General features: G+C 46.5%; 1 protein-coding gene across 1 annotated transcript; it reads right to left on the reverse strand.

Moving 5' to 3' along the window:
- Positions 1–306: 306 nt before the first annotated feature.
- LOC138576858 (vimentin-type intermediate filament-associated coiled-coil protein-like) lies at positions 307–44,781 on the reverse strand. Its single transcript, XM_069649589.1, has 2 exons — positions 43,848–44,781; positions 307–2,980 (listed from the first exon to the last, which is right to left on the reverse strand). Exons 1-2 carry the CDS (start codon positions 44,036–44,038, stop codon positions 2,623–2,625), a joined length of 549 nt encoding a protein of 182 aa, XP_069505690.1. The 5' UTR covers positions 44,039–44,781; the 3' UTR covers positions 307–2,622.
- Positions 44,782–72,089: the final 27,308 nt, after the last annotated feature.

Genomic DNA, 72,089 nt, shown 5'->3' on the forward strand with positions numbered 1-72,089 from the left:
GAAACAGGCCTACTGTGTGTGCCTGGTGCTGACTGGTGCCCCATCACCACTGCAGGCCATATCTACCGGGCCTGACAGTAGAGTACTTGTCTTTACCCTGATCCTTTTCTTTCCACAGATTCAGCAGACTATGGCCTGGATAATCCTGGTGGGGCACAATATGGCAGCGCTCGGGAAAGCCTAGCTTAGTATAACCAACTATTAACAAAACATAACAAAGTGACCTTATGTATTAATTAACTAAGCTTACAAAATAGAAGACCACACAGTGCCCTAAGAAAAATAATTGCAGCCATAGCAACTTAATCATATACACATCTTTTTAATTCAAAAAGTCAAATAACTTCCCTATCAAGCAGTGGACCAATGAGTTTGATATTGTGTGCTGACAGAATATAACCTTGTTTACAAAAAACGTAGGTGCTCCGTAAAAAGAAGTGCTTCACCTCTGAGAATATTCCCTTACCTGCCGAGAAACCTATGTGAAATTGTGCTGGTTCCATGTCAAGTGGTGTGTAATCACACAGAGGATCTGCGTCCAAAACACTCCCAGCGGTGTTGATCCCCTACACAGGGACCTTGTGCCTTCCTTGCCGCTTTTCAAGAGAGCTGTGGCATTTTTTGCAAAATGCTTTCATTTTCGTACCAAGAGTATGCGTCTGTTCTCTGAAAAACACGAAAAAGTGCCACTAACCTAAGAATCTGGACAGAACCCTGATTCTGGAGCCTGATGGGAAGAGTTGTTGTGCTGTGTTTTCCTATCATTTTAGCACTTGAACATGGATGCAAAGTTTTGATGTTCACTAGGATGGCTGAAATATCCCCAAAGGATATCAAAAAGTGATAGAGCGAGGCGAGGGAGCCCATCCCCTCCCTTTAGGATTTGTGAGGTGGATATTCCCCAAGACTCTTTTCAAATAATGGGTCAAACAGTGCATTTTGCAGCAATGTTTTCAGAATAAAGAGGCATAGGATTTACAGGCAGTTCTGAACACATGAGATCTCAGCCACAGTCACTCCACCCACTAAGCTACATTTCCACATTTCAGCTGTGGGAGTCATGACTCACCAGTCAACTTTCAAAGTAGTCAACATTCGATGTGGATCCCCCAATACTGGTCAAGATCACTGCATTAACACCGTTGCAGGTAATATAAATCACTTGAAAGACAATTTCGTTTCATCTCCAGCAACAGACTTCATGAACACTGCGCCATTGAGGACATACAGGGAGCATTATTGTAAAGCGTAATTATAAACAATACATTTTGATGATCAAAATCGGTCACTGTAAACTGTAACAATCCTTACGCGGCAAGGTGGGGGTTCCTGACTCTGTGGCTTAAAAGAAAGTGGGCAGATGACCCCATGTACTTGGCACATATTCAGCTGAACATGCAAAGACGTGCCTACAGAAGGTGTCTCTAAGGCGTGTCTTCATGAGCAAAATCCACTCTATGTTTACAGGATATCCACACAAAAATATTCTCATATAGTGAATATAAAACAGGGCCATTTACATGGTCAGTGGTCATCCTGAACATTGCTTGTGGTTGAGGTAATGGCGACCAGATTTTGGGACCACTGGCCTACAGCAACCTCCAACATTAAGTGAGATCAAAAAACACTTTTACAGAAGGGACACCAAGCAGGCAGCAAGAGTATGGTATTCATAGAAAACCAAGTGGGAGCCTTGCCTCTTCTTCCTGGCTACAGGGGTGACTACAGACTGTTGCAAGTGTAAGGGGTGTGGAGAAAATGATGATTAAACAGGGATGGCGTGACAAAAGGCCCCTCGTGTGGATTCGGGAAAGGGAGTTTGCTGTGCAAAGGAATTCGTCGAATATGAATTAATCGAATATGTTTAATCGAATGTCCCTGCCTTAATATATGGGTTTGGGGGGTGGGAAAGAGTCATCAAAAAGGTGGCGGATGGAAAGGGGGTGGGGGTCTTCCCTATATATGCAGGCGAGGAAATTAATTAAAAGGTTTTTTAAATTCGATGAATTCGTATTCGAAGATTTCAACTCGATGAAATACCACAGAACCGTGATTCCCTTTAAACCCAACATAGTTTTGTCATGTGGATTGTGCATTTTATATTGTGCCATCAACAGGCTTGGCCTGCTGTTCGTAACTTGACCCTGAGCTTTAGAGAGGTGGCTTAGAGGTAAAAAGAAAATGTGGGCCGAATGCATTCTTAAAATGTATTTACAAATGGAGTCACTTGCGTATGGTGCACAGATGCCTCCATGCCACTTGGACACCATTTCATCAGTCCTGGGCTTTAATTTAACACACAAATGCATTCTGGGAGTGCAGTCTTGGTTGACATCAATCAAACAAACTGAACTTCAGCACTTGCTACCAATGTTTGTTGTAAAACAAAAGCCCAGAATTGGAAAGGCGGTGTGCCAGAGACTGAGGCCTTGATTTGGTATTTAAGAACCTTTCTTTCTGCAGAGCTGGGATTAAACAACAGATTATGTCAAACATTCAGTGGTGAACTCCTAGGTGGGGATTGGAAGGAAACATGTTCATGCAGGACCAAACATAGTACATTAGGCAACTTCGTTCCCTTTAAGGAACGGGAAAGGACTCTCTTGTTTACAATCTCACAGGTCAGACTGTGGTGCCAAAGAGAGTCTGGGCCAGGTCTTGGTCTTCTGGGTCCTCTTCACTTGGGGACAAATCCTCACTGTTGAAGCTAGAGTTGGTATAGCCATTTGTTTCAGGTAATGCTGCATGGTCTGGAGAAGCCAAAGCCATGGTCACCTCTGGAAATGGTCCCAGGCGCTCTCCCTCAGCCATATGCAAGAGCAGGGTGTCCAAAAGGGGGCGGCTTCGGCAAATGTCAGTCAGCAGTCGACTTCTGTGCCTCAGGTAGTCCACCATCTTGTCTTTTTCTCTGATCTCGCTCAATAAATTTTGAACCATCTCCTCTGAGCGAAAGAGCTTCTCCTGCAGATCAGTGATTTCGCTGCAAAAAGAAAGATAAACCTCTGCATTAGTGTCAGAAATTCAAAAAATTCATACTTTCCATGCAAAGTGTCCTGGAGGAAAGGCCGTATAGGTTAAAGGCTAGAATTAGAATAGCAAAATGACAACACCCTATTTACTCTGTGCATCAAGGATTGTGTTTTGAAAATGTATGCTGCAATAAATATGTGCAGGTGGGGAGAATGCCAATAAGGTAGAGAAAATGCTTCAATATTCCTACATCAGAAAAGGGGAGATGCATTTAAGCACATTGGAGTCGTTTCCAAACACCAGGAGTAGAAAAACGTACAAAAGTCAATTTGTGTTTTTACAATTTTTGTTTAAAACATCGGTGGAAGTCATATTTCAACCTGCATCATCTGCTCCTTCAGCCAAAAGTAGAATCCAGCATCTGATTTCGATGCTGGCATTAATGCATAGGATTACTATTATTATTATTTTTATTCATTTATCTGTTTATAACGTGCCAAGAGCCAGCGGGCACCAGGGCGCACACAGACAAAGAAGGACAAACACAAGGCCTAAATACACCGCTTTGCGATTCCTATGGGAAAGCTGTCATATTTCATAGGAATCCATGGTAAATGTTTACCACCATGCATACCCAGTGGGAGGCACGTACGTCTGTTTGCACACACATTGTAGTGTAAACAACAAAAAGCGCATGGAGGAGACTAAAGTGCACATGCGTGCACACGTTACCTGTCCCCTCAGGCAATTAGCACTATTTTAAAACGGATTCCCATTTAGTAAACCATAATCCAGGTATGACTTTTCATGGCACCTTATATCGCGATTATGCTGTTCTCAGTCCAACTCTCTTACCAGGATGATAGTCATATTGTTTGTACGATTTATTTTCTATTAAGGGGGTCTACAGCATTCCAATGTACGTTTTGATCAACTGCTAAACGTGTCTTCTTATGATACCAACATTTTTCATTTACATTTCAAAATGTATTGAATGATTACACAAAATATGTGTGTATCTTTTGGGTTGGTAGCCTTGCTGGCTGTATTTGAAGGTAGTAACAACTGCTAACTGCCCACAATCTCAGTTGACAGGGTGAGTGAAGAGTGGTACATGGATGAGGGTTAGGGTGAGTTTGCAGTTTACAAATACTATTGCCTACAAACGTGGCCAAATAAGCAACTAGCACCCAGTTGTGCAGTCCGTTGTCTTAGTCCTGTTATTTTGTTCAGCATGGACTTCCATGTATATTTACAGTACAGCATGTTGTGTCCTCGTTAGGACACCGTACTAAGGGGGAGGGACAGGACGGGAGGAGGGGGATTGGAAGTGACATGGAAGGCCTCAGGGCAAGAGAGTAGTGGAGGAAGGAAGAAGAAGTTTGCCTTTGTACATATGTCCCCCATGTCTTAATTTAGAGTTCCCCGTTGTGGCTAGGTTAACGCCAAAACAGTTTGGCGATGAAGCAGAGTGATCCCTCGCTACTAAACGCTGCATCCATTACCCTGCGATCCCACTGCAATATTTCCTCCATCCTGCATCATATAAGGTACAGAAGAACCACTGACACCCCGCATCTGCAATTCAGCGATCTCGCTGTGGTTTTCCTTGAAACTATGCACCCTAGACAGTGCAGAGGAAACAAAGGCCCGCATTCTTCCCACCTGCCACTGCCTAAGCCACGACATAAGTGACTGTCAGTGGATCCCTGTTTCCCAAGGGAGATCTGCTCCTACAGCCGCTGCAATCGGCTCCATCGTGCCTAGCCACCTAATCCCTCCAGAGATACCAATCTCCTCCTTCTCATCTTGCACAGGTACGTCTCTCCGCCACATGAATCGCTGCTCCCATAGACAGGAGCTGGTGCCACACCAACTTTCTCTCCAGATTACTTAAAGGGTAGGGCCTTCAATTTCTTCTTAAACACACCCAGCGATTTGTCACTTCTGAGATCCGGCGGGATAGTATTCCAAAGTCGGTGTGCTGCTATACGGAACACACCTTTGTTAACTTGTGACAACTTTGCTCTTGGCACCGCAGGCATATTTGTATGGTCTGATCTCAGATATTTGACAACTGGCTTCTTAGCTATCCTGTCTGCGGGTTTGAACCCTCCAGGCATTTATACACTATGGTGGGCAGTTAGAAGTGTATCCTCGCCTCCACAGGGAGCCAGTGTAGGGCTTTCCTAGCCTCTGAGATATGGTCATATTTGTTCAACCCTACTATGACTCTAATGGCACTGTTTTGTATGACTTGAAGTCTTGCAATTTCACCCTTATTGGCTCCTGTCAATAGGCTGCTACAGTAATCTATCTTGGAGCTTCTAGTCGCTCTAGCAACCGTCTCACTTCTTTTTTTGGACAGGAAAGTGCGTATATGAGACAATAGTTTTATATAGTATCAGGAAGAGGCTACAAGACTGTTCTGTTAATTTGCGCTTTCATATTCAGATTTTGGTCAAAAATACTCCCAGAGTTTTGATCTTCTTTATGGTCGCAATTTTGGGCTCAGGCATTTGGAAGTCGAGATAATCATCTCCTCATCTCAAAATTATGGGCCTGGTCCCTATAATCATACGTTCTGTTTTCTCATTGTTTAGAGCAAGCGCATTCTCCCTCATCCACCACTGCATGAGATCATATTATGTTATATGCATTTATAGCACCCATGTCCACCAAAAGGCATTGTGGCACGAGAATACACACACACAAAACAAAAGCAAACCATGCTTAGAATAGCAAGGCTCTAAGCTGACGGCGGAACTGCAAGTGATTCCTAGTATGCCTCAAACAAGCTGGTAGGTCGTTCCAATCCTTGCTTGCAGCGACTGAGAAGGTCTGCCCCCACCCTGTGGAGATGGAATCTAGGGACCACGAGCAGACACTCTTAGAACGGAGCACTCTACCTAGAGTAGGCAGAAATGTCTCCTGCAAAAAAGTAGCTCCCACCTGGTAATATGCCCGATGGACCAGGAACAGAGATTTTAAAACTATCCTCTTTTTCAGTGGGAGCCAATGAAGGGATCTCGAATCTGGGCTAATGTGAAAACCATAAGGGGTGACAGTAGCCAACGGTGCTGCAAGGTTCTACCTTATTGATAGCAAGCGTATCCCACTTATGGTTCCCGGATAAGGGGATCCTACACTGTGTAACGTCGGCCTAGTTGGGGAAACAGATGTCCTGACTCTCTAATATTTGGAACAGAGGGGCAGTGAAAATGTTATACAGCGAGGGAGACAATCAGACTCCCTGGGGTACACCATATGGCAGTGGTACTGGGTTCTCCTCCGCACTGCCACTACAACCCCTCACTGATCTACCTCCCAATAAGGATCATACCTATACAACTGCGTCCTTACTAAGGTTAGCCACATCCTCCAATCTCTGAAGCAAGAGTGGATGTTCAACCAAATCAAAAGCGGCTGATAAGTCCAGTACCATCAGCAACATTGTTTGTCCATGTTACACATTATATTGGACTAAAGATCATAAAGAGCTGACTCAGTACTGAAACCTGATCTGAAGCCTGACTGCCACTTATTGAGGACATTATACTCGGTAAGGTGGTCTAATATATGTTTGTATGCCACCCTATCCAGGAGCTTCAATAAACAAGGGGGGTTGGTGATGGGTCTATAGTTCTCTGGACTACCTGGGTCTAATCCTGGCTTTTTCAAAAGTGGTGTGATCCATGCGTTTTTTAGAACAAGAGGCACATGGCATTCCATCAGTGAAGTATTGACAATTTTGTTCAGGGTACTAAGGAGTAGATCCGAGCATGCTTTTATCATTGAGGCTAGACACACGTCCCCTTTACAATTCATTGGTTTAAGCTTGTTTAGGATAGTACTGAGTTCTGCTTCTTTGACACTTTTAAAATAAAAAATAGGTGTAGCCTGTCTTTGCAGAACATCTGTCATGACTGTGCGATTAACACTTTGTAGAGGAACTCCTGCGTCAGTCACTGACCTAGCCTTCTGTATGTTCTGTTTTATTATATTTAGTTTCGTTGTCATAGCATCCTGAATTAAGGTACATCATGCTTTGTTTTTGACTGGGTCCTTTTGTGTATTGTCATGAGGTGTTTCTACTTCCTTGAGGATTTTAAATAACTCCTTGGAGTCATGTTGCGCATTTTCTATTCTTGATTCAAAGGTGCATTTCTTCGTTTGTATCATCGCTAGTTTATACTTGTTGGCGGCCGTGCTGTATGTAAGTGTATCCACCTCTAGTTGGGAGTGTTTGCATGAGTAGAAGCGTTGCCTTTTACCTTTCCTGAGAACCTTCAGTTCAGGAGAGAACCATATGTTACTTTTCTTCTGAGACACCAATTTGGTTTTGGGAGGGGCTAGGGTATTCAGAGCTTTCTTCATTGTCTCTTGATATGATTTAGTACGTTTTTTAGAGGTATGCAGATTGGCTAGATTATTTTTTAGTGACAACATCCAATCTTGCATATTTTCTGTCTTCACTTTCTTAATGTTTCTAGATGTATTCCATATTTTAGCTTGTGCTACAAGCTTTATTCGGCTAGGGAGCAGTACGAAACAGTGACTAAACGAATGATCAGACCATGGACTTGGCGTAATCAAAGGTTTGCTTGATGTGATGTTAAAGGTCGTAATCCAATCCAGTGTGTTACCCTTTATGTGCGTGGCTTCTTCAACATATTGGGTAAAACCCAGACTGGCTAGCATATTTTCCAACTCTGTGGCTTAAGTATCACTGTTATTGCCTTTCCATAGGTTAAGGTCTCCCATCAGCATGAATCCTGATGGGTGCCTGAGTAGTGGAAGTATCAGATTAACCATTTGAGAGATGAAATCAATCATGGGAGTCGGGGGCCTGTATATTAACATAATGTTAACTGTAGTGATGGACTCAGGTCGTACTTTTAAAAGAAGGGCTTCCCACCCATCTAGGCTAATCATATCTGTTTCCTAGATATCCAGATTAGATTTGTGAATAAAGGCCACACCTCGCACTGTTTGGCTCTGCCTATTGCTCACTCGCATGGTATAGTCATTAGACGTAGGCAAAATCATGGAGGGACCGGCTGCCTCATGGAGCCATGTTTCAGTTATGGCACATATATCAACATCATGTTCCACAATATAGTCAGCCACCTCTGTGGCATGTTTTACTAGAGATCTTGTATTAAGTAGTAGAATGTTCAATTTGTGGGGGTTTTCTACATTCAGCCTCTTATCTTTATGTGAGCCTCTGCTAGGAGTCCCTATATTACTGGGCACATTCAAGGGAGGTGATACTAGAGAGGGAGCCATATTATTATTCTCTGCTAGATTCTCTTCCTGTCTACTAACAGAGTTTGTGGTACATGCGAATGTCATGTCGCCTGCGCGACAAGCAACCCTCCCACGTCGTTATGTGGGATGGCCCTTGTTTGGGCCCGAACATGGGGGAAGTGACGTTGGGGTTAGGGACGGGGGCAGGAGCAGTTGCGTGCATGTAAGAATAAAGCAGGTTGTGTTACAGACCCGCTCCGTTTCAGCATCGTCATTCTCAGCGAGAGCGAGGCCTGTACAACCCTCAGGGATCAGGCAGACCCAGGCTTCAACCTTCACACTGGCAACGAGTAGCCAGGAAAACGCAGCGTGTGTTGTCGCACACACAGCGAGCCCAGGTCGGCTTGAGCAGCCGGGTGCACTCGTGGCTGAGGACAGCCACGCTGGGACACGGCAAATGGCAGGCCCTCGGAGGATGCTGTCGGGCATTGTAATCACGCCGTTGGTGCGCCTCCTGGTGATAGGCCCGTCCCTCCCCAACCTCACGGTGCACTGCGAGACGGAGGAGTCTCCAGGCTCTGCCACACTTGCTTACTGTAACAGAGGTAGGAGAAGCCCCTCCCCCACCTCAAAAGAGACACAGCATTGTCATTAGCAGCCACCCAGCATACGTGGACTGTTGGGGAACAGCAATAGTGACCCTTAGCACTGCAGGAAGCCCCTGCCAAGGTTATCAGGCCCCACCCTGACCCCAGTGATCAACGTGGGCGAAGGGGAGAAGGGTTGATGACTCAAGGGACCAAAGGCCTGGGGAAAAGGAACCGGAACACCCTGAGCCCAGGGCTGGTATCAATCATGCCCAGCACAAGAAGGAATAACCTCCCACGTGCAACCAGTAAAGACCCACCATGTCGGACCAAGAGGTCTCATCCACGTCTGCAGATGGCACATCAGTGGGCGCTTCAGATCCCGCCAACCCCTCTGGGGGTGCCTCCCAAGTACTGCCCCTCCCCATGCTTTTGATCTTCGCAACACCAGAAACCTAAGGCCCGAGGGGCAACCTGGTTAAGGGACTTCAAATTCTACGTAGAAGCCATAGGGCTCACGGACTACGCACATTTAAAAAACACCTTGTCCATGGCAGTAGGACCCGCCATAAGGGACATAGCAGGTGAACTGCTCAACTTGGAAACCGCATCATACCGAAACCTTCATGAGAAATTGTCGAAGTACTTCGCACCTCACACCAACATTGATTATGAGAGACACATCTTTCATACGACATGTCAGGACAAAGGGGAGTCGCTTGACAACTTCATTATGGTGCTCTGTATAAAACTGAAGTACTGCGAATTCCACCAATATTCCAATGAAACGAAGAGGCCCTACGATCCCAGGCTATAGCTAGCTGTGAGTCACAAACCTTTCGAATGAAACGCCTAACAAACAGCAGTCGTTGGAAGAAATGTTGGCCCTGGCTCGCATGGAGGCAGCGATAGAGTCACAACTCGACAACCTAGGCAAGATCTCCATACAGCAAAAACCAGTGGAAACAGACATCACCAACAAACTATTTACCATGCCTAATCAACCCGGCAGATGATAAGAAGCCACGTGTTTCCAATGTGGATATAAGTATCCCCACACCGGCGAATGTCCAGCCGTAGGACAACAATGTGCTGCATGTGGCGGCGACGACCACTTCCGAGTTGTCTGTAAAAATTCACCTGTCACAACACCTAGCAGAAGAGCCCTCAGAGAATGACGGAAAACCATGCGGACAAGCCCCCCGGAAGTAAGCAGGACAGCGAACCTAGAAATCAGAGGCGAGAAGAGCAGGAATACAGGAGCTCCTATACTTGAGACGAGATGAGACGATCACCGGGCCACCGACGGCTCCAGCTGCATTACATTGTACAGTACATTTGTCCGGTACATTGAAATGAGGTCGCCCTCGAACAGCGACTCCCCCTCGTCAGGTGAGGAAGAATGGCTATGTGTGGGCGCTAAATAACAGCACAGCTACCCAACAGAGACCCGTCCTCACGCTACAAGTGAATGACACCCCACTAGAGTTCCTCATTGACACGGGGGTGACGGTCAATATCATCAGTGAAAAGGCATACAATGCACTCTACCGAGCCCCGAAGCTCAAAAAGCAAACGGTTGACATCTACCCGTATGGCTCCACTACGCCTCTCCTATGCAAAGGCGTTATATCTGCATGGTGCACCAACAAGGCCCACGCCGCAAAGATCCCACTGCACATCCTAAAGACTGAAGTCAACAGCGGCTACATACTCAGTTTTAGGACGGCCGTTGATATGGGGTTAGTACACATCCTGTACCAGTTAATGGCCCACAAGTACTTCACCCAACCAGAAGAGATCAAAGCGGCCTTCCCGAAGCTGTTCAAAGGGCTAGGAAAGTTAAAACATTGGAAGATCCAACTCCACATCAACCCCGAGGTCAGACCAGTAGCCCAACACTATCGAGGCATACCAGTTAATATAAATATACAGAGGCAAGTGGAGGAAGAAATAGACAAACTCCTACAACAGCAGGTCATTGGGCCTCATTATGAGTTTGCCGGTCTGGAAACAACGGTACCGGTAAGCTTGCCGGTACCGTTGTTTTAGGACCGGCAAACTATGAGTTCTGCGAGCGGGTGCCTTTCAGCCCGTTAGGTCTCACCTGGCGGGCAGAACGGCAACCGCTCGCACACCTTGATGCATGCCGGTGCATCCGTCCTCCCCATTCCCATTGAGTCCAATGCTACTCAAATGGGAATGGGGAGTAATATTTTCTGGCGCCTGGGAATGGGCAATTAACGGGTCCGCCGGGGCTGTAATGCCCCAGTAATTGCTCATTCCCGGGCGCCGGATAATTCTTGACTCCAGCTGCAGCCATGGCGGTATTTACCGGCATAGCTACCACCAGAGTCATAATGAGGCCCATTGAACCAGTCACGGGACCCACCACATGGGTTTCCTCCATAGTCCTGGTGCCAAAGAAATCACCTGACGGCTCAATAAGACTATGGGCCTCATTCCACGGTAGGCGGTGGAAGGTCCATGCCGGTAAAATACCAACCCGCAAAGGGACCAGGGTGCTAATTACGGTACCGCAATTTGCGGTTGGTCCCTTTGCGGGTTGGTTTTTAACGGCTGCTAAAAAGCAGGCGTTAAACTACCAACCCGCAAAGGGACCTCGTAGTAAGGCGGTAAGGGTTAACGGTCACCGGTACCATTACCGGTGACCGTTAACCCTTACCACCTTCCGTGTAATGAGGCCCTATATGTAGATATGCGGAGGGCGAACGAAGCGACAGAGCACGAAAGACATCAAGTGCTCAGGATCACTGATATGATACACCTTCTGCATGGCGCAAAGGTATTTTCAAAATTGGATCTCACAAAGGGATACCACCAAATCGAGATAGCACCAGAGTCTCGGTACATCACCACTTTCGTCAAACACCTGGGTCTATTACAATATAAAAGACTCGGTTTTGGCATCTTATCGGCCGCCGTGATATTTCAGGAGGAAATTCACAAAGTGATCTGGCATGTAGCGTCTCAACTACTTGGATGACGTCCTTGTATTTGGAAAATCCAAAGAAGAACACAACGTGGCCCTACACAGAGTGTGCACAGCCCTCAAAGCGGCCGTCCTAATGCTTAATAAAGCCAAATGCGAGTTTGGCAAGGGCTCCCTGCGATTCTTTGGCCACATCCTTTCAGAGAGTGGAATGCAGCCCGACCCCAACAAGGTGGCAGCCCTCAATACGGCCCGACCACCACAAACCCCCTCCGAAGTGTGTTCATTTTTAGGTCTTGTGAGTTACTGTTCACGATGTCTCAAAGACTATGCCACCGTCAGCAACCCTCTTCGGCGACTCACCCGCAAGGATCAACCGTTCGAATGGTCAAGAGACTGCCAGAGCGCCTACGAAACTATCCGCAACAACATCGCTAGCGCAGATGACAATGCATACTTCGATGCAGAAAAAAAGACTGAGGTCATAGTTGATGCCAGCCCGGTCGGACTAAGGGCCATTCTAATGCAGCAAGATCCCACCAACCTGTCCAACGTGTTCATCGTGGCATATGCTAGCAGAAGCCTTGCGACCACAGAACAAGCATACTCCCAGGCAGAGAAAGAAAGCCTGGCGGTCGTGTGGGCTTGTGAATACTTCCGCCTGTTCTTGTACGGAAAAGCATTCACGGTCGTCACAGATCATCAGGCCCTCCTGACACTTTATGGGGACCCAAAAGCCAGAATGCCACCTAGGATAGCTCGCTGGGGCCTGAGACTACAGGATTACAAATTCGACATCATACATCACCCTGGAAAGGAACCGTCACCCAACTGGCCCAGCTCAAGCTGGCTCATCCATTGCAGATGCATACATTAATTATATCGTTCACCACCTACAGCCACTCCCGGTGGACTGGGCTGACCTTGCAGCTGCATCAGAACAGGACACTGCCCTCAACATCGTAAGTCACTGCCTTAAGTCAGGCAACACCTCCCACCTGAAACATCAGGTCAGGAACGAGAATGCATTGGTGAGGGATGACATAAGGTGCATAAACTTGGTAAAAGACTAACTGACAGTCATACCGGAGTCACTACGAGAAAAGGCAGTCCGGCTGGCACATGAAGGCCACCGGGGGGTGGTATCCACGAAGTGCCTCCTTCGACAAAAGATGTGGTTTCCCAAGCTAGACGCCATGGTAGAGGAGATTGTCGGCAAGTGCTCGATATGTGCCCAGGTGGCTCAGCCCCCAGACCCCAACCCTCTACAAATGTCCCCGCTCCGGAGAATGTCTGGGAAGAGCTAGCAGTGGCTTTCTTTGGACCTCTTCACAATGGCACCTACCTACTTGTGCTGATTGACGAGCACTCATGCTTTACGGATGCCCAGCTGGTCAAGAGCACGTCAGCCACATGTGTCATACCCGCCCTGGACCGCATGCTGTCAACATATGGGATCCCAAAAATCATTAAGTCTGACAACGGCCCACCATTCGCCAGCCAGGACTTCCAAAACTTAGCAAGATACATGGGGTTCCAGCACAGAAAGAGAACACCATGCTGGACTTAAGCTAACGGCATAGTCGAAAGATTTATGGCCAGCATCAAGACGACATTACACATAGTCACCCTTCTTAACAAGTCTTTCGAACAAGCGCTATACCAACTGCTGCGCGAATACCGCCACACGTCGCATAGAACCACATGGGTCTGCCCCTCTGATGTATTGTTTCGCAGACACGTCAAGATGAGATTACCTGAAAGCCCCACCCAGACACCGCCAACACTGCTGGAACAGCAAGTGAGAGACAAAGATCATGAAGAGAACATTTAAATGAAAGACAGGGCAGACACCCGACGAAGAGCCACAGAGTGCACCATCGAACTTGGGGACCAGGTCCTAGTACGCCAACTAAAAGGCCGGAAGGAGGACTCCACTTTTGCACCCAAACCCTTAATTGTGATCAGCAAGAATTCACTATGGTCACAGCCAGTGGAGACCGGCAACGGTCTATAACCAGGAACTCCTCACACTTAAGAGGATCGCTGCAGATCCATCCCTCATGTGGGAGCATGCATACGACAGCCAAGAGGACAGGCACTCGGATGAGTCATGCCAAGGGGACGATGAACAATCTGAAGAAGAAGTCGGCAGTGAAAAAGAACTCTCGTCCCCACCGATGCCCTGTCTCCCGTTGAGGCCTCAGACATGTTGCATGAAACCCCAGAGACTGATAGAGGAAATGGGCTGATAAAGTGCGAGTGTTCTGTTACGTTAAAAAGGGGGGAGATGTCATGTCGCCTGCGTGACTGGCAGCCCCCCGCACCCACGTCGTTATGGTGGATGGCCCTCGTTTGGGCCAGAACATTGGGGAAGTCATGTTAGGGAAGGGGGCAGCTGCGTGCATGTAAGAATAAAGCAGGTTGTGTTACAGACCCGCTATGTGTTAGCGTTGTCATTCTCACCGAGGGCGAGACCGGTACATCCCTCAGGGATCAGGCTGTCCCAGGCTTCAACCTTCACAGCGTCTTTCTCCTCTGTACTAGTTCTTTAATAATATGATTTTTGCTTTCTATGGGCCCCTTACTCATTTGACCAGTAAGCAGCACCGCATTCAAATATGGTTCACTGATCTCATTTTGGCATAGTACAGCCCTATATAAGAATGTGGAATTATCCACAGTCCTAATCCGCACATTTTCTCGAACTAACTCCAATGCGTCCAGTGGGTGCATGCCCCGACAGGAGCCCACAGACAAGGGCAAGACAAGGGGCAGAGAGAAGTCAGCTCACAGAGAGAAAAGGCAGCGATCGGCGACACAAAGCGACAAGGACCGGCAAAGACCAGCTTGGGTCTGTCACACCTGATGATTGGAAAAAGTGCTGGAGAACTACAACTAAGCTGGGAGTTGTAGTACTGAACGCTACAAACGAAGAAGCCTGAATGAGGAAGTGCTTAGAAGCTCACGAACGTTCCTGACACCAGCTGCTATGAGTATTGTTCAAGTACAAGTAAGATTTCAATCCGCCCAATATTAAAAAAATAGAATACAGCCTAAAAATTCCCCAATGCAACAATTCAATTAAAATAGCGGAAGAGCAGGATGAAGAGCTCCAAATATGAGAAATCACACACAACAAAACGTATCCTACATCTCCTCCAAATTTCGAAAGCAGCTCCTCAAGAAGCCACTGCCGCTTCCTGAAATACTTCACCTATGCAGGGTGTATGAGCAGGTCGACTCTCAAGCTGCTGCCATGGAAGCTCCAAAGAAGCCCGCAGCAGTCTCGGCACTAACCACCAAATTCCAACCGGTTCACTCGCCTGACAAAAGCAGCTTGACTCCACAGACTGCCACTGACTTAGGGTGAGCGGACGTCCTGGTTTCGCCAGGACTCTCCCGGAAATTGGAGCTCTGTCCCCCTTTGTCAAGATTTTGTTTCCATTGGAAACTGCAGTGGTCCTGGTTTTTGGTATTAGGTCTTCATAGCTGGCAGGCACAGCGGGCACCGAAGAAATGCTGCATTTTACAACTTAAGATAGTGTTAGTTTGTGATAAATTAATTGTAGTATGTGTTTATTTGAACAGTAACACGTAAACCCCTTCTCTTCCAACCACTACTCAAGTGTAGTGCCTTGACAGCCGCTTTCAAGAGTTAGTCCTACTTTTATGTTAGTTACCCTGTCTCGGTTTTTAACTTTTTAAATCTGTTCACCTTACGTGACTGACTGCCACTGACCACACATCACTCCCATGCTATCGATGTGGTTTCTTGTTCCGCCATAAAAGACAATGGCCCTCATTACGACCCTTGCGGAATTCGGAAAACGATGGCGGAAATGCAATACCGCCATCGAATAGCGCTCGGTGCGACTATGACCCGTCACCGCAAAGTACGAAGCCATTAGCGACACCGTAGTGAACGCCAACGCTAACTGCACCAAGCACGCGCGCGCGCGCCATGCCAAACCGCAAACACCACCATGGCGCAAGGGTACGCCAATTCCGACCCTAGCGGACATGTACCTAACGCCATCAAGCATGGCGGAATGTACCATTCCGCCATGGTGAGAAGTACGGCATCGCGAATCAACCGTAAACGGCCCCACTGAGTGCCTGTACACCGCTCCCTGCCCACAAAGTACAACTCCCCGTAGGTGCAATGAAGTCACAATGCAACCATTGAAATGTACAAGTCACCCATGCATGCCAACGAACAAAAGAAACACAACAGGGGCCAATGGGAGCTGCAGGGCACAGATGGCACGAATACAGAAGCCATCCCAATGGACATGACCACAGTCCCCCACCAAGAAACGCAGGCAAACACAGGCACCTGTGACCAGCAATATTCCGAGAATCACATCATTCCACCAGTCCACCTGGCTGACCGGCATCTGTTACACAAAACCCAATCCCCCGCCCCTGAGCATGACAACATTCAAACTGTCATATTGGCAGCCCCCATCCCTGACCTCACGGGCTTCGTAGGCAAACGCGCCCAGTACAGTACCACGCAACTAAACTCCGAAGCTGGAACCCAATGCAGATCTCCTCACAATACATCGCCCCCCAAATAGGCATATGCCACATCACTTGCAAAGAAAAACGCTACACGGGCCAAATCAGAATAGAAATTTAATGCACATCAAAATCACCAAGCCCATACAGCCATCAGGCCATGAACTCCAAAACACTTTTCACCATTGTGGGCTGCATCCGCAAGAAATGACCAGCCACTACTTGTGTGACGCCCTGTTCCCTCATGGTACACAGAGCCACATTCACGTACGAAAAGGCAACATGGAAGCGCACAGAACCGCAGGGCCGTCCCAATGGGGAGGCACTAGTCCAGCTGAAAGGCCAAAATGTTGCTCCGAGCCACCAGTACTGCGTAAGGGCATGTGGGCCATTGGCGATCGTCCCATAAGATCGTAATGCTGCTCCACTGATTAACACGAAGCAGCAGGTGTCGGGAGTAAAAGCCATCTGCAGGAGTGGCATACAGATGGCAGTGGCAAAAGGGGAGGAGATACCTGTCAACCAAAAGAAAAGAAAAAGAACAGAATGGCCATCAGAACTACATTCGAACAACTCACTTCAATGATCACACTAAATCCACAGCCATATGCATGCTAGCCCACTCCAAAGGATCATCACCACCCCAAAACCACTTGCGACTCATAACCATCTATATCGAGGTGCAAACACCATCACAAACGAGTGTACCTGTGCATGCGTCTGTCAAAACAGAATCCATCAGATGGGAATGTTAACGTGCATGGACACAAGTGTCTGAGGGCGCGTCGAGACAGGGAGGGCTCAACAAGGCCAGATAGACGATGGTCCCACTATGGCAGCCCTGCATCACATAGCGTAGGGGAGGCGGATAGATCCCAAGAAGCCCTGTACATGGCAAACTCTGTATCAAATCACCTGCCCATGCATCCATTCATCATTCCCTCATCCCGGGATTAAAACGCCTGAATATTTACTCACATAACATTAGAAATATCCATTGAGTCTGTGCGTTATGCAGCCTGCAAAATCCACAGTGCCCCAGCCCGTAATTCCAGTGTAGTGAAGTAACATGTATTTGGGAACGTCCGGCCTCATCGCCCACGTCGCTATTGCGCATCCCAAACTATTCATATCAATCATTGCATCCTCGCCATGGCCCCTGTCTCAAGGACATTGAACAATAGTACGTTATATTTGCAGTCAGACCTGTGGGCATTTCCTCGCCGCTAGCTGAAAACCGAAAGCGCCGCCCTTCGAATTCCTCATTTGCAACATCACGTCGAAGAGGCATCTGTGGCCGTTTGAAATCACTAATTATTCCATCGAGTGCGGCTGTGTGTGAAAATGGCAACTGCCTTCACCCACAAATGGGACGCCCCGCCCGTCGTTGCAACTCGGTACAGTGATGCATGAGGGCCCACCGTTACTCGAGTACTACGTTCCACTGACCCTTCACAAGTCTGTTCGCAACTGCACAGATAGTATGTGAAACAATGGGACCACAGCAGAATGAACATATCAACCAATCTTACACGGCCATCGGGTACAAATACATGATTGCAATAGCAAGATGCCATTCCCCGAATTGCAGCGTTGTGCGCGGGACGTGCTCAGCCAAAGGGGAGAGCAGTTTGCACAGGTGGAATGAATCACCACAGGTGGAGGCCATACAGCCTGAAAACACATAAATTGCACAGCCAGTCTCCTCCCACAACCACTCCGAAATGCTACCGGCAGGACTCGCGATGTTGGCCCTGGGGGACCTGATAGCACTGCAAGTACTCCAACTCCAAGAAGAAGACGAACACCAACTACAACCGGCCGCACGGAGGAGACGCAGGAGGAGGAGGAGGCCAAGGCAGGGCCAGCAAGGGCCGCCAGCACAGCCACTACCACCACGCAGGCAGCCCGCAATCCCACGCCTCCGAGCACATCCGTTCAACCTCACTGATGAGCAGATCCACACCCTCTACCGTTTGGACCGGGACACCATAACCGCCATTGTGGACATGACACAGGCTGACCTTGTCAGCATGATAGATAGCCCAACCGCCATCCCACCCCTACTGAAGGTGGTGTCTGTACTCCACTTCCTGGCCACAGGCACCTACCAGCACACAGTCGGACAGTTGCATGGCATATCACAGCCACTGTTCTCTGCACCCATGTGGAATTGGTCGTCCCACATGCCATGGAGGCCCAGTACCGCAACCGAAAACAATTTCATTCCCTGAATGTACAAATGGTGTGTGACTCCAACAGGATCATTACACATTGTTGTGCCCGATTCCCTGGATCAACCCATGATTCTATGGTCTTGAGGAACTCTACAATACCACGCTACATGGAGCGACACGCAGGGAACAGATCCTGGCTACTCGGTGAGTCTCATTACATGCATGATTATGTGGGGTATGTGATTTGGCAATGACCTGGCAGGAAGGGGGGGGGTGTGCGTACGTAGCAATGGCATTCAACATCATACGTTTCTCGTCCACATACAGGTGATGCTGGATATCCACTGAAGAGATGGCTCCTCACACCAGTCCGGAACCCACGGGACCAGCATGAGGAGGACTACAACCATGCCCACTCACGTACCCGTGTAGTCATTGAACAGGCATTCGGCCTACTGAAGACTCGTTTCCGCTGCCTCAGCAGGTCTGGCGGGGCACTCCTGTACCGCCATGAGAAGGTTGCAAAGATGGTCATGGCATGTGTCATGCTCCACAACATGTGCGTACGTAGAAATGTGCCCATGCCCCCTGACGCAGAACTGCAAGCACCTGATGATGGTCATGATGAGGGTGGGGATGTGGCAGCACCTCATGGAGTCTGCGAGGCACCGGAGGCCCGTGACATTCGTCAGCATCTCATTGATGCATGCTTCTAGCACTCACGCCTGGTGGCTGATACATGGACACGGGACTCGTGGCACTGTGTGTGTCTGGGACATGCACAATATGGACTGTACGCCTATGATGGCCTAGTACACAAAGATCAATGTCCACACATCTCATTGGTTGATCGTGCACTGTTTATGGCATATGTGATATCATGTTGAACACCCTATCGACCCGCCACCCAAGTGAGCCCAACACACCCCCTCCACCCTCCTACCTCCCCCCCGAACACCAGTGTCCAAAGATGCTCATTGTCAGTGGGCTGTCGCTATTGCAAGCCCCCTCTGCGGGTATCAGGGGCACCCCTGCCTGTGGAGCGCAGGTTCCTCCCAGATCTACGTTGGGGGCTGCCCTGGACGGAACTTGCAACGGATGATGTGTCTGCCTGCTCACGTCCATGCATGTCCCTAAGGGTTTGCGAGAGCTCAGTGAGCACACGGCGCACTGCGGCAAGTTCGGCACATACGTCTTTGGACGTCGCATGCAGTTCCCCCCTCAGGCTCTCGGTGCTTCTCTCCATTTGGACTCTCAGGCTCTCGGTGCTACTCTCCATTTGGACTCTCAGGCTCTCGGTGCTACTCTCCATTTGGACTCTCAGGCTCTCGGTGCTACTCTCCATTCGGACTCTCAGGCTCTCGGTGCTACTCTCCATTTGTGCCCTTAGCGTCTCTGTACCTCTCTCCATTTCTGCCCTAAGTGTCTCATTGATGTTTCTATGTCTGCCTTAGTGCCCCCACATTCATCGGCATGGTCCTTGAGGAGCGTGGCCAGTTGCTGCTGTTGCACGATTAACTGGTCGAGGGACTGTTGCCTCTGCTGGGCCATGGCCATTTGCGGGGGTGTCACAGAGGGGCTGTTGTCCTCATGTTGCCTTGCCACAGGGCTTGTGGGGGATGGCCAGTCGTCGTCTTGTGGGTGCCCCTGCGTGGTATCCTCATGTTGTACGGGATGGGACAGACAGGGGGATTGGGACAGGTCATGGATGGATCTGACTTCGACATCCCTGTTTTCTGTGTCCGAGCATGCTGCCATCAATGGGGTGTCACCTATGGTGCTGCTGCCACCAGAGGCAGTGCCTTCTGTGGCATCCGTTGGGGGGACCTGTGGTGGTGGTGGTGTGGGCATGCTGGCTGCTGGGGTGCCTGTTGATGTTCCTTCCTCTGTGCTGCCACCTGATTTGTGCTGCTGCCGTGTCTTGATGCGTGCAGCTGAGGTGGAGGGTCTCTGGCCGTTGGTCTTGGCCCTCTTTGCAGGTGTGCTGGTAGGGGTGTCCTGAAGCTCGTCGTTTGGATCGGACCCTGTGGTGGAGTAAAGGAGGGCGAGGGTTATTGATGGGTCTGTGGGAATTGGAATGGCATTGTATCACATGCATTGGGGTGGTACCTGAGGGTGATTTGGGTCGGGGCCTTGGAGGTGCTTTCATTTGTGTGTGGAGTGAGGGTGCAGTTGTTTGGCAGCCTGCAGTTAGGGTGTGCCTGCTGCACGTGTAGTGCGTGTTTTAGGGTTTTTTAATTATTTATTTATTTATTGTGGGTTTTAACGTGCGCTATCAGGCCGATGTGTGTGGACGTTCTCCTGGACATGTGTTTCTGTTGCACTATGTGGACACATGGTACTTCACATGGATGGACTTTGTGGATTTGGCATTGTTTTATCTGGCCCACCTACCTGAATCTTCGGATGTCTGCACTCCTTTCTCCATCCCTCCGACTCCCTCTATGCTCTCCATTCCAATGGTGGAGGCACAGATTTCTTCCCAGGGGGTCAACTTGATGGGTGATTCAGGACCTCCCCCGGTGGCTGTGGCAATGTTGCGGTTGGCAGAGAGTATGCTGGGGACGCGTATCCGCAGGTCGTCCCATCGCTTGCGGCATTGCTGTGGGGTGCGGGGTGCGGTCCCCACCGCACTTACCCGCTGTGCCACCAGAGCCCATATGGCCTTCTTGTTTGCAAGTGCCGTTCTGGTCATTTGCGTGGAGAAGACGACGGCAGCATTCTCCTGGAGGGTCTCTGTTAGCACGGTGAGTTCCTCACGGGAGAAGTGGACCTGCCGCTTGCGGTCGCACGCTTTCTTCGCTACTTTTCCCATTTTTCTTGGTTTCGCTAGGGTGGATGACGGGTTGGGGTGTGTTTCAGGGTAGTGATTTTAGTGGTTGTGTGGTTTTAGTGGTTTTATAGGTGTACGGCGGGATGTTTCCCGTTCCGGGCCCATGTTTTTACTTCCGTTTCCGTATATTTCCGGTCACCGTACTTTCCGGTAGGCGCACACTGCGGTGACCGCTAAGAGGGGTGGCGGTATTGCACCTAGGGCGCCGTACGGCGGCGGTGTGGGCCGTTTTGGGGTCATTTCCGCCATCGCGGACTTTGCACTTCCGCCATGGCGTGGTGCTCGTGCCCGATGGGTCGGAATGGGCCGCACTTTGCTCCTTCGTGCAATGGCGGAAACGCTATTTACGCTGTGGCGGTCCGGTCAGTCACTTTCCGCCAGGGTCGTAATGAGGGCCAATGCCCTTCTCTAAGACAAAGATGTAGCAAATGCAGACTTTTTAGGGATGGCTGTCCTTCCCCACCACAACTGGCAACCAACCCAGAAGTGCAATGCCCGATGGTGAGACACGTGACCCCTGAGGACCTCAGGAAGAAACCTAAGACATATCCACAGCTTTGAGAAATGACCCAACCATACAAGCTGCAATTTACCTCACCAAAGGTAAAAGGTGGAAGAATTAGGTGTAACACATGGCTGGCAATGCCGATATCAACATCAAATAACAACAGCGTTTTGCAGTGATACACAATGCATTGGATGTTTCGGCAGACTCACTACTCAGGTGGGGTACGAGACTGGTTATTCTTGCAGCATTGAGGAAAACAATAGTTGACATAGCACGAGAGGGCCACCAAAGGTCAACACCAAAAGACTCTTTTTATTTTGTATTTCTTTATTTGTATTTTCTTAAACAATCTACCAGGCAATGTGCTAGACATGCAAATTCTGCCAGTTCACCACAAATGACTGCACAGGTTTCCATTACAGTACTTCCAGGTTCACCTTCTTGTCAAGTAATACACCTATCAGCTTTATCTTGTAACACCGCCCCACCAACACTTCTCCTCCCCTGTCCCAACTGGCCTTCTATAAAGTCTTGACTATTCTTCCTGTAACTCTTACCTCTATGGTCACCGCTCTTGTATGCCTCCTGTGTCCCAACCTCTCCTTCTTCATGCTCCCCTGCAGCATCTCGGGGTTTGAATAGCGTCTGTATGAGTTCATGCCACTGCGATACCTCGCCTCCCAGGTCCTGTTTATCCATATTGGCTGCTCGCTGCAACACCCACGTCTCTGCTAGTGTCCATTTTTGCTAGTTACAGACTTCCATGTCATGGTGATTCAGCACTTGGCCAACACGTAGGCCAGATCTTTCAATTTACCCCACCCGGTCGTGCCCCTGGGGCATAATCCAAGCAAACAGGCAACTGGGGATTGAATATTCAAGTTAACCCCCCACGCCATCTTCTGGGTCACAGCCGCGCAGAACCTCCTAATATTAGGGCAGTCCCAAAACATATGAATCACTCCAGAATCCACTGTGTTACATTTGGGAAAAGCCGGTTTCCCAGCCCCTTTAAATTCCGCTATTTTTTAGTGTGTTAAATAGGCCCTGTGCGTTATGCACAATTGTAACAATTGCAGTCTCGTATTCCTGGAAACTCGTTTATGATATTGTAACACCTTTAGCCATTCAGCATCTGTAAATGCTTTACCCAAGTCTGCTTCCCATTTAATCCGAACCCTTAGCTCCGTCCCTGAGTGACCATCTAGGAGCACTTTGTAGCATGCCCTCCTTCCAATATGTTTATTATGGTTTCAACAACCTCCTGCCTGATCGTTTCCCCACCTATTGCTGGCCACCTACTCTGTATTGTATTCATAATGGATCCGTGCAGAAGGTATTGCTGTGTGTATACCAAAGGTCTCCTGTAATTCTTGGAAGCTCATGAAGGTGTTGTTTGTCATTAGGTCCCCAATCGTGGCAACCCAGCACGATTCCCAGTGAAGACGTACACTAGCTCTCAGGCCTCTACCATCTGTAAGTACTGGAGCTAGGGGGATGTGTGGTGATAGTTGTTTTTTATCTCTACTTTCTTACAGGACCTCTGCCACATTTGCACACCCAGTTTCACTGAGGTTATTCCTTCGCCTTTGCGGGGCACCCGTACTAGGTCTCTTATGTGTAAATGTTTAATCAATGGTTCTAGCACAGACGTGTCTAGTGTTGGTTTGTCTGCTAGCCATCCTACTACATACTGGAGCTGACATGCCAGATAATACATTTCAAAGTGCAGTATTCTTAGCCCCTCTCCCTCATAGGTCCTTTGGAGTGTACTTAGCGCTACTCTGTGCCTGCCGTTTTGCCACAAGAAACTCCTACACCCCTTGTCTAGTCTGACAAAAAAGTGTTTGGGGATGTTATTGGGGATATTCACAAAGCAGTGCAGCAATCTAGGCAGAGCCACCTGTTATAATGTGTGCTTATGAGCTTATGCTCATGAGTGGGTATGTGGAATGTTGAGGGTGTCATCTTCTGTGCAATGTGAAGGCTGAGGAGTTCTGTGGGTGACGGTTGGGTCTTGCAGTGAGTAAGAGTGTTAGTGGGGTGTGGGGCTGTCCCAGTGTTTCTCCCTCCTAGCTTGTCTATCGTGTCCCCCACAATCCTAATGTATGGTGAAAGACCAGGACCTGGACATTAAAGCTGCTGTAAACTTACCTGGAGTCTTTGGAGACCTTCTTTACCACACCACCATGTTTAAGAGACTCGATCTCCCTGTTAGAGAAAGAGGTAGCTTGCACCAGAATTTAATGGAGTTTACTACGCCTTGCCATTCTCTTTGTGTGTTGTGTATGTATTCTTGCCATGGTTTGTGGTAAATATCTACTCCCAGATATTGAAATGTGTCTTTGTTCCATTTGAGTGCCAGAGTAGGCAGCCTAGCCAGTGGGAATAGACAGAATTTCTCTTTGCTAATTGTAATCGCAGACAAGGCGCTAAAGTTATCCAGCACCTCGAGAATGTGTGGCAGGTTCTCCTCCGGGCAGTGCATGTATAACATATCGTCAGCATACATGGACACCAAATGTCGTGTACTGTCTATTCTGATGCCTGCTTCCTGTTATTTGCTTCTTAGGAATTCTGCAATGGGCTCCATAGTCAGTCAAAAACATCATGGGGGATAAAGGGCAGCCTTGTCTTGTGCCCTTTTGTAATTCCCATTTGTCAGAGAAGATCCTGCCCGTTCTCACTCTAGCCATTGGTTTAGCATATATTAGTTTCACCCATTTGATGTACTTCGATCCAAAGCCGAACTTCTCCAGCGTCGATTAAGGCCAATCCCAGTGAATGGAATCAAATGTCTTTACTGCATCCACTGAGGCCACCGCACAGTGCTGGTCCCAAGTCGTAATGCTGTCAATTACATGGTGCAACCTTCTTAGATTCCACGTGATATTCCTGCCAGGCACATATGCCGTCTTGTCTGGGTTTATCAGCTCAACTATCACTCTCCTCAGCCTGTTCGCTAATAGGGCTGTAAGTATTTTACCATCCTGATTCAGTAAAGACAAGGGCCTAAAGGAGCCACAGCTTGTCCCTGGTTTATTAGACTTGGGCAGGGGTATAATTACTGCTTCTCTCAGGCTGCCTGGGAGCAAATCAATATCATACATTTCTGTGTACATTTCGAGCATGGCAGGCACGAGGATGTCAGCACATTCTGTATAGAATTCCCCATTAGTCCATCCACACCCAGTGTTTTTCCTGAGGGCAATGTTTTAATTGTGGCTATAATCTCATCTTCAGTTATAGGATCCTCCAATAACTCTACAGCCTCTGAGCCGAGATGGGGCAATTGTATAAGGTCCAATGCCTCTTGCAGCTCCGTAGGCCGCATAGCACTGGCATCCTCATACAGTGTTTTGTATTATTTATAGAATGCTTCATTCAACTCTGCTTGTGTGTTGCAAGGGAGGCCATCTCTACCTTGCACTGAGTAAATTCATGTTTTCCTGCTGTCCTTCTTGTATAGCCAGGCTAGCATCCTACTTTCTGTGTCCCCCTCTGCATGTCATTTGCCCATCCTATCCCATTGTGATAAGCAATTTTGCCTAAGCACTACTTCTTTCGGTAGGTCCCCCTCTCCCATGCTACTAATTTTCTCCACTTCTGCCAGCTCCTCTTCCATTTTGTCTAACTCTGAAGTAATTATCTTCCGTATGCCTCCGGATTTCGCCATCGCCTCACCCCTTATCACCACTTTGAAAGCTTTCCATACAGTGCCTGAAGATTTCACACTACCCCTATTAAGCCTGAAGAATTCTTTAGTGCGTTCGCGTATATGTTCTTTGAATACTGGGTCTTGTAGTGTCTCACTTCTTAGTTTCCAGGTTGGTATCGCCGGTTTAGGGGGAGCTACCTTCCACGTCACCGCTAATGGGGCATGATCTGACAAAACCCTAGCCTTGTGATCTGCTTCTCTGAATTCCCCGCCCATGTTCCACCCCTGTAAAAAGTAATCTAGTCTTGTGTAAACTCTATGCAGGTCAGAGTAGTGGGAATAATCTCACTTATTCGGGTGCAGCGTCCTCCAGATGTCTATTATCTCTAAGAATTGGAGTAAGGTATTCAGGACGTTAGCCAGCGGGGCCTCCTAAATTTATCAACAGATCTGTCTGTCAGAGAGTTTAGTGTACAATTGAAGTCCCCTCCTCGCCAGATAGCAGTGTGCCACTTCTGTAAGGACCTATTCTGGTGTAAAATGACCTAAAAAATTATGTGGCGTCATGGTTGGGGGCATAGGTATACCTTCCTATTCTCCAGGATACCATAAATTAGTGTCATTCTGACTTCATCGTCCGTGTTAGTGTTTCGAATTTTCAGCGGCACTGAGGGGGCCACTCATATTAGAGTCCCTTTAGCGTGTGCTGAGTATGACAACCCCACTACGGGGCCAATCCAATTCTACGTCAAATGCATCTTGCCTTGTCCTGGTGAGATGTGTATCTTGCAGCAGTGCTAGATCTATATTGTTCCTCCGCAGATAAATCATAACCCTATTCCTTTCTATATAATTGTTAAGACCTCAGAAGTTCCAGGTCAGCATACCAACACTGTCAGCCATGATACATAAGAGTTTCTGCGGGATGTTGTGTTATCGCTGCTTGCCTATCCCCCTTTAGGGCTGAACAAAGTCTCTCAAGTATGAATGACTGTCTACAGTTACTGGGACACATTGCAGTTATAACAGGCCAAACCCCAATTCCAGTTAACTTTTCCCTTCCCTCCCCTCTCCTCTCCCCCCCAGTCCCTTCCTCTACAATAACCACCCAACTATGTGACCCATGCTCAGACCTGCCCATTTTTGGCTCCCTCCCCTCCTGGACATCCAACAGGTGTTCGGTGTACAACGGGTGGGCACCAGGTAATTGGTACCCTAAACAAGTGTTAAGGGGGAGGTAGGGTGCTACAAAGTCCAGCACCACCCTTCCTCTGAAGACCGTCCTTACAACCTCAGTCCTGCTCGGTAGACCACTGTTCTTAAGAAGTAACCATAGTTCGGGGTCCCAGATGAGGTCAGGCCATCCGCTCAGAATCACCAACACCTCAGCAAAACCACCCTTAATCTGAGCTAGTGTCAGTATCATTGAAACTACCAACCCCGCTTCCAACTCCCTTCCAGGCAACCTCTGCCAGCGGGCCCAAGCCACATCTGCTCCCAGTTGTAACCCTTCAGTCTGTCTCTGGTGCTGGCAGCCGCATGCTCTCCATCCAATCTTGCGCCTACTCAGGGCTGTCAAAGAAGAGCTCCCGTCCGTTATGAAGGATCTTCAGCTGAGCCGGATAAATTAACATGTATTTCAGACCCGCTTTACGCAACCTCTCCTTCGTGGGAACAAATTAGGCCCTGCGTTTCTGCACTTGGAAGGTGTAGTCTGGGAAGATTGCCAATTTAGAGGATGCTTTGTATAGTTCCTCCAGTCCTTGAGAATGGCAATATCTTCTCCCTATTTTTGTAGTTCAGTATTTTGGCAATGATTGGTCTCATATAAGCCCCTGGTGGTGGCTTTTTGTTCAGGAATCAGTGTGCTATTTCTATCGTAAAACCTTGTGTGAGGTTGCCGGGTCCAATTTCCTGCAAGAGTAAGTTTTCAATGTAGTTTGTGGGATCCGTACCCTCCATTCCCTCCGGAAAAATCCCAGGATCCTAATATTACTCCTGCGGGCCCGACCTTCTGCATCATCATCAGCTCTGTCCTCCAACAATTTAACCTTCTGCTGTAGCACATTGACGTTCACCGTTGCTTATGTCGCTGCTCTGGTATTATCCTTTACTTGTTCCTCAATTTGTCCAGTTCTTTCTGCTAATGAACGTACCTCCTGCCTCAGCAGACAAACATCCACTATTACTGCATCTATCTTAGCCTCTAACACCGTCTTCACTGCTTCAATGGCTGCCAATATCTGTTGATCTCCTCTGTCTCGTGGGCCTGCCCTGGCTTTTGCGGCTTCCCCAGAAGGCTCCCCCTTCGGGTTCTCCTGACTTTTAGTATACGTCTCCATGGTGGTCTGCTTACTTTTTGCTTTATTGCCTTTGGGCGCCATCTGGAAGGGGGAGCCGGGTCTCACTCCAACACTCTGCCTTATTCAGTATAATGTCAGGTGGGCCCCGCAGTTCCCGCGTGTCGTGCAGTTGGAACCGAAATCTGCCAGTTCGCCGCCAATCTTGTGTGTTATTATTACACCCCCAGCGTGCCTCATTTACCAAAAAGAAAACGTGCCTTCTGTCAGTCCCATCGACCAGCGCGCTTTCCCCCAAGTCCTGTGTCCTTTATCTGTGTGTCCCACAATGCGGATTCCACAGTCTATGACACTCTGTTCCCAGGGCCTCACTTACTTTCCAGCTGTTGGATATCCAATTCACGCAGGCTGCACTTGCCGTGATATTTCAATGGGCGCCCATAACCTGGCACCAGGCTCTTCCAAAGTTGTGACCGTGCAGCTTTTCACCTTGTGCGCACTCCCAGGGGCCACAACTCCAGCAATCCCACTTGCCACCACCATCAGAGACTTCCCCAGAGCTGTAGGGTCCACCAATGTGCTGTTGTGCTTGAGGCCATCATTATGACACAGCCAGCAGCGCCCCTCACCAACCTGCAGATCTGCTGGTTTAATCCTCTGTCTGCTCAGCACCCCTCTCGCTAGCTGTTTTTCAGTCCCACCACCTCCTTTAGTTTCTCGCAGCGCCACCTCGTCTCGTGGAAGCGCTCTCCACTACAACTCCCTCCTCGCTCAGACCCGGCGGGGAACAAGCTCCTCGTTCCTGAGCTGATGCCGGTCTGCCCAAAGGCTGCTCTCCACCGGTGTCTCCTCCTCCACCACCTCTTCACTGTGCCACAGTATCTGCCGTCATCTTGCTCTTGCTTACCGCTTCAGGCCACTCACGGCGGGGCAGTCCTCCGAGCTCCGTGCAGCTGTGACACCGGTTCTCCAGTGGAAACGTGTCCTGCCCGTTCTCCAATCTCCACACATGTACTTAGCTCTGAGTATTATGTTTTAGTTGCTTTTTTCGATTCGTATCTATGTAGGATCATGTAGGTGCCGTAGAAGGCACATCGTCACTGCATGGCTGCTGGCCATGCCCCCTCAACACCAAAGGACTCTTATTGCTGGTTTCCTAATATGGGCCCCATGGTACAGACAATGATGGGACATTGTGAGATGTGTCAAATCACAGTCAAAGCTAAGACACAGACCCCACTGAAAATCATGGCTCTTCTAGAAACCATACGGCGCACCGTGGTCGTAGACTTTTACGGGCAAACTCAAGAAGGTTAATAGATGTGATATTTTATTTTTATCGCGCTCATACACAAGTGTTTCAGAGCGCGACCAAGCAAAAGGAGGGGAACAAGGGAGAACAAAATAAACAACGATCTTACTAGGCCCAGTGACATTAAGAATGCACAAGTGCATGGAAAAGGGAAAAAAGAGGGAAAGTGCGTGGAAGGAGGAGAAGTGGAAAGTGCGGAAATAGAGGGGAGAACAGAATAAATAAGTGCAGTAAATAAATAAAGGCAGTGAAAAGTGGTAGTGCAGCCAGCAAGTGGCAAGTGCATGATTAGTCAGATAGGGTATATCTGATAAGTGCAGAAGAAGAGTGGGGGACTGCATGGGTACAGATACAGACCCCAGTGCAAGGGGTGACCCGGCGGCAGTGCTGGAGGTAGGAAGGGTGACCAGGTACCTGGGACGAAGGACAGAGGGTGGCCAGGTGCACGGTGCCGAGAGAGAAAAGCAGATCAGAAGGGGCGAAGAGGGGCAAAGGCAGAAGTGAAGAGGAAGGTCTTGAGGTGCTCCCGGAACCGGAGATGGTTCTCCTCAAGTTTCAGGGTGGCTGGGAGGCTGTTCCAAAGGGAGGCCCTAGCCGAAGACAGATCTGCCCCCAGCTCATTTCTTTGAAAAACGACTGACCCTAAGGGAGTTAGAAGTAGAGGAGCGAAGGGCTCGATAGGGGAGGTATTTGCGGAGGGATAGTTGAAGGTATTATGGACCTAGGCCCCGGAAAGCCTTGTGGACAACGCAAAGGGTTTTAAATTGAATACTTGCATCCACTGGGAGCCAATGAAGGGATTTCAGAGCTGGAGAGATACGATCCCAGGGCTTGAGGCCAAGGACAAGTCTCGCAGTTCTGTTCTGGATTAGTTGTAGAGGGCGGAGAGTGGAGGCAGGTAGATTTAGAAAGAGGCTGTTACAGTAGTCCAACCTAGAGAGAACCAGAGCCTGGGAGACAGTGAGCTTCTGAGGAAGGAGAGGAAAGGCAGTGTACCTATAAGCAGGTGCAGTAAGAAGTTTGACTTTCTAGAGACGTCAGAGATGTGTGCAGAGAAGGAAAGTGTGGAGTCAAAGATGCCCCTGAGATTCTTAGCCTCGCAGGTAGGGGTCGGAGGAGGGCCAAGTGAGGCAGGCCAGAGAGTGGGGGGAAAGGATGGTGGAGGTGTACCAATGAGGAGGATCTTAGTCTTGTTGGCATTTAGACAGAAATCGTTGGCGGCGCACCAGTTTTGAATGGCAGTTAGGCAATCAGAGATGAGGGAAGGAGAGGAGGTGGCTGAGGGAAGCCTGAAGATGAGTTGGGTGTCATCAGCATAGCTGTGGAAGTTTGAGTAGAAGATGGAATTGCAGTAGGCGAGAGCTGTCAGGTATTGGTTGAAAAGCCAGGGCGGGAGGTTAGACCCATGAGGAACACCGCAGGTGGAGAGGGAGCTGGAGGATAGGAAGGACCCAAGTTGTACCTGGGAGGATCGATCAGAAAGGAAAGAGGTCAGCCAGGCCATAGCCTGATCAGTGATACTCAGGTTGTCACAGAGACGATTGAGCAGGATGGTATGGTTGACCGTGTCGAAATCAGAGGTGAGATCAAGTAGGATGAGGATGGAGGGAATGTTGGAGTCAAGGTTGGAGAGCAGGTCTTCACGGATGTTCAGGAGAGCAGTTTCTGTGCTTCTGCCAGCTCTGAATCCAGATTGGTGGTCATGGAGAGAGCCAACAGAGTCAGAATGAAGGTTAAGCTGTGAGATGGCCAGCTTTTCCAGGAGCTTCCCAAAAAAGGGAGTAATGGAAAGTGGGTGATAGTTAGCCGGACAAGACGGATCAGCTGTGGGTTTCTTGAGGATAGGATGAACACAGGAGTACTTCAGAGGGGACGGGAAAGAACCAGAGGCAAAAGAATGGTTACAGAAATTGGCAAGGGCCGGCGCGAGGGTCGCAATGTGGTCCTTAATGGTTTTAGAGGAACAGGGATGGACCTGTTTTGAAGAGATTATCATAGATCGGACTTGTCTAGCAACCTCATCCGGGAAGAAAAGAGTAAGGGAGGCGAAAGAGGGAGGAGTGGTGGCTGAGGGAAGGTCTGCAGGCCGGGACGGAGAGGGGAGAGGAGGGGGGCAGAGGACAGGGTGGACAAGATGTCCTGGGTTTTGGAATTAAAGTGAGAGGCAAGGACATTGCAAAGAGCCTGCGAGGTGAGAGGAGGGATGGAGACTGCAGCAGCGTTGGCTAGCTCCTTGCAGATTTTAAAGAGTTTGGCTGAGTTGTTAGATCCCGCAGAGACACGGGTTTGAATGTGGTCTCTCTACTTGGAGCGGACAGCGAGACGGTATTGCCTTTGGAGCAGGCGGCAGGCCAGTTTGTCAATGGATGAGCAGGAAGTCCTCCATTTTCTCTCAGCCTCCCTACACTTGCGTTTAAGTGTAGCTTGGTCCGATCATACCAGGAGTTACACTTGGTTTTGGACTTCAAACTGATCCTCGTGACAGGGGCAGAACATCAAGAGTAGCAGAAATAGAAGAGTAGAGCAGGGACAGAGCTCTGTCAGGGTGTGAGTCAGCCTGAGGTGTGGGAGGTGGGGAGAAGGTTGCAGCAAATGCCTCAATTGACACACGCTTCATGGGCCGGGTGTCTGAGAAGGTGGGTGGCAATCTTGGGGAAGGCTTAGCTTGGGGGAGGAGATGGACAGATGAGAGGAGAGGAGGCAGTGATCACTCCAGGAGAGAGGCGTGGTGAGGAGAGTAGAGAGGGGTAGGCCAGAGGAGATTAAGACATTAAGTGTGTGACCAGCATAGTAAGTCGGGCCAGAGGGGAGGATAGAGAGGGAGAGTGAATTGTAGAGGTCACGAAAGAGCACAGATGAGGAACAGGGAGAATCAAGATGGATGTTGAGATCACCATGGAGGAGGAGTTGAGTGGTTGAGGCCAAGAGGGAGGAGGAGAGGTCTGCCCACTCAGAGTGAAAAGAGGTAATTTGACCAGGGGGCTGGTAGAGAGTAGCAACAGTGAGAGAGTGGCTAGGAGAGAGAGAGAGCCTGCAGACAAGGCATTCGAAAGAAGAGTAAGTCTCAGTGGGGATGATGGAGGCAGGAATCCACTCAGGGAAGATCAGGGCTACTCCCCCCCTCCTAGCCGGTTGGATCTGGGGGCGGAGAGGATCTTGTAGCCGTCAGGGAGGAGAGTGTCAAAACTCGTGACAGAGCTGGCCGTGAACCAAGTCTCAGTAAGACCGAGGACATCAAGGCCAAGTTCTTCTAGGAGGTGGCAGATATCAGAGGAGTGTTTGACAGCAGAGCGAGAGTTGAGAGTGGCAAGATGAAGAAGGTTGGCAGCCTTATATATTTGTTTTTTGATGACTACACAAGATTCCCGATCACCACGATTTTGGCGTCTACTAACTTCAAGAGGGCTGCCCAAGCAATCATTGAGGTATTTAGCGAGAAGAGAGTATCCCAGTTTAACAGTCTTGATTTCAAACAACTAGCTGAACACCTGGGGTTCGGACACCAAATGATAACCCCACTATGGCCCCAAGCCAACAGTATGGCAGAAAGGTTCCTGGCCACAATCAAAAGAATGGTACAAAGAGCAGAGATTGATAACATGTCATCACCACAGGCACTGTGCAAGGTATTGAGCCAATACCGCACTATGCTGCATGATGCAACCAGTATAATACCAGCAGAACTCATGATGGCCTGACCACTGATAACTAGATTACCGAACCAACCACTTTTCAAATATGCCAAAGATGATGAAATCAGAGAAAGAGATAAAAGCAGGAAAGTTGCAACTAAACAATATGCAGAGCAAAGTAGACATGCATCCAAAAAAATGATTGATATTGAAGACGAAGTGCTCATGCAACACAGATAAACAAGAACGACGAATTCACGATACATGGCAGAACTTGTGACAATAATATCTCAGAAAGGATCTATGATTAGCTCTGTACAGATAAACAAAGAAACAACAAGGATTGTCTCACAGTTTAGATAACTCAAGAATTCAGGATACGTTAGAAGAGAGAATGACGCGACACAGGTGACATCAGAAGAACGAGATGACAGCACTGCAATGGGAGATGGAGGAACTGCTGTACCTAATGAAAATAAAAGCCAAATACTTCAAGGACGATCAACAAAGAAAGAAACATAGACCTGGACAGATAAAGTGGGGGAGGTTTTGTTTCTTTTTTAGGACAGTGTACTAAAGGAGAGGGATAAGAAGGGAGGAGGGATAGAGAATGGGAGGGAAAGGAAGTGATAAGGAGGCCTCCGATCAAGGCAATAGTGGAGGTAGTAATAAATAATAAGAAGGTTGCCTTCATATATATATGTCTCCCATGTCTTTATTTAGCGTTCCCCATTCTGGCCAGGTTAACACCACTGCATGGGCTCTACCGCTAATAAACCTCAGAGTCCAGCGAAGACAAAAGCAAGTCTGTGTCTTTAAGTCTCATATTTGCAAGCTCAAGGGCAACACCGTTGCAACATCGCTTACGGATGCATGTGTCTTTTTTAGGACCCTACTTGTATATGACCAGCTAAAACCGATTCATTTCTTTCGTACGTTGGAAGCAGACGTCACTTGCTGAATACCAGCTGATAGCTACACCATCTACTCTTCATCATGCAGCACCAGCCAATTCGCTGGTTGTAACCAGGAATGATATTTACACAGTAACTTGCCAAATGATATAGCTATAAATATTGTGCAGCATTTATTCTATATATATATATATATATATATATTCACATTCAGATAACCTGGGAATGTTATTTGTGTTTCCAGCATCCCGCAACCAAGGTATTTTCCCCTGTTTTCGGTAATTTACACCAGACCCAATTGCACAGAAGCTCTAGCTCAGAGGACATGTTCTTCTTTCATTTCTGAGTTACCTAACCTATTTCCTTATCCCATTTACCATATGACTCAATTTTATATTACTACCCCGGTGATCCACTAAAACAGCTCGTTGGTGGCACCATGCTAAGATTTGGTAGGCTTTTCTTGCACTCTTTTCTACATTACCTGCTTTTAGATCATTCCCAATACCTCTTCATATCTGATTTGCATCCATAGTATATAGATGGAATGGTGGTGGCACTCTTTACATTGAGGTCAGACTTTAATCTACTGTACTATATATAATTAAGCTTACGACAATATGTTCATAATGCACTTGCTCCTCTAGGTCCTCATTACCATTTGTTTCAATATAGGATCCAAAACGTTTGGGCTATATGCCAATCTCAGGAATGTTCTTTATATTATTATTTTTTTATTTCATTTTTTAACTCCTATTATGCACTATGTGTTTTTTGTCAATTGAATTCTGGTTTGTTTCTTATTAGGTACATGTACCCAGTATTGGTATACTTTTCACTAATTGGTTTTTATTTGTTTTCTCTCTCCCCTTTTTGCCATACCATTATTTCTCATATCATTTGTTTTAGCTGTGATGATTGCGTACCACATATTTCCGAATTACTTCTCATATGCGGCACTGATAATATTTTTGTTGGCATTCAATAATGATATAGGTAACTAGGATCCTTTTTTGTCTCTCCTCAGAGTTTTCTTCACATGTGTCCATTGTACTGTTATCTTTGTTTGTCCTTTATATTTAATGTACCTTTTATACCTTTCATATTGTTTTACTACTCTTTCTGTTATTCAGCCTTGCCTTGATAAAGACCCAGGAAGGGTCGAAACACATGTTGGCAAAGTTGATCATAGTTGGCTAAGTTTGTGACACGGCAATCAACACTCTTTTACTCATTATTTTGATTCATGTGGCGGCGCTTTTCCTTGGAACAATCTGCTTTGTTTATAGTTTAAGAAAGTAGGATGGGGGATCCTACAGTTCCAAAGGTTTGCAGCAGCCACCACATATTTTAACCTTCATCCAGCACCTGAGTAGACATATTTACCCGAGTGCTCTACTTCCTGGTACCCCACTTCTTTTGTCTTACAACAAATAAAGGACGACACCCAAAAATCGAACAAGGTGCTGGAGCAGTCTCTAACAACCTTGAACTCCAATGCTAGGACTTGGAAAACAGATTGAGAAGATTAAACGTTAGAATCAAAAACCTATTGGAATCAGTTGAAGACAAAGACCTGACCGAAATGGTCCTCCAACTCTTTGCGGAAGTCCTAGCAGATGACACTGAAGCCCAAGTCCAGGTCGACAGGCTGCATTGAGTAGGACCAAGAAGACCAGCCGAACCAGGGGCACGACCAAGGGACATGCTGGCAGCTATATCATCATACACTCAAAAAGAGCAAATCCTACAAAAGGCAAGAACAGCAGGCCAGTTGAGAATAAATGGACAAGAAGTACAACTATATCAGGACCTTGCCCAATCCACGCTCCTGAAGAGAAGAAAAATGGGCCCAATAGTCCAACACTTAACGACCAACCAAGTGAGATAAAAATGGACCTTCCGGTTCGAATTCCTCTTCACATGGGAAGGGAGACAGCATAGGATCACAACATGTGAGGAAGGGGAACACATTTTTGACTTGCACCGGGACAATGGAGACGGCCAGGAACAAGCACAAGGAAGAGCAAAAGCCCCCCGGCAAACTGGAAGGATGGAAACCAGTAGCAAGAAGAAACCAAGGAGGAAGGAAAAGATGAAGACAACTCATTCCCCGATTCTTACAAGTAAGAACATAAGAACATAAGAACATGGAGTGCACCAAACCATGTCAATGAGGTGGGAACTCACACGGAATCACACAATTCGAGGCCCAAGTACAGAAGGAAGAAGGACGATGTTGGAATTCCAAGTGGGGTTTAGGATCCCCCCAAACTGAACCTGAGGCTGATCAGGGGCCAGGCGCAAGGGACATTTTGTCCGTGCGCTCCTAGGAATCTAGCCCCCCTCAGGGAGAAAGGGAAGTTGGGGTAGGGATGGGGAGAGACAAGGGGGGGTGGACAAAAGGGAAAGGGTGGAGGGAAATGAACGGGGCAAAGAGGAGAACCAGTCGAGGGTGGAACCACAGGAGCGCAAGAACTGAAATAGTGGAATATGGATAGTGGGAGCATAAAACCGATAAAAATCCTGACACACAACGTCCGGGGGATGAATACTACAATTAAGAGAAAGAAACTAGAGCGTCAGGCCTGGAGACTGCGCGCAGACATTATCATGTACCAAGAAACTCACATAAAGAAGACAGACAAGGCACAGGTTAAAATTAGAGGGGCATCACAAACGTACCAAGGAAACGGGGAGAAAAAGAGAGCGGGAGTCCTAATAGCCATACAAGACAGACTAAACGCACACGTCCAGAATTTACTGGCAGACAAGGAGGGGCGCTACCTTTTTCATACATAAATATAGGAGGCAAGCAACTCACATTAGCCTCGATCTATGCTCCCAACACGGGACAAGACGGCTTCCTGAAAGGGACCCTGATGACACTAGAGGGATTCACCACAGGGGCGATCTCAACCTAGCGTGGAGCCCCAGATTGGATAGAAGCTCCAAAACGCGAGCGGGGACGAACGCTCCTTCAAAAGTCCTGAAGAAAGCTTTCGAAACTCTAGCTCTCCAGGATATCTGGCGCGCCACAAAAGGGGAAACACAAGGCTTCACCCACTTCTAACAGATATATAATTCCCAATCTAGAATCGATTACGTCTGGGCATCCACGGGCCTAGTGGGGAAAGTGGTCAATATAGAAATAGCACCAATAACCCTCTCGGACCCACCATTGTAAGCAGATTCCACATTAAAAACATATCAGAGATGCAGTAAGTAAAAACACCAAGATGCTTACTGCATATCTCATATGTTTTTCTTATCTGTTTGCACATGCGTTTTTTGTACTTGTCATATGGCCTCCATTCATTCATTGGTGTAATTTCTTACTTGAGATGTACATTTCAAGTCTGAATATTGTATTTGATGTGGAATCTGCTTACAATGGTGGGTTTAATTGAATTAGAAATGCCCTGATGAAGGATCAGATTACATCCAAAATGCATTGGAAATGTTTACATCAGTGAATAAAACAGATCTATGCTAATCACCGAGAAAGGTATCTATTGGATGATTTTTTAACTTTCTGAATTTGTTATAAACTGTGCACTACAGCAGTTCTTATCACAGAATATAATACAACCATAAACTACACATGAATCACATTTTGAACCTGACATACACCACTTGAGTGGTAATTAGGGTGTGCAGCCCACACCAATGTCTATCGATCCTAGGTCTTTTTCTATTTGCATTATTTACATGCCCAGCACGGAGGCATGATATAGTGGATTGCACCCCACTCTATCACGAACCTTACTATTGTGATACAATATTTACACTGTGGTGCCCGCTCATCCTCTTGTATAATAGGTGACCTGTGATCCCAACCTGTATATCACTCACTGCTGTACCCGCTAACCTGGATCCACCCATGATTCCAAGGTCCTACGGAATAGTGCATTACCTGGGTACATGGAGAGGCACAGAGGACAACAGACGTGGATAGTGGGTGAGCAAAACTGTCAAGCTCGCAGGCGCTGCAATGCACCTGACCAAGTGGGGGGTGGGGGGATGTGAGAAACACCACAAAGTATGGCAGGATAAGTGACTGCAAATGTCGGACCTGCCCACCACCCACACCAAAGTCACAGTACATACCAGTGGATATGCATATGTCGGACCTTTCTAGATGGAGAATCTGATGAACACATACAGTAGCAACTCACAATCACACACATAACTACAGGTACCACAATGCAACTTGCAGATGCGTCCCAATGACAAAGTGACACATTGCATCACACAACGTCAACCCTGTCAGTGCCACCATGACAGCTCGATATGGCACTGACAGACATGTGATGTTCCATCTGCTGCAAGGGTACAGGTTGCATGTTAAGTAATAACAATTCATGATACGAGTGACACAACATGCACAAAGATCGCAAAGGGACATGCCACGCAATAAAACCCCAAATCCAATGCCCTGATGCTTTGAAATAATGCCCCACCCACCATGTACTGTGACCCATGGTTGTGCCTCTCTCTATGCAGGTGACTATGGATACCTGCAGCTGCCCTGGCTCATGACACCTCTGCGGGATCCTCTAACACCACAGGATATTGCCTACAACCATGCTCACAGCAGGACCCACGTGTGCATAGAGCGTACCTTTGGCCTCCCGAAGGCCAGTTTCCGCTGCCTGTACCGTATAGGAGGCGCCCTGATGTACTCACCTGAAAAAGTGGACAAAATAATGTTTGTGTGTGCCATGCTGCACAATATCTGCCTCCAGCAGAATGTCCTTCTACCCCCTGATGTAGGCATGCCACCCCCAGAGGATGAGGATGCAGTGCTTGTGGCAGAGGCGAATGCACGCATTGCCAGAGACGATGTCAGGGATGGCCGACTGGCTCGCCAGGGACTGATAGACAATTTCTTCTGAGACATACACATGGAGCATGCCAGGAGCCACTGATTGCCACTCACGTCAATCATTAAAGACAACCATGACACAATGAGGAATGTCCTTGCATTGATGATTTTCAACTATTTAATTGTGATTATGTGTACTAACCATACCCCCTCGCTTCTCCCACCACCAACTCCCCAGCACACTATGTCCCCTCATACCAACAAATCCCCAGCACACTATCTCCCTCCCACCATCCCACCACCAACACCCCAGCACACTATTACTCTCCCACCACCAACTCCCCAGCGCAGTCCCCTCGCACCACCAACTTCCCTGCACACTAGCCCCCACCACCAACTCCCCTGCACACTATCCCCCCTCCAACCACCAACTCCCCAGAACACTATCCTCCCTCCCAGGGGTGTTGCTAGGTCTGGAAAAGACCCGGGGCTATGATGATGTTGGAACTGTTGGGACTGGGGACTAGCTAGCCTTTTGGCTGTAGCTCCTGAGATTCTATCCGGGGCTGCAACCAAAAGACCAGGGGCTATAGCCCCCTAAGCCCCCCCTAGCAACGCCTCTGCTCCCTCCCCTCTCCCACCACCAACACCCCATCACGCCTGCACTGTGGGCTAAATTTGTTTCAATGTCACTTCCGTGGCCTCCCCCAGTGGTCTTGGCCCCAGATGGTGCTCTGACCGGTGCCTGGGTGTGCTGGGCTGGGACCCCTCAGTGGGGCTGGTCAAACTGGAACTGGAGGGTATTGACCCAGGCCCCTGGATGTGCTCTAAGGTGAGTCAGTTGCCCGACAAACTGCCTACGCAAAGGCTGAGATTCCTACTGCCTGGTTACTCTCCATTGCCTGTACAATCCTGTGGGTGGCCCCTTGAAGGCAATCAGAGAATGCCTGGAGTTGTTGGTAATGGGTGTGGCCAATGGCCTCCATCTACCTTTGCTGCCTCTCCGTGTCAACCAGCCTCTGTAGGATGGTGTGGCTTGGTGGTGTGAGCTGAATAGGAGGTCGGCTGTGCATAGGCCCTGGGCTGTAGGCCGGTGAGTCATAGTCCACAACGAGCTCAGGTATCTGGGCACGCTGATGGCGGTGAGGGCTCTCTGGGGTTTGTGGCCCTACATCAGACTTTGTACTGGGCTTTTGTCCCCTGTGTCGCAATGGTGGCCCTGCCAGAAGGTGTGGCCTCTGTGTCTGACACTGAATATGCGCGAGTGCGTGCAGTTGGTGTGGAGGTGCTCCTGGTGGCTTGTGCTATTGTCGCAGGGCCTGCGGTGCCACCTACAGGCTTGGCTTTGCTGGGTCCAGGTGTATCACGGCAGTCCATGTGCCTAGGCGTGGCTTGTGTATGTAGTGGTGGTGGCTAAATTTGGGGGGCTGGTGGCGCCACTTTCTGATGGGCCTGCCCCCTCATCCTCCTCCAATGCTTCAGGTGATGCATGAGTGCCTGTAGGGGGCATAGGAAATGTTGTCAGGTATGGTTATTGCACATGTGTTGGCATGCAAGATACATTATACTATGGTACAGAGTGGCAACTCACACATTTTGGCAGATGGGCATGACTGGTCAGGGGACATTGCATGCGGGCTCAGCATTGTGGGAATGGTTGCAGCCATGTGTGTGTGACACATGGCCAGGTGGCCTTCGGCCTGTGTGTGGGGAGGGCAGCGTGTGCATGCTGGGGCAGCTGATGTATTTCATGCATGCTTTTGGTCCTTCATGCCCACACATCCCCTCCCCGGGTGGTGCACACCTTGTGGGAGTGGGTGTGGTGGCTTCATCTATAGCACTGACATGTCTCTATGGGGCCCTGCTGTGCAGCCAGCAGTGGTGCACTGTGGTGTTCAGTGATTGGCTATCTGTGCCCATGTCGGTGTAAAGGGACATGTACTTCTATGGGGCTCGTTTGCCATACCAACATTGGGCAGGTCAACTGGGCCTGTAACATGTTGGCGTGACTGCAGCGCGGTGTCGTGGTTACGCACCACAATCCCGCTTGCACAGGGTCCACCAGCAGGTGTCTTGTGTGCATGTCACTTGGATTGGTCACTTGCCACCACTTCACACTGCAGTAATGCTCAGGGGTTTACTTGGTGCCCTACGCTCTGGCTGCTGTGGAGGGTGGCTGATGTGGCAACCTGTCACGTCACCCTGATGGGCCAGCTCAGCTGCTGGGTCTGCTGACATGTGTCCCTGTCCACTATTGTTTCTTGTGCTAGGCTGTCATGTGTGCATGGTGTTTTGCTCTGTGGTGGGGGGTGACTCACCTCCTGCCTCCTGGCAGCTGGCACCCGCCTCCACACCTCCGACTCCCTCGATACCCTCCATATCGAGTATGGTGCTATATTTTTCTTCCGAGGACCAGTGGATTGACGGTTCCATCTCCAGTTGCCAGGGACTCCTGCCGGTTTTAGGACAGGAGACCCCACACGCTGGCCCTGAGGTCGTTCCACTGCTTTCTGCAGTTCTCGGCATCAAGGGAATGCTGGACATCGCAGTCACCTTCTGGCTGATGGCATGTCAGATTGCAGTCTTGTGCTGAAAGATATCTTTCTGTGCCTGCTGCCATAGTTTGTCGCAGTGGGCCACAATCTCATCACCGAGGACCACAATTCTACCTCACTGAATTTTGGTTTGCGCAGATGATTCTCAGGCCCCTTGCCTCAGGTCCTCTCCTGAGACATGTTTGCTGTCTTTCGGGTCCGGATGTTTGCGGAAGAAGGTAATTCTGGTTGGATTGAGTTTTTAAAGATGTCCACCCCCATGCTTCTCTTTCCCGGCGATGACGTTATTTCCACCGGCACTAACAGTGCCGGGGAATGGCGGCGGTAGTGCTATAAGCACTGATTTTTGGGCAATAGGCCATATTTCGGCACAGTTTCCGCCAGGCGGTATTTGTGTTAACGCCGGAGTGGGGCGCGCATTCATGCCAGGATATGATTTGATGCTAATACCGCAGCACGACCCGGCGATAACGCTAATTATGCTCTGCGGAAATTGCGCTGAGATTCCGCCAGACTTGTGATGAGGCCCTATATAGTTTTAATGTAATTTGTAAGGGCCCTCAGTTTGATGGATGTAAGTCTCTGAATCAATCATAACCATTGGGATTTTTTTGCCCAGCATTCCATACCATTGTTTGCAAATCAGCGTTGTCCCTGCCACTTATGTGCGTAGCCTTGCCCAAACTGCTAAAGCACAAGACCTACAGATACTTGCGGGGACATGTCCTAGCAATTGAGATTGAATTACGCTGTTTGGTGGCAGAACCAAAACTAATGGTTTTTCCCCTTCTGTAATGGCATAGACATAGTAAAGAATTATGGAAGACTTTCCAGAGAAATAATAGTGGTAATGTTTAACTCAAAGCCTTGCATCACATAACTTTTGGATTTTACTACTCTCCCCTCCAGAATTAATGTTTCTTGCTACCAACCTTATTTTTTAATGCAGCAGAATATATACATTGAATGCAATTTGTCAGTGTCCTCAGCCATTTATGCACCTGCTGCAGAAATAGGTGTCCAAGCATCATCATCTGTGAACGATGTGAAGGATAGCACAGGGGCAACACGCTGGTCTTGGAAGCAAGACCATGCAGAGCAACAGAGGTTTGAATCCTGGTTCTTTGCTTAGAAACCACACTCAGGTATGGTATAAAAAACCAATAAAATATATAATTTAAAAAATCTGCATTTATTGTTTAATACAGTTAAACATCTTATTAAGCACGATGGGAACGGTTCTATTCCCATACAAAATAAACATGCTTTAAATTAATCAACTTGATAGGTTTGAAAAAATAGCCACCTTGTAACTGAGAGGTTAGAAATGTAAGATGAACAGTGCGGTTAAAAAAGCAACATAGGATCTTGTTAGCTAGATGTATGCAGCCTGACTAAGCAAGTGTCACTTAGAGGTGTGAATGGTCCCTCCCACATCTCCATGGTCATTTGTGTTATCACGGCTGTGGGGCATAACAGATTGTCCAATGGGGTACTTCTGTAAATTGATATTCCATGATGTCTCTTTTGGAGCTGCTGCTGAGTGCTACTGAATCCTACGGATGAGGTCCTACGAGGCAGGATCACAGTGCTGGGAATTGTGTTGTGCAAGCCTGCATTCATATATTTTAAATCTAACCTATTTTAAACTCCTTAGCAGATTGTGGCCTGCTGGTTGTGTTTTGTCCTTGGGTGATAACCTTGTATGTTGGTCACGTCTTGTGACCTTCTCTGACCCCAGGAGTATGTAGGCAGTTGTGTCATGTGCATGTGACAAAGGGTCTTTGCGGGGGTGGACTGGGAACCAAACGAGGAAAAAAATTCATATTACACATTTTGAGCATGCCCACCCTTTTTTCTATGAGAACATTTGGAAATAAAATAGATAACAACACAAAGGAGGCCCAGGGTGCAGCAGCCTTAACGGGAAATCTCCAGAGTTCCCTATAAGTCAGTCCTCTCCTAGGTCTGTGCATGTCTTGGGATGTGTGTGGATACACAGAAAAATTGGCATGCTCATAGCTGTGACTGTTGATCTTCACCAGGGTGTGTCGGTATATGTAGCTTAATTCAAATTGAAAGTTTGAAAAGACAATCGTTTGAAAAATAAACGTCGAAACTGATGAGGAAATGTTTGAAAAAAGAAGCAAAGTAAAAAGAAACAAGGTGGTGAGATGCTAGTAGGAGGGAACTGGGACAGAACAATAAAACACACTTTCAGAAAGGGAGAAAAGAGCTCATGGCTACAGGGGTAGGAGGAGGAAGGATCATGAAGATAGAAACAGGCACCAGGGGTGGAGGAACGGAGAGAAGAAGGTATGCATGCATTATTAAATTGTTTGAAAGTAAATGACTCACTAGAGAAATAGCAATGTGTCTGAAAGGCAGCACAAATGAAACATAACAATACCAAATCAAAGACGGCCACAAAAAATATGTATAAACATACCATAAAGGATAGAAAAAGCTGTATTTTCAAACTTTGGTCGTTCTAACGTCACATTTTCAAAGCATAACCCAGTGTTGTGAGCTAAGCGTGAGAGTGTGAGCCTGGGTTGCACTAATGACCTGCTAATATATTGTAAGGCATCTTCACTGGGTGATGGCCACTGTATGTTGGGCACAAGTAGGGGGGCTGTAACCGGTGGCTTAGGCCCAAATAATGCAACATCTGCTTTCTGACTGCACCGGCGCATATAAAAAGTAAATGTATGATGTGCATACTTTAGTGTGGGTAGAATGCACAGTGGAGGAAGGCACGCTACTGTACTTTTCACACATGACTTAATTCACCCCGGCATTCACCCTATGTGCAATGAATATGATATGCGCAAATGTCATCCTACCTATCTTTCTCTTCTGCAAACTCGCGGACCGCCGCGTGGAACTGTTCATCTTTCCGGATCAGGCTTTCCGCCTGCTCCCTGACCGTCTCCTCGGCCACTGCCAGCCGCTTCTCCAGCTCGCCGGCCCGCCGGTGGACCGCTACCAGGTGGGCATTGGCCTCCTTGATCTGCACCGGGGATGGCAACGCCATGTGCCAGGCGACTTTCAGACCCCCTTGACTTGACGTCACCTAGACCTGTGTATCCATCTCCAGCAGAGTGCGACCAGAGCCGCTGGGTCCATGCTTCAAGATCCCCCTCAGGATAGAACCGAATCCGTTCATGGGAGGAAAGACCATCCGGGTGTCATCTTTATGACCTCAGATAGACTTGAGACCCCCAGGCGGCACAAATTACCAAAATAACTCTGCCCTCCAGTTGATGAGGGGGACTCAATAATCGAAACTGCTACATATTCCGATGGTCACCCTTTCTGATGTTCATGGCCACACGTCGGTGTCCTTTTGTGCCTTAAGAGGGAGAAGATATATGCAGGAATTTACCCCAGCAACCAAATGCCAAGCCAGCACCCCCTACCCTCTTCGTTATCCTGGAGCCCATCTTCCTGCCATCCTCGGTACGCAGAGTTGCGCTGCAAATCTCCGTTGCGGACCTCCTGGGAGGTTCCTTGGGGTTGGTGGGTGTTGCTCACTCAAAGGGCAGTCGTTTCACGTTTGTTTTATGGTAATAAAAGACTCCTTTTCTCCTTCAAGCGCCTTTGAAACGCCCCGGTTTTGAAAAACGAAAGCCATTATTGATGTGTGCTTACAGCGGCTGGGTCACGAGAGTGCCCATTAAGCAAACGTGAATAATTCAGAAGCTGGCCCCAGTGTAATCCCACTCGCGGAAAGTGCATTTCCTGCTTTCAAGTGACATGCATCCGAGCCCGGGGGTCCTGGAAATAAAAGGCTCGCCGGATTGGCTGCCTGCAAAGCTGCATTTCATTGGCTATCTCTGTCCGCCTTATGATTAGCTTGCTATGAGCAGATGTTGCGCGACGAGTCCACCGGCAGGTGCACGCTCGTTCGGGGGTTGGTTCCCATGGTGAACTCCCCGCACCTTCCCCTTAAACATCAACAGTCGCAGATGAGAAAGACAACCGTGCAGTCTGCTTGTGCACTTATGTGTTCCGTTTTTCTTAATGGCGTTTTCAGTAATCAAACAATAAAGGCATTTCCATTTCTAATGTTATCGGTAAAAAAGGGTATGCCTTTTATAGCCTAATATTATTTTTGCAGGTTTTGCCTGCCACTCCCCTGCTCCCCATTATCATAATATGCACTTTGAAATGCTCTTCAATTTTGTATCCCAGGCATCACGGAGGGCCTTTTAACCTTTTCAATTAAAATGCTCCAAACATCACCCACTCGTAAGGAGCACACCAAAATTCAACATAAATTAATACTGCTTGCAAGGGTAGAGGGTGCAAGGGAGACAAACAACCCAGGCACTGGTTTGAACACTATGAAGACAAAGAAAAAAGTGACCACACACTGTGGAACACTCGCACCCCCACACACCTATTTATACTGTATGACAGTCAACCCTTAAGAATGTGTTAAATAAATTATGAATGGTCCTCTAGAGAGGACAAAATTCATCAGAGCCAATTGCTTGTCATGCAATCACGATTTTACAATATGGGAAACATTTTCTTTATCAACAGATATACGAAGAATATTTTTCATATGCAAGATAACGTAATATCAGCAAGATGTGATCATCAGCTCTACGCATTTTAGGATAATTCCCTTCCTCAGGAGCAATCAGTGCTGCTTTTTTTCTTTGTGCACATTCGCACAGTCAGTAATCTCCAATTAGTAATCTTCAATCTAAACACAGAGTAGTCCATTTTAGTAGGGTATGATATGCGTACATACAAGTTAACAATGTGCAATAAGTCTGTCATGGTGTTACCCATAATCATTCACCTGGTGTAGGTCAGGGTTGGACAGTCCAAGCTCTTCACGTATATTTCGTAGTACAAGGATGACATGTATTCAAAGGTGGGAAATATCAGCCATAGTAAGTGAAACAATGGTTCGCATTAGCTAAAGCCTATGAAGTGATCCCGCTGTCTTAACGAAAGTAAGTCAGTAGAGAATCGCCATCTGGGCAAAACATAAATAAAAGCCTGGAGCCTGTGAGAATAACATGGGCATCCGGCCAAAAGCCTAGAATGTAATGGGAATACATTAGATAAGAAGTCCGAAGTTTAGACTGTAGATTACTGTGCAGATGTATGCAAAGAAAATGAAAGGACTGATTGGTACTGAGGAAGGGAATTATCCCGAAACGTGTAGAGCTGATGATCACATCTTGCTGATATTATGTTATCTTGCATATGAAAAATATTTTTCTTTTATCTTTTGATTAAAATATTTGTTGTCTTTATTGTAAAAAAATATCTCTTGATAGAATGACAAGCACTTGGTTCTGATGAACCCTGGCCTCTCTGGAGGAGCATTCATAATGTATTCAACTCATTCTTATGGTTTGACTGCCATACAGTATAAAGAGGTGTGCAGGGGACGGGAGTGTTCCACAGTTTGTGGTCACTTTTTGCAATTAAAATGTCCCACCACACTTTGGGGGTCCCCTATGACTCTGACAAAAAATATATCTTTCTTGTTCTGCTGTACAGGTACCAATAAGCCTGTCCTGTGATAATCTGCAGCAACCCACCCCCACTGACACCCTTTTATCCAAGATTTTGCCACATAATGAAGCAGCAAGATGATGGTATGCACATATTCCCCACTAAGGAATCACCACTCTCCACAAACTAAAGGCTGTGTCACTTTAAATGAATACACATATATATACATACCAGACGAAGCCCGAGTACGGTGAAATGCATAGTTCTTCTTTGCACTGAAACTGTTGCTGCCTCCTTTGTCCATGCATTTTTAATTAATAAAGAACACTTTGGCTGCACAGTACACATTGACTCTCTGTGGATTTGTTGGTGATATCCAGTTATTCATCAAGAGCATCGTTGGGGTGCCATTGTGCCCCTGATTGGTTTCCAAACCTTCTTTTTGTATATATATATATATATATATATATATAATCTCTGTAGGTGAACTTCCAGCAATGGATACTAAGTGTAATTGTGAAACCTGTGACTTGGATCAAATGGACTATCCTACTATTGGCCAAGGTGTTGTCTGCACAAAGGTTGGCCCTGCAGTGCTTATCACATGAGGGGAGTCCCACAAATAAGACAGACACCCATGCCTCTTTCCTTTTTAAAAAAAAAAAAGTCTTGACTCCTTCCCTTTGTCATGGAATAATTACCACTAACTAGTCTGGTAGATTGGCGAAGAATTTATAAGTAGAAAGCGAACAACAGAGCAAAACAAACCAACAACAGTACGAGACTTCAGCTCAAGTGAAAACCTCCCTCAGTCCGTGCACCGTTCTCTTATACCCAAAGGAACACATGCATTTCATTGGATGGTGTGCTCCCGACAGGGCAAGGAATCATACTGAAACAATGTTGCAAGCAGGGAAGAAAGTCCCACTACACAAGTCTTCGATATGAGCTGCGTTCCTACATGTTAGACTGTGTTATCAGGGAGGACAGCATGACAGGATACATTTAGTGAAATTGAATATATTCCTCAAAGATTCACACAGTTTGAGGCAGACGAGCACACTTACAGTATTGATGACTTCCCTATGCTAAAGTTGTTTTCGTAGAAAACCTGTCAGAAGTGAGAGATGTGAAGGTGAGCATTCCTACACGCTAGGCGAAAAGCCTTCATCACAAAGTCATGCGCAGTCAAATCTAAAGCCTTTCCTTACACAAGCAAGAAGCAGCTGTTTAAACATGGCAGTTTGCAGTATCTCCTTAATATTATAATGCAGTATTATGCAAGGGGAGTACATTAAAATTCAATTCCAAACTTCCCCCCACACCTCAGAAGCAGCTAGATAAATATGAACACACCTCTCCTTACTTCCTGTGCTGTCATGTCTTCAATATGGCAGGCACCTTGGTGTTTGGTCAACCAGCACATGCCTCAGGAGATTTCCTTCCTGTCTATTTCAAGGAAATGATTTACTTTACTAACATCTCTTGTTCATATCCAGGAAAGTATAAACTTTACTAACAGTTGTTATTTTTTTCTTTGCTGTGATTATCCTAGCCATTCCTCCAGAGGACTATAGAGCCGCAGAAGCCAGAGGTCTCCTTCACATTCGAGAATTTAAGAGGCCTAATACAGTTCCAATACCATACCCATACAACAACGATGCATTGTCGCTTGACCATGTCAGCAATTTGTCATAAGATATCCTGATGAGTATTTCAGGAGTTAGGTCTCATACCCACCCGGCCAACAGCGCAGCCCTTTATTTCAAGAAATGTATGTTCTTTGGGTGCGATTTTACTCTGCTCCCTGTGAGAGTCTGTCACTGCAATGTCCATAAGGAGTCCTTCCTTGAGGCTGGCAGGGGTAGGCCAGAGGAAATATCAGAGCAACGGATCTCCAACACAGGTGCACAGAACTGATCACAAGTTATAATGTTCTACCAAGAACCAAAAGAATATATATTCAATGCACTTCTTCCTAAAACCTACTTGTGAAAAAATACAAAAATACTCCAAAACATGCATTGTTAATATTGATGCCAAAATAATGTTTGTGATCTCTATATAATCAATATTTTGTTTTCTTGTAATATCTTGATTGTCCAAAAACTCTTGACTATACAAAAGTTTTCAAATTGACCTTTATACACATTCTTGATAGGTTGCTGATGGCTGGTTTTTATCATACTCTTATTTACATGTGTTGATTATCAAATGTGTAACCTCCTTTACATTTTCAACTTGATTATCCACTTAATAAACCGAATGCCCTCATCCTCTGATAATCTTGCTTAATTGTCCAAATCTCCAAATTGGTCAGTATGGATCCTTAATATGTTATTAGAAGCAGATTCTATGGTAGCCTGCGGCGCATCTAGATAGAATTGTGAATATTAGCATGTCCACACTTAGATAGAATTGTGAACATTAGCCTGCGTCGCGTCTAGATAGAATTGTGAATATTAGCATGTCCACACTTAGATAGAATTGTGAACATTAGCCTGCGTCGCGTCCGGACAGAACCGTGAATGTTAGCATGTCCGCTCTTAGATAGAACTGGTAAATATTAGCATGTGCACACTCAGATAGAATTGTGAATATTAGCATGTCCACACTTAGATAGAATTGTGAACAATAGCCTGCGCCGCATCTAGATGGAACTGTGAATATTAGCATGTCCACACTTAGATAGAATTGTGAACATTAGCCTGCGTCGCGTCCGGACAGAACCGTGAATGTTAGCATGTCCGCTCTTAGATAGAACTGGTAAATATTAGCATGTGCACACTCAGATAGAATTGTGAATATTAGCATGTCCACACTTAGATAGAATTGTGAACATTAGCCTGCGCCGCATCTAGATGGAACTGTGAATATTAGCATGTCCACACTTAGATAGAATTGTGAACATTAGCCTGCGTCGCGTCTAGATAGAATTGTGAATATTAGCATGTCCACACTTAGATAGAATTGTGAACATTAGCCTGCGTCGCGTCCGGACAGAACCGTGAATGTTAGCATGTCCGCTCTTAGATAGAACTGGTAAATATTAGCATGTGCACACTCAGATAGAATTGTGAATATTAGCATGTCCACACTTAGATAGAATTGTGAACATTAGCCTGCGCCGCATCTAGATGGAACTGTGAATATTAGCATGTCCACACTTAGATAGAATTGTGAACATTAGCCCGCGTCGCATCTAGATAGGATCTTGACTGAAGGATAGCATGCCCGCACCTACATGAAACTTGAATGTAAGCATGTGCCACACCCAGAACTGTGAACACCAGCCTGCACCGCATCTAGATAAGGCTGTGAATGTTAGCATGCCCACACCAAGATAGAATTCTGAATATTGGCCTGCGCCACATCTAGATAGGATTGTGAAGGCCTACAAGTGCCACACTTAGACAATACTGTGAATGTTAGCATGCAAAAGGTCAGGTAACCCACTAACCAATTGAACCTCAAACTCTGCATACTTATCTCACTCAAAAACTCACACAACCATCTCTCGCACCACAAGCCGCACGCACTTCACAACACTGCAAAAACACATAAGCCGGAGCAACAGCACACACGGACTGACACCGATCCAATACCCGCACCAAAGCTCAGCACCCGGTGTCTACCGAGTTGAAGCTGCCAACAGAACACCACTCCTCTCACTATCCTACTCCTTCTTTACCTTACTAACCCACCCCAACCCCACCCCCCTTATCGTTTGCAGATCCGCCAGAGCGCCTGGGGACCAATTCCGTTGGTGACGGTGCGCGGTGCAAATACCTTACATAAATAACATTTATTCTCTTTTTTCATTCATTAATCTTCCAATGAGTAACCTCATTTTCTTTATTAACTTTACATCCTCATGTTAGGCCACATGTTCTCATCCTCTAAACTTGTTTTGCTACTACCATAACTCTTCAGGAGGAATAATATATTGGCTGCTTCGTTGCTGAATAAAAGATTGTATCTCAATTAAAAAGGTTGTTAATGTCTGAGGTGTATATAGTCTATTTCAAGTGCTCATCTGCTTCTGCTGTTTTGCCTGGATTCCTTCTGGAGTAGAAATCACAGCAGATTTCTGCTACTAAACCCATCAAAACATGTAGTATTGTGAAATATTTGTAGAGGTGCATAAAGCACACGTATATTTTCCGATTTTGGTGGTGGAATCCAATTTGTACAGCAAGAAAGATGAAGTGAAATATAAAATGACTATTTTGCTTCAACTGCAGTAATTTCAACCAGCCCTAAAGAGTACCACTACATCTTTTCTTTTTCACAATTTGACCACTGCACAATATGGCATCCCTCTTCGTGCCACCTCCCGGAGCAGGAGGCATTCAGGGCATAGGAACAAGTGTGGTCTTACCTTGACAAAGCCGTTTTATTGCTGACATGCAGCAGGAGAGGGAGACCATGCCTCTCCAGACGCCCCAAAAGTCAGTAGTCTGCTGCCGAGGATATGGAGAGGAATAGGAGTAGCAAAACCCTGTTTTATAGTTCTGTTTCCTAACTGGGGTTTACCCGAACCACCCCTGAAGCACCTGTGGTACAGAGGGCCACTAAATATTAGGAACTTCCTGATTGGCCCAATGAACGACTTGAAATGGAAACAGTATTGCCTTGCTACATGTTTGTAGAAGTGATTTATCGTAGTGAGTGATGCTGCAACCATTTGTTTGTCACTGAACAACTACACATGGCCAAACGTTTGGAATTGACAATGCTCATTTTTTATGCACTTTTACACAAGTGGTTATTCATAGTAATTGAAACTTCAACCATTTGTTTGTCATTGGACATCCCCAAACAGCAAAACAATTGGTTTTGCTGAAGCTTATTATTTTGTAATGATTGATTGGTTATAGTAATTGAGGCTACAACCAATTGGTTGTTAATTAACCCCTAAACATGGCAACATTTTTGGCTTTGTCAATGTTTGTTATTTCGTACATTCATAGTAAGTAAAGCTTCAACCATTTGTTTGTCAATGAAACCCCACAAACAGCAAAGCTATTGGTTTTGCCAATGCTTGTAATTTCATCAATGTTTACACAAGTGTTTGGTCGTAGTAATTGAAGCTGTGGCCATGTGTTTGTCAATGGACAACAGAAAATGACAAACCTATTGGCTTTGCGAATGCTTGTTGTTACACGCATTTATACGCTTGTGACTGGTCGTAGCAATTGAAGGTTCATTTGATTGTCAACGAGAAACTCCAATGTGCAAAACTTAATAGATTTGCAAAGGCTTGCTATTTCATACATATTTATGAGTCAATGTATTTGGAATTGAACTTTATAGTGAGGGGTACATTGTGAAGTGAACGTGACTGTCTTGGTGGGGATTTGATGGTAAATGGGGACCTCCCAACTCCCACTTTACATGCGTGTTATGACGTTTGTTTTAATAAGCTTCCTGCCCGGGGTTGAGAAAGGTCCCTCTACCATGGCCCTAACCGTGTCACAGTACCCTTTACTATGAAGTACAACTACAAATACATTTACTATGAAGAATCAATCGTAAAGCTGTGTGAATATGTATAAGATATATTCATGAAACCTTCAAATATATACGACAGTCAAATATATGCGAACAAATTACTCATGTTCTTTTGGAAGAATTATTCCAAAATTATCCTTTATTTTATCCCCACCCAGTGCCGAAAATGTCAACCCTGATACCACTGGTCGTATCTCAATGCCTCCCGATACACTTACTAACCACAATTCTCTCTTTCTGGATTCAGGACCGCAGCTCCCACAGTGTAATAGCAAGCAGCCAAGAAGACTCGTACAGAACCAAATGGACAGAAAACTCAACATGCAGCAATTCATCTGGACTGTGAAGCAGCACCATGTCCCAACAATGACTAGCAGCCCAGAGATGCAGCAAACTCACCATACCAACAGAAAACTGAATTTCCAGCCACCCAGCATGACAATAAACCAGCAGGAACACCCCCAGTTACAGTTTGCAAAATCAAGCTGGAAAAGGGGGAGGGTCTTAGAGGGGTTTTTAAAGTTTCTCACCTGTGTAGCACACCTCCTTGGGAAATGACAGGCATCGTTTGGTGCAGCAAATCAACTGAGCAGTGCAGCCAATGAGAGGGGGATAGGTGCACAGAACCACCAGCCCAGAACTTTAACAGCAGACAGCAGGAGAGTCAAAGTGTGGGTTACACGTGTGAGGTCAGAGGAGGAGCTGAAGGTGGACCAACAGACAAGGCAGAGTGGAGTGTTGGAGAGCTGGTGTCTGAATCAAGCAAAGCTGAGTTATTTGAGAGAGTGGTATCTGTGGTGTGTAGCAAAGTGGATTATAGAAAGTGGGGAGGGTTGCTTGCGCATAGAAGGTGAGATTGGGAGAGAAAGGTAGATGATAGTGTGGGAGACCGTAGTGGAGAAGTGAGTGCAGTAGTTGATGTGAAAGTGAGTGAGTGTTAGGAAAGAGTGAGGCTAGTAGAGAGGGGTGTGGAAGTGAATTCCGTGGAGCAGGATGTAGAGCAGTAGTAAAGAGAGCCATAGTAAATGTTAGATGTTAAAGGTATTTGTACCGCACACCGTCACCAACGGAGTTAGTCCCCAGGCGCTCTGGCAGATCTGCAAACGAGAAGGCGAGGTGGGTTAGTTGGGTGCGAGGTGGGTTAGTTGGGTGAAGAGAGCAATAGCAGTGAGAGTAGTAGTAGTGTTACTGTGGGGAAAATAGCGTTAGTGTGGAAGAGGGAAACTAGTAGTGTGGAGAAGGTAGAGTGGTATTAGTGGGAGGAGTAGTAGACATGTAGGAGGAGTCGTGTCGGAGGAGTGCTAGTAGGAGAGGGGGATTAGAGCGAGAAGAGTTAACATCAAAGAGTGGAGGCAGGAGGAAGGAGAGAGAGAAACAGAGCGAGACAGAGGAGGCAGATGTAGGGAGAAGAAGGGCTGGGTGGAGTTGGCTGGATGGAGTAGGAGAGTAGTAGAAGGAGGAAAGTAGTAAGGAGATAATGAGCTGGGATATCAAATGGCACAACCATACACCACCCTATAAGTACTCACGGTTGGGTTGGTAGTGTAGAGCCAGGTAGGTAGTCTCTGTGGGAGATTAGACAGCCAGTGGTCTCGGGGACCCATTGTTAGACCAAGGCAGAGATCAGTAGGAGCTATCGCGCTTTAGAGACTAACTGGGGATAACGGACACCTGGGCTGGGGTGAGAATCCCATGGGAAGTGAGTGAGAGGGAACGCCTTTGCACAATCTCCCACATCCCTTTTCCAGCCGGTACCTTTATTGAACCATCTGCCCGCCTCTATCCTAAAGAATATTCTTTGTACGCTAAAAGATCTTTTGCAAATAAAGCCTGTGAAACTTCTTCGTGAATCCTTAAGGCCATCTGTGACGGTACATTGTGAAGTGAACATGGATGTTGTTATATATTAGGTGTAATGTATGTATTTCCTACATCTGTACACTGCACGTGTCAAAAATATAAATATATGTGTGTTTTTTTCTGAAGCTCGAATCTTCTGCTTTTCTTGTGCATTTTTTCAAAATTTCAATTGTGGCAAAAAGTAGCAACATTGAAGCAGAACAGTTTGAGAAACAATGTTCGGAAAATCTATTTTCCTCCATGAAGAACCCCATTGCAAGAATGCACTTTGTTCAAATTGTCATAACTTTTGAACCAGTGCATGGACTTTCACCAGATTTAGCATGGTTGATTGGATAAGGGCATGGGCAGTTAGTTCCGGGGTTCTACGGGTTCAAAGGTTATAGGACATTATATTCCCATTGGATGGGATACACTACACATGACAAATCATATGCAAAGGTTTGACATGTCACATTAATAACATATGGACTAGTGGATGTCAGGCCATCCATAATCAGGTAATTTCCAACAGAGGTTTTCCAAGTGTGTCATTCAAGATGGCAAATGTCTATGCTGTTGATAATAAAGATATTACAATGTGTTGAAGTTTAACGCCACCACTCACTTCACCTCCTCTCTCTTGAATTGTTGCCATGGAGCAGAAGTGTGGAGGGTGAGGAGGCAGGTCAATGGGAACCCACACACAAGATCACATTAACTTGGTGCATTCCCACCTTCCTCTGGATGGGACTGGTAACAATTGCCCTAGGGATAAAATACAACATAGTGGTTCATGGTGCAGCGATCTCACCCCATGCTGTAGTGGCTCCAAATCACCATTAAAACGGTACATTTGATATTCACAAATACTTGTGAAATATGATGGATAGGGAGCAATACCAAAGCGCTGTTTAACCTACCAATTTATTTTTAATGTAAACACCACAGACACAGAAGAAATACAACTCCCCACATCCTGCTGGCATGTTTCAGAATCTATCAGGGTTTTCCCTGACCAGAACCACGTGATGCATTTGTGCCTACACTAATGGGTCATACTGCCCCCTGAAAGTTCTGGTGGCCCTATTTTGAAAGGTATGGCGCGAAAGCCAGGCCTGGCAACAAGTGTGTATATTGTAATGCAGTGCATTAGCCAGTTATTTACTTTCAGAGTACGAATGTAGATTGGCCGACAGGGCTGTGCTTAGACAAATGGCACCACAGATGGAAAGTATACTCTGATTCTCCCCCTCTCTTGTCTGCTATTTATTTGGAGTACTTGTTCATGTTTCATGCTACCCTATAAAGACCCAAAGCTTCAATCGTTCTTTAAATAGATTTTTGGACACTATCTAGCACTCACTGCAAGCTCTATTTTTTAAAGATTGTCTATTATAATTAGTTTTTATAGTGGTTACCGTATTATGCATTCTCAATATTGCCAGATAAGTGGAATGAGGAATAGAGGGATACAATGATTTGTCCAGGATCATACAACTTTGGCTGTGTGGGGAAGCTGGGTTTGTACCATGGGTCCCCTGTTTTCAATTCCTATATATTTTTTAATTTTTTTATTATACTTGATTTAATTGCAAGACAAAATACAATTTTTACACGTTTCAATTTCAATATAGTAAACATTTTACCAACTCTCACACTTTCACACTCTCAAATAAGTACAAACATACATATATAGTACACTGGGTATAACTGATTAATATTAAATTCTTTGTTTAATCTGACGACACAATGCAACATATCTTTCAGTTATTATTGTTGCCGCTGAGAACCCGACCCCAGGGACACTGTCGTGATTTACATCATACCGTGCATGCCAGAGCCTAACCTCCACTCGAAAGGCAGTCTAAATGCCTGCATGGGGCTGTGGCAGGTTTTGCTGCAGAGAATAATGCTGTAGCCTAAGCATGGCTCCGGAGAATGTTAGGTGTCTGCGCTTTAGAGCACAAGTAAATACTACCCCTGAGGCCCTGACAGGCTTACTATTTGACAGCAATATTGTCATAGGTCCACCCTCTCAGTGAATCTATGTATCAATGCTCATTACCCTTGTATGATAAACCTTAGATGATATCTTCCCTAAACAGTTTTAACACTAAATCAACAAGTGTTTTTACTTGCAGTATTTTATAATCATAAATAGAAACCCATTAATAATGTTATCACTCTCTTGTTTGGCTTTTATGTTTATGTATTCTCTTGTAGAAATAATATATGAGCATTAAAAATAAAATAGTCAAACACAGTATACAGTTCCTAGTAGTGGACTAGTACCACATACCTTTTGGGCTGTAGTTTGTACAGGTATTTAAATTATGACTTTGAAGAACTGCAGCAATATTACTGTGTTATAGTGATTACTTGTAAAGTACATCATTCATATAGCAAAGCAACCTGACAATATATAAATTCTTACAGAAATATGTTAGGTCAAAAAAGTATGATTGTATCTTTGTCTTACACATCCTGGTTGGAAGTCCCACAGTGTAAAGTAATGCGATCATGAACAATCGCATATATTTTACACCATCATATATTCAGTACTTACAGACATGCAATAAAAATCATTTTGATAATGCCTTTATTCGACTTTTTTTGTCTTCAGGTACATATATCATAGATACATTTTTATAGATTAAATTAAGATTAAAAAAAATATAAAAACATAAAATGTCAGCAGCAATAACATAAACCATAAATCTAAAAACGAATGCATATTTCATATTATACGGACACAATTAATCTATTCAATCAATAAAAAGAGAGTAAAAAAGCCTCATTACAAAAGATTCATCTAACTTTGGGGTGGCAGCACCCAGCACCTTTTGGTCCAGACTCGTTAGTTAAACCTTGCTACCCAGTAAACAACGTCCAACATTTCGGTTGATTTACAAAGTGTCATAGCTTCACCAACTGTACGTATTTCTGCCCTTAAGCATAACGGTTTCAGGTATTTCACCCTCAGTCGTCTAAAACCATCACATACTAGCATAAAATGGATCACTGTTTCTGCTCCCAGATCACAAAACAAACGGGTCTCAGTCGAAAGTTGAGTTCAAGTGCTGGTAAACGCTGCCACTTGTAGCATATTTAGCCTAAATTGACTATAAAGTGTATGTGCATATTGAGGTTGAATCACATCTAGATATTCTTCAAATCCAAAATCTTGCTTAATTAATAAATACAGGGGTCCCAGCCTCAAACTCTGACATGCCCTCTGCATCCTCAACCTTGACAGCATTAATGCTGCAGTTTTTACTTTGGATTTACTATCTTTGTCTACGGGAGCCGGGTTGTCCCACAGAGCTAGTAAACTTACAGACATGCAATACATGTCATCTCATTATAACAGTGCTTGTCCGGAAAGAACGGTGCTGCTAGGTTTACCGGCACCGTTGTCTCCAGACCGGCACACTAAAACTCTGCGAGCGGGAGCTGTCCCACCCACCAGGGTCAGACCTGCCAGGCGGTTTGGCAGCCACTCGCAGAGTTCTCACGGGAGCACCAGCACCGTGGATACAAATTCAACTTTAAGAAAGTAGTTTGGCTTTGTGACTCACTTTAATATTTTTTAAATAAGGCACAGACTTGGTAGATAAGTGGACCTCTCTAGTAGCCCTTCAGATGGAAATGCCCCATCAAATTTCCAATGTCCTTAATATTTACACAAAATGAAGGGATGTGCTGATACAGAATTATGTGTCGAACAGACCAAAAAATGCTGTGCTGGCACCAAGTAATGTATTTAAAAAGTCATCACAGGCCCTTCTGTCGATCCACAGCGTCCTGTACAGGGGCTGTGGGGCGGGCATAAGCCCAATTAGCTGAATGGAGTATGCATCTGAATGAAATGTATGTTCCTCTACAATGTGGCCCTGGAGGGATGCTGGTAAAATAGCTCAGTGCTTTTGGGTCCCTAACTCGGAGATTCGTTTGGAACCCTGGGAGTGTAGACTCCGGGGTTCAATATTCCAAGGATATTAAATTAAGCACCACTTGGTAACTTTAACAAGGCAAGTTGCCATATTTCAATTGGGTGAAATCGATAAAACACGAGTTCCTGCAGGGACAGACTCTTTCCTTAGGCAGGATGTTATGATGGGTTATTGTAGTCTTGTCCTCTCCTGCTGGCCACCTATGTATGCTGTGTAGAATGTTGGTGACTAAAGTGATTGGCAGCTCAGGAGAATGTTGCTGGTGAGTGTTCCAAGAGTGTCAGTTGGGGCCTGAGCTGGGGTGTGTGAGGATGGCCGGTGGGTGTGCTTTGTGCTCCTTGACCTGTAATGTAATCTAAGAGTAACTGGAACCCTAATACGTAAATATCTATAATAAAGACTACCTGGCTTCACAACTAGAGGCTGCACAGCCGGTCTGTGGCTGGTTCCATCTGCCTCCACCCATCACAACACAGAAGAGGGACATAAAATCAGGCGCTGCCTGGGAACCTTCTGCCACTCACATTATTGCTGAGGCACATGCGAAAGGGGCTGGCCAGGCACAGTTGTAACCAGCCGGAATTGTCCCCCCATCTTCCAGGCTGATGCAGATAACTGGCTTTCACATTCCAACTAAAGCCGAATGTGCCCGCTCGGGCAGATGCCCCCTGCTCCCTGGCCCAGTGCGCCCATGTGATTACCAGACCTTAATGATACACGATTGTTGGTTTATCTTGACCTGTCAGTAGCATTGGTTCTATTGACGAGCAGCTTTCTTGATATCCTGAACGGGCGACGATGGGTGAAAGTACTTTATTACATCAACTGTTCCCCATGACTATGGCCCCAGTTACTGTTGTTGGGTAGAGGGTATGAGAATATTTACTATCTTGTCGCTGTGCCATATCGTTTTCCCCAGGGCCAGCCCTATCACGTTCAAGGTGTACATGAAACTGCTTGTGGTCTCATTCACAAACTGAGCATCATGATATACCAGTATTTATTTCACAGTTTTATAAAGCGTCACATGTTGTTCTTCGATTACTCACTTAAGAGTTACTGTGCGTGGGTCCATGGCTCATTAACTGAGGGACAGTCTGAAAAAGCCTTGGCTTCACGATTTGTACAATACTTAAGGCTCTCTGAAGTTTAGCAGCTATGTCTATTGAAATATTGCATGTGGTAATCACTGTTACTGCATGCATTGTTCTGAGGAGTCGGTCTGGACTTCACTGCCGTACATGCAGCGTCATGTTTCTGTAGATGCATGCAGCAGCTGTGCACACCGCTCACGTCCTATGAAGGAAAAAGCACAGACGGGTGAGTAATTTCCATTCTGTGCATTATCTATCAAAGCAGGTGAGGATGTGGGCACCACCCAAACCCCTCACTTCCTAGAACCTCTAGTGGCTTGGTCCTGAAACTCGCTAAGCTTTAAGGTTCCTTGCCATGACATGTAGGAGATTGGGACAGTGTCTGCAGAAAAGTAGTTACGGTTTGTGGGGAATAGGAAGAAATTGGAGGGGAGGAAAGGAGGTCAGTAAATGTGTCATATATTCAAGAGATTTTTGTACAGAAGTAGCACGTCAAGTCATCAGCAGGTAGAGCATGAACTGGAAGGTCCTGGGTAGCTTTTGCAGGTGAGAGTGGTGAGAGAAGCTGAGATTGATGTACTAGGAAGACGTGTCAGAGTCGTGGCCAGGGAGAGGGTGAATGTCCATATTCCCTGTAGGGGGCAAGGAGAGTTGGGAACTGATATTACACCAGCAGTGTAGATGAAGGTACATATTAGCTCACAGCTGTCAGCTAGCTAGGGAGATCCACGGTTTAGGATATGGGAGGGAGGGTTTGAAGGAGCGAGTGGGATAGTGGTACTGTAAGAGAGCAGCAAGTGGTAAGTTGAAGACTTGCAAGTGGTAGAGAAAGTGCTTGGGGTGTGGCTTGAGATTCTGTGCAGTAGCACCTCAAGCATTCCAAGTGCCGAATGGGATTACCAAATAAATGATCTCAGGCCCAAATAACTGGACAGACTCAAAGAATATGGCAAAATACTACTTTCTAATTAGTTTTAATAAATTATGCAAACCTGGCGAACAAACAGATTGTAGCTCACACAATCACAATGCATTTCACCGACACAAAAGGTTTTATACCTCGATGTACGTCAGCTATGACATCACGCTAGATGGCAAACAGTAAAAACCTATTGGGCGGAGGGATTGGTTAAGGGAACATATATACCTATAGTTCATATAAGTGTTAGTATCATCATTTGCTGCCCCTTATCTGGTAGGCACACCTTGCACAACCTCTTACTATGTAAAATACTGATAATAGCATAACAACAGCAGTGGATAGGCTTCTGCAACGATGTATGGTCCACCATTACATAGCCCTCATGACTGGTTGGCACTCTCTTCCAACCCTGGACATTCAGGTCATTAGCAGCATGTAAGCAACAAAACCCAGGTGCAAGGGAACAACGTCAGACAACTGCCCTCCTTAGCTAATTAGCCTACCATGTCTTATCAGTTAGGCCCTAAACCAAGGCTTCTTCTCTGTAGTTAACCTTGCTGACTGTTCTCTTCCTCTAAACTTTAAAGGGAGTAAAGGTACATTGCTAGCTTCGCCTGGAGCTTTATGAAAAGGCCTTGTCTTCTAGTCTCTAACCAGGTGTAAAGAGACCATGATTTTGTCCATTCTGTCCTTCGATTTAGTGCTATTTGAGTCAATTATATTGGGTGCCATTACTCTCCTTGGCCTCTGGAGACTTAGTTGCTCCGTCTTGCATGTGCTTTCTGCTTCTTTGATTGTTCAATACTTGGCATTCACAATTATTCACTCCTTTACTTAATCTAAGAGAAATATGTCTAACGTACATGGCTTTTCCTCTTTGGGTCCTCTTGTGCCTTGTAGTTGCTTCTTGCTTGTGCATCCTTGATTTTGAGCCAAGCAAATATCCTTTGTTCTTGCACAAATTTGTATTTGAGCACCTGTCAGCTCTGCAGCCTTGGTTTTTCGCCTCAAGGCCTCTCACTATTATAGGATGTCGACGTCCATTTTCTCAACATGGCTGCTTTACTTGCGTTATATTTCCTACTTTAGGAAGCTTCTACATTGTCTTATCTACCTTGCGTGTCTGCATCTATATACATCTACTGCATCTCTTGTTACTTATCATCTATGTGTATATGGTTTTCTTCATCTTCGCATATGTTTACTTTGTCACTTTAGTAACATCTTCATTCTCTAGATATCCATACATCTTGTTTAGTGTGTCCAAATATCTTCTTTTCTTCATGACATCACTTCACACCTGTCAGACTTTACTTATAGCTCTTCTTTGTCCAGTGGTGTCTGCAGGCTCATATCTACTGCATCAGTTTGAGGGTACATTCAATACAGTTGTCTCAGTGCATGACGTCTCTCATACCTTCGATGTGGTATTGGGATGTTACCAGTTGTTATGCTCAGTGTTCTCTTGCTGTTCTTCCAATGTGACAGAGGTGAGAGGGTGGGCTCTATAGATGACATGTACATCTTCCTCCCTACATTCCCCCCTCTGGTCAAGTCATAGACCACCTCTTCAATTTTCTTCACCTTCTCTTCACACTGTGGTTTCTTCGGATTCCATATCTTTGTCACCCCCCCTCAGGTCACCCACATTCTTTATGTGTTCATCCACACTCCAGGTCATGTAGCAGCATTCCCCAGTCGGTAAACAAAACACCTAACGTCCCACATAATTCTAATAGTCCTTAGGATATTGAAACTTTGTTTCTGGGAGTGCCATGGTGTAGAGGAGGAGCCAAGTACCCTTAGCTCAACTGTTCCGTCCCTTTTACCTGTATGTTGGAAACCAGAATATGTGACATATACAGAACAGTTGAACCAACAAAGAGCAGAGTATGGACTTTGGGCAGTACCAGTGAAAATACCGACAGCCAAGAGTCTCCTGGAGGCAAGGTTCCCATTGAGAAAACCATAGCTACATGCAAGAAAATATGATGGCCATTTCAATAAAATCCCTGAAGAAGCAGAGCCAATAAACGGCAAGGACGAATGGTAATGTCACTAACCATCGCCAGTATACGTCATGCAGAGCTGAGATGACGTACCCAGAAGAGATGCAGAGACCAGAGAATGCAGATATTCTATAAGGCATCAAGAAATTATCAAGGATAAGTGACTTCTTGGGATCAAGGTGAAGAAGTTTATGCCACAAAAACAGATGAAGACATTGGGCCTCATTACAGGTCGGGCGGTCCGGAATTAACAGTGGCGGTAAACCCTGTTAATTCCGGACCGCTCGATCCCGAGTCCTGCAGGCGGAGGTGATCTTCCCGCCAGGTCTGACCTGGCGTGTTGAAAACCTCCCACCTGTAGGCGGACGTGGAAACACCAGCACCATCACGAGATGGTGCCGGTGTTTCCACTTCCCCATTCCCATTGAGTCCTATAGGACTATAGGACTCAATGGGAATGGGAATTTACCGTATTCCGCCTCCGGAATTCCCGGGACACCAGGGCTGTAATGCCCTGGTAATTCCGGGAGTCACGGAGGCGGAAAGGTAATACGAGTCTGGCAGTAACCAGGCGGTTTTACCGCCACGGTTACCGCCGGACTCATAATGAGGCCCATTGAGTCATTTTACACGTGTACAGATGCAAAAGAAACACAAGGAGGCAAAGTAATCTTGAAAGCTAGCTTTAAGCTTATAGTGAATAGAGGGTGGCAAGTGCCGACATATGAATATATACTTATGGATAAGTAAAGGATGGATGTTTCCACTACGCATTATAGCAGTGCTGGACAGTAGCAAGAAGGCCTCATTTCTTGTGTGTCGCAGTTAAAAAGCAAATTGAATTACAAAGTGAATCTCAGCAGACGAGGCCGGATGAGCCAAGAAGCCAAGGGGCCTCATTAGCACCATGGTCCATGCCGGTGTCCGCCATGGCGGAATGGGGATTACCACCCCATTCCGAGGTTGGTGGGGCAGTAATTCCCCATGCCGCCATGGCCCTTCCCCATTCCCATTTATGCCCCATAGGGTTCAATGGGAATGGGGAAGGCGCTAATAACGGTACCACAAATTGCGGTACCGTTATTAGCACCTTAGTCCCTTTGCGGGTCCCTACTTTAACAGCTGGAAAAACCAGCCGTTAAGGTCGGGTCCCACAAAGGGACTTCGTAATCAAGCGATAAGGGTTTAACGGCGCCGACACCTTTTACGGCGCCGTAAACCCTTAACGCCAGGGTCGTAATGAGGCCCAGAACTTATCAAACTGGAGTGAACTGACATTGGAAACAAAATCGTGTCAAAGAACAAACTCCTGTTCAGAAGCCATGAACATAACAAGGAAGACATCAGAGGTTATATTAAAAAATAGTATTAAATGCACCAAAAGGCTCGATTCCATGGTCTCTAGTCACATGGAAGTATGAAGTTGGACGAACGAAATGGTCAGACCTACGCACGAGGGCAGACCGTGCTTCTCACTCTTTACATTTCCCAGAGTTAAGAGCAAACTCAAGGCCGAGCTTCAAAGCCTAATTGACAGTAGACCACTGAGATGATGATGGATTGATATGCTAACTGGTGAGAAGCAATGGTTAAGGCGAGCTCACTAGCATCTCGATGGCCAGCCTGCATGCTGCTAGACGTAGATGGGAACGTACTGATGAAGGTTAGAGTGCCAACCAATTGTAGAGGACCGTGTAATTAGGGGTCCTATAGTTGTGTAAACCAATGGGACGTCGTGTATTCAGTGACGTTCAAAGTGGTCATTTTTAGGGGTGGGCTTAGTTGCCCCACCTGATGTTAAATAACCAATCACATATTCACACTTTTTTTAGACTAGTATGGATTGTATACTTAGATGTTCACTCAGAGCCAATCAACCATACTCATAGGTTTTTAGTAGTTTGCCACATAGGATAACATTGGTACATACGTAGGTTAACTTCCTGATGACAAGCTTTTCTTATAGGATCTCAGTTTTTACTAAGAATGTTTGATTAAGAGGATCAGCGAGTTTGTTGATGTTTGTTATGCTCCCTGATTTAGATAATTGATATTAAAACAGTCTTCCATTTTCCAACTAGCTGAGTCTTTTCAATTATTGATGTATGAATAAAAATCTGCATCCCCATCCACCCCCAGGGTAATTGCTACTCATCTTAAAGGGCTGGGCTATCCAGTTTAATGGTATTTCCTTTCAGGTGTTCACGGGTGGTGTTTTCAGTCTGTGTGTGCTTAGCAGCCACAGAATTCACATCAATCATTATCTTCATCCCAATATCTTGCTTCACTGTCTTCTTGCATTGTCCTACGATTATTCTTACAAGACAGAATCCTAACACTAAAACTAGTATTGCTCCCAACATTTTGAAGGCATTTGCCATCCAGGTTGAAACCCATGAGAACAGAGTCAAAAAACAATCTTCATCTTCGGTTTCATCTACTTCTTTCTCCATTTTCATATGCAGAGTTAACAACAATGTTATTGCTTCTGTCAGGGTTCCATTTCCTCCATCATGGGCAGGTATTTATGTACAGCAAGAAGGCACGATCTTTGCGCAAACGCTTCCTTCCATTGCTGTAATTAAGTCCAGGACATACCTGTTCTGGAGGCTCGTGAGCCTGATGGGCCTCAATTCTTCTTTAATCGCATTAAATCCTTTTATCGTCGTATTAATCGTTTGTAGCAGCTCATATCTGGTGATTTGTAACCACTTGGCATTTGCTGCAGCCTGAATTCCTGGCATGAATATAGCTGTAAATATCACTGCACTGCTGTCCTACTGAACAATTTATGTTCACCTGGAATGTCATAATAAGCCTCTATTGATTTTGCCGAAAAATAGTTCTCTCACTTCTGTCGGGTGAGGTTGAGCGACCTCTTCTTCCTTTGGTGTGCATCCATTTTCAGATCAGCGTCAGTGGTGTGTAGATCACGTTGGGGGATCACCAACGCAGGAACATGTATTATCACTATAGAACATATTTCTCCCCAATTCTTAGGTAGTTTCTTATACGTCTTGGATCCACAGGCCCAATAGTGGTCCATTAGCACAGCAGTTCCTCCTTTCATTCCTGCTAGATGGCTGAGGCACTTCGCATTGTGTATAGTTATTTCTCTTGCTATAAATGTTATGGCTGTGCTCATGGCATAAGGAATGAGAGAACATACATAGCAGCTCTTATCCGACATTGTTCTCCCCACCTCACTCATGTGTTGATACCACATGCTATTTTTTAAATGGGCGGAAATTAAGGTGTGTATTTATGTACTGATAATTTTCTCCAACATCCCTCTTAAGTCGATTAATTTGTTAGGAAATATCAGGGAAAATATCACTTGTGCTTTTGTTAGGGATAGAAACAGCTGTCTCCTTGTTGGATACTTCATCTATATTGTAAATTGAAGGGTTATTATCCAGTCAACAACTGCTAGGCACTGTTCCCAATTGTGTTGTGTTCTATTCGAATGTGTGGTCAGCTGCCTCCTGGGCTATATCCTGTGACTGGTCAGGATGATGAAAAGTAGTTAATACTGGGGTTTTAGCCCTGGTTGGCGCTAATACCACTAAAACAAGAAAGACTTTGATGCCACATTATGATTTAGTTCAGCATGTTTTTTTTTATTGCATTTATATCTTCAAAAGTTGCAAGTTAGATACCAGTTCATTTGCAATTTAGTCGTGTCAAACATGGTTCTGTCTGATAGTTTCACCTGAATGTTGCAATGATGATTCTGTAAATAATAGGGGCTGTTTTAGGATTTCCAAAAAAGACTATATCAATGTTTCGTCTCACTAGAGCTGCATAGGATCGAAGTATATAAGTGAAAACTGCATACAAGAATGTGTGCAATGTTATAAGCGGTATAAAATGTCAGATGCGTTCTTCTTTTTCTGTCTTCAAAGCATTGTCTCTTTTACCTAACAAGAATAGTTCTGTGAACACTTCAGAGTTATTCGTTTCCCTTTAAACACAGGAATAATCGAAGGTTCGAATTGTTTTTATTTCATCTGCTCCTGTTGACTCTTGGAATTCGATCTAGTCTGCATTTGCGGAACCACTTCTCTTGCTTCACTGTCAACGGTTGCCAGAGGGGTAAGGGTTTCTCCTTTGTAAGGCTTTACGTCATTCAGGTGCAGCCAAGCTCATCTTCCTTAGATTTTCACGACATTGGGGCTGACCCCCTCTACTAGGTATGGTCTTTGAAAATGGGGCTTATTCCAAGTGCGGACAAAACTCTTTACAAGCACTTTGCCCCCTGGATACAAACTAGGTGGCTTTAACAGGTCGATAGGATGGATCATTTGATTGCTGTCTTCTTCAATCTCCTTCAACCCGTACCTCTTTCTGATCTATTGGGAAATAAAATAAACACCAGCGGTAATATTTGTAAAATAATCATGAATTTCATCCCCTAATGATTTTGCTACACTATGGGCATCTGTTTCTATTTGAGTGGGAGGAGCAAGGGTTACTCTCATGCAGCGTCCAGTCACCAACTCATGAGGAGTCAAGTGGTGATCTGAGCCAGGCTGATTTCTCAATGCAAATAGGGCAAGGGGTAGGCAATAGAGCCACCCCTTCTTCAAAGTCATCTACATCTTAGCTATCCTTTCTTTAAGGAGTCAATTTAAATGCTCACAAATGTTGCCTGTGTGTGATAAACTGATGAAAACCTATGCTTTATGCCTAATAGAAGAGTGGTTTGTGCGAACATCTCATTTACAAAATACATCCCATTATCAGACTGCAGGACTTTGCATACACCCCATCTAGGAAACACCTCACATACGAGAAATTTGGCAGCACACATGGCATGGGGTTGCATGCATAGTCCTGCCTCAATCCATTGAGAAAATGGTGTGATACTGGAAATGCATTGGAGGGACAGGGCCTCCATGTCCTTGTTCTGTACTCCCTTATCATGTGTGTTCTGTGTTGTTTTATGCACAGGAGTCCATGTGGGACTCCTGGCAGTGCAGCTCTTCCTCTTTTTGTTTATAGTGAACAGACCCTTGGGATACCCTTATGGCACCTATGTGTGGGGCTACAACCATGTCCCGCTAGTGTATGTTTTTGGGCACCTGTGTGTGGCCCAGAGAGCAGGGCATGCGCTGTGGCAGCTCCATGCTGAATTTGACAGGTGCTCTGCGTATCCTCCATTTTGGAATACCCAGGCCCTGCCATAGGAATCAGTGGATTCCTGATAGAAGGCAAGGTGGCCCCTGTGGCCTTGTCATTTCTATTGCCTGTTACCTTGTTTTCTCAAAGTCCTGGGAAGCCCTGACTCTGTCCCTTCCCTTGACTGTCTGTTGGGTGGAAGAAACATGTATGGTATTATGGGGAAGTCCAGGCCAGACTGGCTGGAGTATACCCAGTGACTGTATGTTGTGGCTACCTCCTTGGGGTGGGACCTGGGTGAATGGAGTGTGTGACCAATATGCACTTCATGTTATGGGTGACTGGTATCTGTGTGTGTGACACAAAGAATGAGACAGCCCTGCCTGAAACGGACATGAATGCAGTGTGGTGTGCTGAAAGGCTGGGTGCTTGCTCCAATCCACATTCCTTGTTATGGGTGTCTCGGTGGAAGAGAATAGCCTGAATGCACTGTGAGCCTGTTTGGCTGCCTGCCTGCATGAATGCCCTTCTGACTGATTGGCTGCCTGAGCTTGACTCAGCAGTGTGAATGAAAGACACAACTGTATATCTGGGACCTCTCACTTACCAATATTGTTCAGAAGCTGAAGTTGAAACTTGAAGCTGCTTATCCTTGAAGCCCAGCTGGAAGAAGAAGAATTGCTGCTGCTTTCCTTCGACCAAATCCGAAAGCTGTTGAGTCTGTCGAGGACTGATCTGAGATAGGGCCTCGCTAGGAGACCTCTCCCCGAGCTACGACGGAACATCGTGCAGAAAGCTGATCTCAGCCGAGGCACCCTGGCAGCCAGTCCCGAAAGGCTGTCGACCATAGATGGGATCCGCCGAGGAATCTGAAGTGAAGCACCCGGACATCGAAGTCCATCGTCGTCGACCAGGGTCTGGAAGACCGCTGTGACCGCTGGAAGCCAGTCAAGTTGCCCAGAAGCGGGGACAGCTTGACGCCATGCTGCTCGACGACCGGAGCCGCGCCACTCCACCTTTGTCTAAGACATTTTGAAACAAAGGACTCCCTTGCCATCACCGTTGACCGCTTTGTCCCCTCGGAGAAAGTTGAGGTCGCCGACTAACCAAAGAGAATCCGCCAGTGGGTTTCCCGCCAAAGACGCAGACAAAGATCCGAAAGCCAGCCGTGGTTGATACCTGATCGTCGATGCCAACAGCAACGCTCTCTGCCGGGCCTACGTTCCTCATCTAGTCATCTTTACGGCATCAAACCCTTTTCATCGAGGACTCTCGACAACAGTGTTCACCTTCTTCGGGGACTATGGACGCCCTGTGGCTCCTGCTTTAAAGGGAGTCCACCCTCAAGGTAGCAAGAGTCTCTCCCTTTCCTGCTTAGCAGTGCATGAGGGCTCTGTGTGCCTTTGACATCTTCTGCAACACATGCTGGCTATCATTCATGGTCTTATGATTCCTTTCACGGAGGCTTAGTGGGTTTAGCTCGAAAAGGGCAGGGTCGCATCTCTCCTTGTCATCCCTTCGGTTCTCAACGCCTTTCTCCTCCTCTTGAACTGCTGCCCTGGGATATCTGTCTTGTTGTGTGGTTTGCATTGCTTGAAGTGTGCTTTCGTGCTCCGCCTTTTATCCCTGTGGGAAAAGGAAAGGGCCTTCAGCAGTGGGTTATTATTATTAATTGCCGGACTCTGCCTGTCCCTTGTGTCTGGACATGTCAGGTAAACGGCTTTGGTGTTCGTCTGTTGTCTTTCAGGGTGTGAGAAAGCGTTCGTATCGGAAAAGAGGGGGTAGAGTTCCTAAGTATCCTACGGGTAGGGTGGGGAAAGGTGTCCTGAGGAATTATATACTTGGTCTTAGGGGGATAAGTGAATCGGAAAAGGTGAGATTTGTAAGGTTTGTGAGATGAAGAGGTGAGATGGTGTTTGGTTAAGGCTGACTGGCAATTCGGGAAATAATAATCAGTGGGATGGCAAGGAGAATGACTGGGAGCATTTGGGAAGGACACAGAAACACAGGGATTCTGGGAGATGTAGTTTCCATAGTGCAACAGGGTTTGGGTTCCTAGGGGATTTACCATATACAGAAGGGTCGTTGAAGTTAGGCAAGGGAGATTCATTGGGTGGAAGGGAGGTAGATTTGGTACAGCCTGAAGAAGCCTCAGGGACTCCGTCCTCCTCACCTTCTTCTCTGGTATAATACCGCATCTCACCTGAAGTATTCCCCCGAGCACAACCCTAGGTTCGCCTACCCAGATGCCCCTATTTTGCTCATCCACCCCCAGGGCTGGGATCTGAGAGCTTCAGTCCTTCCCATGCCACCTGAATAAGGGATCCTTAGGGCTTACTTGGGAGAATACCCTCAGATTTCTCACATATGGAACAGCCTCCTCCTCTCCCTCTGTGCCTTGAGCAGGCCTTTCTTAAATTCCGGAAGCTCCTCAAGACTTTCCTCTTTACCTCCTCCCTCCCTTCTTCTCTCCTCTGCTAATTTGCACAATTGCTGAAATTGGTGTCCTGGGCCCTCATGCATCCTCAGGGCCCCTGAACTCCAACTCCCAATTGTCCCAGCTCCTGTCTACCTGCAGCACTTGCCCTGGCACTGCCTCCTCCTTGGAGGCTCACACTTATACCCATCGCGGCCCCAGGCAGTGTAGCACTCTCCTCACCATGCACTTATCTGTTGCTCACCCACGATAACGGACAGTCCAGCACTTCCCCCTTTCCCTCTTCATTTCTGCACTTGCACGTTCTGAATACTCACAAGGCATAGTAGGTTCGTCCCCCCACTCTTTTTAATATGTTGTGTTTTTATTTTTTGTTAATGTGCTTCACTCCCTTGTTCCCCTCCCTTTGCCCTGTGGATGCTTTGAAACAGTACTTACTTGCTCTATAGGTGCCTAACAAGTGAACAATAAATACATAAATAACTAAATAAACCCTCTATCCCAGGGGCAATTGTGGGGTATTGCTATCCCTGTTCCACTGACCAGAAAAAGGGTAAAGAAGAGAGGGGTCAATGGGGAAACAGGTGAGACACAATATCCCCTTTGTCCTATTGAGGACCAACATAACACTCCCCTGGCCTTTATAGGCTATTGTAAAACCTCTACCCTCATTTCTGCACATTTTACCTCTGACAGTACCGAGACGAGGAAGAGGTGACTAGGACTAATGAACACTACAGCCTAATTTCACCACTCAAGTACTGGGATGAGGAAGATGCCTGCAGAGTACTTTAAAGGTCAGACATGTCCCTTTAACTATAGTCAGGCAAACGTAATTGTGAGTCCACACCTGCAACCTATTAAGTGGTTGCAGATGTATAAAGGGGGACCAAAGGAACAGCAAGGAGAGCAAGAGGGAGGCCTGTGTGGGAGAGACCAGCAGGAGACCCTTATCGTGAGGAGGCAGCCGTGTTGGGTCCAGAGGAAAAGTCAGGACGCCGGCAGATACGAGTCGGGTCGTTGGGCGGCCACAAGTGTGGGAGCCTCCATGCTTAAGGACAGGCAGCTGAAGTTGCAAGCAAGCGAAATGAAGCAGAGGATGCTGTCCGTGTCCATAGAGCAAAAGCGGAGCCGCTGCCGTGTGTCAGAAAGCACCCGGAGAGCGAGCGGGGCTCGCACCAACCTGCTTACCAGCCTGTGAAGCCAACTGGAAGCAGAGTAGCTGAACGCTGAGTACCGGTGAATGCAAAGGAAGGGCACTCAGAGCCGAGGCGCTCCTACGGGGCTACGAATAGGCACCAAAAGGCTGTATGAGCTATATTGTATCCCGAACCGAATGACAGACTGAAACAAAGTTAAAATGCACATATTGAATCCCAAACTGAAAGAACACTTGAAGTAAAGTTAAATCGAGCCACTGGAATGTCAAACTATATGAAAGCTAAATTAAGCATATTGAATATCGAACTGAATGAAACGTTATGGACAGAAGCTAATAACTGGTGAAAGCCAAAAGGAGAAGTGCTGTTTGCAAGTAGTCTATTGAAAAGAGCTCAAGTGTGAAAGAGTGCGACAGAAAGGTGGGGAATAAATAAAGCCACCTTAAAAAGAAATGTATCAATGGATATAATGTGGAAAGGTGAAAGATTGGTATAAGACGTGTAACACATAATGGCAAACCCAAGAGGCTAACCAGGAGAAGCCAGGAGAGTGTGAACCTGCACATCGAGCCAAGAGGCCAACAAGGAGAAGCTACATTAATGTGGCTCTGTACACAGGGGCAAGTACAGTAGAGCCTGTGTAGGTTGGAGATCCTAGGGTTCCTGGTTGCGAGACCTGTGATGGGTGGACCGTGTGGTCTGACAATTGCACTTAGACCAGGCAGTCCTGGATTGTAAAAGCCAAATACATCGTGAAATAAGCCAAGAAGGAGCACTGTGAGTAAACTGGTAATGCAATCCAGAAGGAGGGTCAAGTTGACCTAGATTTGTGTTTAACTTTGAAAGATTGAAACCATTACAAGTTGCTAGTTGAAGTCTTGGAGAAGGCAACCCTGAGACTAGATGAACTGCAAATACTGTCTTGAGGACGAAGCCTCAAGACCCTCCTTTTTCGTTTGAACTCTGCTGCATTGAACTTGGGGAAGGGAACCCCGAGAATTGTGTGGAACTATATTGCCATGAAATTGGGAAAGGTAATTTGAGACTTTTGTGGAACTGTCTTGTAATTGGGGAAGGGGAGCTGAATAGGAAGCTAGGAGCTGGAAGAAGCTCAGAACGTTGTGTTTATCACCATTTATTTTATTATTGACATCCCTATACAATGATTAGCTTTAGTTGTGAGGGCGAGGATAGGTTTTGGACACAGACAGACTTCTAAGTTGAACTCTTTGACTCAGACGTTCCTTCATTTAGTTCAGGTAGGGACATCCTACCTTACCATAGGGCAAGTTAGGCTTTCAACCAACCTGACATTTGATTTAATAAAACATTTGAGTTTGAACTTTGAATCTGTTGTCTGTGTTTTGCTTCATGATGCCTTCACAAATGGTGTAAGGGTGGGATACACTCAATTGATACAAACTGAGGGACCCCCATGTGGTTGGTAATTGAACAAACAGCGGGGAAGGACACTTTTGTAAAGGTTCAGGATCAGGATAGAGTATTAACACTGAAGAGGGTGATTGCTTTACAGCTACACATCCCTGTTAAG

This window comes from Ambystoma mexicanum, chromosome 1p (assembly GCF_040938575.1).
Source record: "Ambystoma mexicanum isolate Mex_15411 chromosome 1p, UKY_AmexF1_1, whole genome shotgun sequence".
In the NCBI taxonomy this organism is placed as follows: Eukaryota; Metazoa; Chordata; class Amphibia; order Caudata; family Ambystomatidae; genus Ambystoma; species Ambystoma mexicanum.

Coding starts and splice junctions, on each gene's coding strand:
- LOC138576858 (XM_069649589.1), bottom strand. CDS start 44,038: ATGGCGTTGCCATCCCCGGTGCAGATCAAGGAGGCCAATGCCCACCTG. Junction 2,981..43,847: donor TTTGCAGAAGAGAAAGATAG/GTAGGATGACAT, acceptor TTCTTTTTGCAG/CGAAATCACTGATCTGCAGG.